This window comes from Rousettus aegyptiacus, unplaced genomic scaffold, assembly GCF_014176215.1.
Source record: "Rousettus aegyptiacus isolate mRouAeg1 unplaced genomic scaffold, mRouAeg1.p scaffold_m13_p_15, whole genome shotgun sequence".
Lineage (NCBI taxonomy): Eukaryota > Metazoa > Chordata > Mammalia > Chiroptera > Pteropodidae > Rousettus > Rousettus aegyptiacus.
The window spans coordinates 56,435,411-56,506,829 of record NW_023416290.1 but is presented as its reverse complement, the minus strand read 5'-3'; the positions used below and the strand labels follow the sequence as shown (position 1 = coordinate 56,506,829).

General features: G+C 51.7%; 1 long non-coding RNA gene across 1 annotated transcript; it reads right to left on the bottom strand.

Moving 5' to 3' along the window:
- Positions 1-34,687: 34,687 nt before the first annotated feature.
- LOC118611946 lies at positions 34,688-38,210 on the bottom strand. The gene is made up of 3 exons (XR_004954548.1): positions 37,559-38,210; positions 36,192-37,282; positions 34,688-35,836 (listed from the first exon to the last, which is right to left on the bottom strand). It is a non-coding gene; the product is annotated as an uncharacterized LOC118611946 (long non-coding RNA).
- Between the last annotated feature and the right edge of the window lie 33,209 nt (positions 38,211-71,419).

Here is a 71,419-nt window from a genome sequence, read left to right as displayed (position 1 = left end):
CAGCCCAAATCCAAACCCCAAGGAAAGGGTGGAAGATCTAAACAGAGACCCGCAGGCTTCCTCTTCCCCTCCTCCTCAGCGACCGTGATCTCTCGGCCCGCACCGTGAAAATCCCAACGCCAGTGGGCAGTGTGCACTCTGCCGAGGACCCAGGCGTGAGCTCCTGGGGCCTGGCTGGACTGTGCTTGACTCTGCTGTTTATGATCTTATTGTCCTGGGCGGGGATCCTCCAATATCCCTTAGCACGAATTCTGGCATCTACAAAAAGAGAGAAAAGCAAAAACAGAATCTACCTCTCCAGGGAGGTTAAGAAATAATGCACAGCAAGCACCCAGTATGAAGCTGATGTGCAGTAAAGAAACAGCTCGTTGCCGAGGCTCGAGCCAGGCCAGGCTGCAGCCAGGCCAGGATGCTTGGGTTCCAATCCCAGCTCCGCCTCCTCTCGGCTGTGTCGCCTGGAGAAGATTGTTTTAACCTCTCTTGCTTCAGTGTCTTCATCTGTAAAATGAGAAGAATAATCATAGACGATATTGTATTATCAGGAGATTAAATGGCATAACGTGTGCCGAGGGTTAAGCCGTACAATGCTGCGTAAGTATAATTGTCACCTGAAACAGTCACCAACAGCCTGTTCCTGCGTCCTCCGACCGGTATTTGTTAAGCAGTCCCTCTGCGCCACGTGCTCTTCCAGGTACTTGTCGTGGGCCGAAGGTGACTTAGATCCTTGAGATTCAGCTCAAGCATCACCCTCAAGGGGCATCTCCGGTGTGCTTCACCCCTGACCGGGTTGAACGCCCCCACCAGGAGTTACCCTAACACCTCTTCTGGGCCTTCTGCTCGGCGCCGTTGCACTGAGACGTTCCCACTGCGAGTGATAGTTCAGTGACTGTCACCAAACCGTGCACCCCACGAGAGCAGGAATTGTGTCTGTCTTAGCTGCGTCACCAGCGTTTAGTGCAGGGGGTGCTGCGTGCCAAGAACCACCAGCACCGACTGTGCAGTGGCCGGAGGGCCCCCCCCCCCCACCCACCCGCCACTTTGAGGACCTTGCATTGTGGAATGCTCGTCAAACGTGGCAAATTTATCATAGAGTTACATGTTAAGAAGTGCTGTCAACGTTCAAACAGCCTAGAGCTCAGCCCTGGAATCGGGGACGTCCTCCTGGGTTCAGGGCCTCTGGGGAATGGTAGTTCTTCGGCCCAAAAGGGGGCGGGGGCGTCCGGGGGAGACGGGGCGGCTGTGCTGAGGGCAAAGGCACGAGGGAGCGCTGGGGGTCTGCACGGCTGGGGCTCGGGAGGCCGGGGGGCTGGGCGGAGCGGGGGCCGCAGACTAGCGTGTCCTGGACCCTCTCATCTGAGGAGCGCGGGGCTCGGTGCCTCGCCTGTGTTTGCTGCTCGAGTGGAGTGTGTTTCTCACTCATGTGGAATGAGAGGTCTGGCGCTCATGCATCTTCCCGGAGGAGAGGGTCGGGGTGGCGCACGCCCGCTGGTTTGAGAATCCCCCGCGAGCGAGTCCCGCTTGGGAGGTGACAGGGATCATCGGCTGTAATCAGAATGCAAAGCTTTCGAGGGAGCGGTTCCCTTATGAATGCGAATTCCTCCACCTGCGCCTTGAATGTGCTTTATAGAGTGGGAGAGAAGCCGGTAGGCTGCTAATTAGCTCAGCACGATTCGGGGGCCTCGCTGCACTGGGGGGTCGCAGTCCACTTTATCTTAAGAGTCCGAGAGCTGGTCGTGCTTGGGAATGACCCCCTCCGTCACAAGGGCTGAGAGAGGTTGGGAGTGACAGAGAAAGTAAGGAAATGCAGAGTCTGGGACGGAAGGGAATTCACTGAGCTCCTCCCTTCAGGATGGGGCAGGGACGAGCATTCTCAAAGAACCCGGGAACCTCAGACCAGGGCCTGTGACGGTGACAATACTGTGAGGTTCCACACCTTTTATCCCATTACTCTTCAGTACATTCTCACCCCTATTTCCCACCCCCCTTGGGGTAGATTATACTTTTCTGCTTCACTGACTTTCACTTGGACAATAGAAAGTGAGCAGATTTAATAAGAGATAAAAATGCACTTACTATTGAACAAGCTAGAACAGTTTGCCTGGGGTTCTGGGCTCCAGTGGTTTGCCCTGAGAATTTTCCGCATGCCCAGGAAAGCTCCTGGCCCTTCGGGCCTGGGCCCCACGGCGATGACAGGTGGAGCAGGTCTAAGTCCAAGAGCAGCTGGAGCCAGGCCCGCTGCCCGAAGCAGACCTGTCCAGCAGAGACCAGTGTGTGAGCCAAACCGCAGCTGGCCTGCAGGTCCGTGAGCTCAGGAATGGAGGTGTTTGTCAGCCACTGAGTTTTAGATTGTTTCGCTATGCAGTGTCAGTGCGGGAAGAGCTCACTCACACACCAAGCTCCTCGTTTTTGTTTGCTGTTTATTATTTTCCAATCTACATCGCAAATGAAAGGTACAGCGGGTCCTCAGATAACTTTGGTCCAGTTGTTTCTTTATGATGTTAATGAGATGCCACAGGAACTTAACTCCTGTTTATATCAATTAGCCTGGTAAAGAGGGATTCGTTATATGTCGTTATGCTTAAAGTGACAGAACGTTCCGTGAGGATTCCCGTGTGTTGTTTCTCGGGCGAGCCGCCATCCGCTGAAGGTCGGCAGAGGGGGACCCGGCATGGAGAGGGACCCCGCTCTGTGCTGTCCCTCGTGGGTTCAGGCTCCTTACATCCTTCTCTAAACCCTGTACCCCCCTGAGCAGGTGAGTCGAGAGGGGCTGCAGAGGGTCGCTGGAGGTCGTGCGGGTCCTCCAACATCCCTGTGGCCAAATCTCAGTGGCCGATCTTCCTGCAAGGGAGACTGGGAAGGAGGACCAGCTCTGTTTCTGGGAGGAACATGGAAATCGTTGCTAAGCAGCGGGCCGGCCCCTCTCAGCTGGGGAAACGGGATGGGCCAAGGCATCCCCCAGCATCACACGAAGAGCTGACAGGAGAACAAACGGAAAGCGAGAGAGGAGATAGAGCGATCGTGAGGGGGCGCGGGCGGAACAGGAGGCGGCGGCAGGTGAGGCAGGACGCGGAGGGATTACGTACAGCGTGGTAGTCACGAGCTGGTCTCGGGGAGGCGCGGCGCGGCGTAGGGCGAATGACGCTGTGATACCCGCGCACGGAGCCAGGCGGGTGTCAGCCCAGCCGGGGGGTCACTCCGCGAGTCACGCGCGTGCCTAACCACTCTGCGAGACACCCGAAGCCGATATAAAGTAACACCGAGTGTCAGCCCTAACCGGAAGATAGAGAGAAGACGAGGCGGGCGCGGACGCCGATTCCTCCTCCGGGTTAGAGACCCGCGAGAGCGTCTTGGCGGGACGTGGGTGAGTCAGCTCTGCGCTCAGGGAAGGTCACGGTGGCGGCGGGCGACCGGGTGGCTCCGAGGAGCTGAGCCTCACGGGAGAGGTCAAAGGAGGCTGCCCCAGGGGTTTAGAGAAGCCCAAGGCCGTCCCTGGAATTCTGGTTGTTGAGTTGGGCAGAGAACGAAGTGCAGGAAACTTGGTGAAACCAAAATTTGAGCAGTGACTGAAAAAAAGGAAAAAAAAAAAGAAAAAAAGAAAATCTTTGGGCAGGATCCAGAAAGCAAGAGTCAGAATATTGGAAGACAAAACCAGGGGAGTTCGGTGTCATGAGGAGATTAAAAAGGGCGAGATCGATCATTCGGCCCGAATGCAGCAGAGCGAGCACGGGGCCCCCCACGCGGCCTGCATTTAATGACCGTCGGGCGGCCTTTGCTGTGAAGTGACTCTTCGCTCCCCACTTCAAATGCCGAATGTGGCTCTGTCACAGACCCTTAGCAGGAAAAAAACCTCGATGTCATCCTGACCAGTGTGACAAAAACTTCTGCGAGCACCAAAATCAGTCGGAGGCTCATTAGTTCGAGCACAGACCGGTGGGACTCGAGCTCCACGTCGATTCGATTCGGTCGGTCCGGGGAGGGCCCAAGACCCCGGGTCTCTACTGAGCTCCCGGGGGGTGCTGGCTCTGCCCAGCCACAGAGGACTCTGAGTGCACCAGAATACAGACCCAAGTAGATCAGAAGACAGACCAGCGCCTTCGGCAGGTCAGAAGGCTCAGACGCAGAGTGGGAGAGACTACTGTCTAGAGCACACCCGGCGGGAGCTGGACCGCGCCTGCCCGCCTTCGGGAGATGTTTTCTCCAGCCCTCCCCTCCCCTCCCCCGGCGTGCACGAGTTGCTCCGAGTTGCTCCCATGCTGCGCATGCCTCTCAGCAGCTGCCCACTCATGGGCGCAGTCCCCTCCTCGCGTCCCTGTGCCGATGGCCAGAAGCGCAAGTGACCGACCCGCCCAGGCCAGGCAGTGCGGAGAGGGGCGTCAGTGGGCCCGGCACGCCCGGTGCCGCCGGCGAAGGAGCCGGCGGCTCTCAGCAGGGACGGGCGTCTGCACGGCCGCCCTGGTCATCTCTGCCCTTCGCCGCTCCGGGGGAAGCTCCCCCTCAGCGCCCCCCTCACGGCTGGCCCCGCCCACGGTGACGGTGACGTGCGTGCTGCGACCCCGTGCTCCTCCCGGGCCCCTTCTGTCAGCGCGGGGTCCCCTCGTGTGGTAAGGGTCAGGTTAATGGCTATGAATCACCCGAGGGCACAGCAAAGCGTCACCTCCGTTACGCCCGCCTGTCTCCTGCATCCGGCACGATGCGGGAATCCCGGTGTGACAGTCAGTCGCTCACCAGTCAGGGGCACGGGATCCGGGCCAGGTAGCTCGGCAGAAGGGAATCGGTGCAGAGAGCTAATGACAGACGTGCTGATAACGCAGAGCCCAAGGGAAGGGCGCCGCAGAGAGCCGCCGCCACCCCCCGGGGGAGGACCGAGGCGGCTGAGGGTGCTGCCGAACCCGAGGGCGTTGCAGTGTGGGCCGTGAACCTCCCGCGGGTCCAGCCAAGCCGCTGAGCGGACGAGGCTGATGCGAAGATGAACCTCCGGAGGTGGCTGGTGGCGTGGAGGACGGTCGCCGTGCAGGGTCCGCGGTGGCCAGGAGGGAGCCGGAACGGAGTGCGCGCCGCGAGGGCGTCAGCCTGGGAGTCGCGAGGGGCCACTGCGGCAGCGGCCGTCTGAGGCGGAGTGACGGGGGCGTCTGCCGCCGTCCTAGCCAGCGTCCGCCGGACGCTGAGCCTGACACAGGCGACCGTTTGCGAGCCGTTTACCAAGAGGCTCCCGGGAAAAGCCCGTGTGGCCAGGGACACGTGGTGGAGAAGGCGGGGGATCTGAGCCGGGGCGGGCTTCCAGGTGAGGTCTCACCTGCATGAACTGCATCTGGCGTTCATCCTGCCTCGAGGCATGGAGATGGGCCGCTGTCCACCCCACCCCACTGGACGGGGGCTCCGGAGGGCTGTGTAACTCCGAGCCACTTCCTTCCGCTCTAGGGCAGTCCCGCAGGGAAGACGAGGTGAGCCTCCAGCATCAACACGCTCAGCAGCTGGGGGAAGGGCACCCCAAACTCAAAAGGCACTTCGGGGACCTGAGTGGGCCACAGCGCCTAGCCTGTACTTCCTACGTTCCCGTCTGCTAACATGTTTGGCATCAGCCGAACTTGACTCACGGAGTCAAACGTGGAGGGCCTGTTTGCAGGCGAAGGGTGCGAGGGGGCGAATCTGGAGCGAACAAGCAAATGTCAGGGAGTAAGTGCTCGACGACATCTGCTAAGCTGAATTACACTTCCGCACGTGTCCTCGACTTTTTGACGCTCTGGAAAAATTGAATCTGTCAACAGCAGTTGGAAATTTACCATCGCTAAGGAAATAGTTTTCAGTAGAAAATTATTGTTTGCCTAAGAGCGCATGACAGATACTGATTTTGTGTCAGAGAAACTACAGTTCACTCACGGACCTAGAGGGACTTGCGGGGTCACTAGATTCCAGCTCCAGTTGGGTGGGGTCTATCTTCTGGGGCACCTTCTGTCAGAGCGGGGTCACCCTGTGTTGTAAGGGTCAGGTTAAAGGGTATGAATAACTTTAAAGTTTTTTGTTGTTGTTTTTTTTTCATCATGATGTAGAATAAACGTTTTCAGGGAAAATGTCGGCTGAGTCCAAAACTCGGCTGAGCTGTGGGTATTGAGCAGGCATTGAGTTAAAAGCTCGGAGCTGCAGTGTATGGGCTCTTACTCATACATAATGTGCCTTTGCCATCTCGGAAATTTGTTTTCTGGGTTCCTTCTAGAATGAGCAGTGTGCTCTGCCCTGCAATGGCTCGGGGGGACTTCACCACATGGCTTGGCAGTTGGTTGTTCCTGTGAAATTGTATGGAGTATCTGCTCAGTGTCTCACACCTCTGAGCAAATGTTAGCTGATGGAAGTTCTCCTGTGTCCAAAAAGACTTGAGAATCCAAAAGATAAAAAACACTTAAACTCTTTCAAGAGAGTAGAAAGAGAAAAGTATCTTAGCACTTCTAAATGCCAGGCGCAGCGCGAGGTCTTGTGCTCCCAGCAGCTCATCTCCTTGCTATCACAAGGTGACAGGTCACGTCTGACTGTCCTTGTCATGCAGTGAACAAGACGGAGGCTCGAAAAGGTCAGGTGACTCACCCAAGGCCGTACAACCAGAGGGGGCAAAACTAGGATTTGAGCCTGGACCTCCCTGATTCTCCAGCCCATGACACTGAATGAGATAATAATAGTGACATCAATAATCGACATCTTGGCTTGAGCCCTCGTGCATTCTGCTACCCCCACCTAGAGTGCCTGCCCCAGCCCACCTCCTCCTCCCACCTGTTAGACCTCACTGAGCCGTCACCTTTCCGGGAAGATCCCCTTTGAGTCTCCAAGTTCGTGAACGGCGCTCCTCCCACGAGCTCCTAAAAGTCAGACTTCCTTCCCCCATCATGGAGCTAACGGCTGATGTCACTGATCTCTCTGGGAACTCTCTGAGAGGAGAGGCTTTTTTTCTTTTCTGTTTGTGTTAGTTTCCCAAGCACCTAGCACAGTTCCCGTCACGCAGAAGGCGCTCGATTACTATATGTGGATTGCTGGGTGCCAGACAGTGTCTAGTCATTGTCACGTTCCCCACTCTCCGAAAGGCCACCGCAGAAAAACATGCACACAGCCCCTCGCACAGATCCCCAACGAATGCTCATTTCTTCTCCATCTCCATCATCGCATTATCCTACCTGAGTCCCTGAGGAACACACACACACACACACACACACACACTTTACTCTAATTGACTAATTTTATCTTTTTTTCCTCTCCAAAACCATTATTTTAGTTACTTAATATTCAAAGGCATTTTGTCAATTCGTCTCATGTTTACCAAGTCCTGTAAAACACTCAGCCCGAAAGGGCAGGTTCCGCGCGGTGAAGTGGTTACCCCCTCGCTGCGAGGGGGCACCCCGTCTGCTCGTGGGGGACACGGCAGTGCACACTGAGGTACGGGACGGGGGTCGGGGCGGGGCAGCCGGTGATTTCTGAGTAGAAATCGGCCGTCGCGTCCACAGACGTTTGCAAAGGGCGTTTGTCGCGCCAGGCGCCGTGTGCCCTCCGCTTGCCCCGAGGGGGTCCAAGCTGCCGCTCAGAGCCCAAAGGGCCCGTTTCGTCAGGCGACACCTATCAGCCGACACGGGCGCGGAACCACATGGCGGCAGGCGACCCGAGGACACGGTCTGACCCCTCCAGGCTTCCGTCCTCTCTGAGAAGGGCGTCGCGAGAGTGTCGTTTCCGTGGGGCTGTCGAGGGCAGAGCGAGGAGAGCACCGAGCACCGCGCCTGGCACGGATCGGAGTGGCCGTTCCGAAAACACTCGCGACAACCGTCTTCGCTGTTTTTACATTATTTCGTCTTACTCAGTCTCCGTAGTGATGGTAGCCGTCGAAGCTCGTTATCGCGTTCTTCGTATTTCCATGGACATTGAAGGAAGGGCTTTTCCGCTGGGCCCATAGGGGGAAACAGCCTTGGAAAAACGGTCCTGTTTCCTCCGCCCGCCCCGCGGCTGCCCGGGCGCAGAGCTGCTCGCTCTGCAGGACGCCTTTGCTCACGGGGGCGCTGAGCAGTGACACAGCTATAACCTGTCATCACAAGGTCACGTCGTCATGTTTTTTTCGCTATTGGTTAAAAATCCATCATGGACGAAAGGCATGCATAATCCTGAGTTTTTCTTCACATTAACATTTTTTTTTTTCTCTGTTTCACAAACCAGAAAAGTGAGGCTCGAAGGAGTTGGGTCACCTGGAGGTGCTGGCAGAGCTAGGGGTCGAGCCTGGTCCTGCCGGGCTCTAGGTCAGAGTGGCCTCTCTCTGCCCCTGCACCTGTTAGCCCAGGGGCCGGGTTTGCTCCTGGCGGCAGAGACAGATCATTGGTGAATAACTCACAACTCAGCTCCGGAAAGAAGCTTCGATTCATTTATTTATAAGGAATGTCATTAACAAAAAACACAGTTTTGTTGTGTTTAAGAATTATTGCTAATTCATCTCACACACAGATTTTTCTTAACGGAATAAGTTAGCACACACACACAGGGACTTCAGCTTCTGGCCTGATGCGTGAAAAGCTTGAAAGTCGCCAGTCCTGACCCCACAACGTGACAAAAGCCAGAGAAACTAAAGATCAATAACTCTTCTTAAATCCAGAAGAGAATCGAGGTCACAGGGCAAACGGCGGCCACCGGAACTGCGAAGTCGCAGGGTAGATACAAAGAATTTCAGCTCCCGGGGAGCACAGCCACGCGTTATTAGGAACAGTAAACTACAGCCGGTGATTCTTCTGGAGGCTCAGTGTGGACCAGCTCGAGAGTTAACACTCCACAGTGGGGACGGCGCTGGAGGGACTCACACGATAGGGAGCTGGGCCTCCAGGCCCCCCACGAGGTCCTCAGGGTAAATTCTGAAGAAAAATCCGACCCGCTTCCGGCACAGGGAATGAAAAAGCAGGCTCGTCAAAAGATGCCGGGGCTCTCTGTTCTCCCTGCTGGAGCCATCCCCGAGGGCGCTCGCCGACCCGAGGCTGCCTGACTGGGATGTGAGCGAAACCCAGCCACAGCCCCCTTCAGCCTGCCTGTCTCACCTGAGCCAGGAGGGAGAGGGAAGCTGGGGAACACCTGTGCAGGTCACAGCCCAGGGGCGCAGGCTAAGCAGGAGACTGAGAGTCATAGGGCTGCAGGAAACGGGCCGTCCTCTCGCACCTTATCACAACACAGTAGGACACCCGACGGAAATTATAGCTGAAAGAAACAGACGATTAATTATACGATAATGGTTGGAGACCTCAATACCTCTTTCCAATAATGGCTAAAACAACCAGGCGGAAGATAAGCAAAGAAACAGGACAAGAACAGCAAGATAAACCAACCAGACTTAACAGACATAGACCACGCTACCCAAGGGCAAAATATATACTCCTCTCAAGTACACAAGGACATTCGCCACGATAGGTGACATTCTGGACCACACAACATACCTTATAACATTGAAAATATTATAAATCGTACAAAGTGTGCCCTCAGACAACAATGAAATGAAACTAGAAATCAGTAACAGAGAGATAGCTGGACTGTCCCCCAAAATAGACACAAATAAAACTGCCACCTCGTTTACTGCTACTCTCTGTAGGGTGAGTTACTCGGTCCCCGTTCCAACATTTATTTCCCTCTTTCCCTTGATCTGCTGTAGCGTCTGGGAGGCTAAGGCCGCACATGCTCAGCTCCTCCTGTGGCCAGAGGTGGCACAAGTTCCAGAAAGTGGGACGAAAGCCGGTGTCGGCTGAAGATTTTTGAGGACACCTTTGCATCCCCACTTCTAGGAGCCATTTCTTCGTTCTCTGCTTCCTCCAGTCCATTTTCCTTCCTGAGTGTGATGGCTTGAGTCACAGTGATCATCTTGCGACCATGAGGGAAAGGCCATAAACCATCCTTGTGGGGTTATTGTAGAAGAGAAGGAAAGAAACCTGTCGGCATAAACTACTGTGCAATCTTCATTTGCTTGTCGCCTAGTGCAGTCCGGTCCTAAATAACACATCCGCCATTACTCCCGAATGTTCAGTGAAAGTCTGGTACAAACCATGACTCTTTCCGAGGCTCTCCAAGGAAGAGAAGGAAGGGGGAAAGCATTAGCTCAGACAACAGCCGGGAGCGAAGGAAATGGAAGCTTGAGTGAGAGCAGGAAATGGGGAATAAAGTGCATACTGGCTCAAGAGACGGGGAGGTACACACACACACGCACACACGCGCACACACACACACGCACGCACACACACACATACACACACGCACACACACCCTGGATCCTGCTATCACAGGAATTATGCGATGGAGGATCAAACTATTTGAGAAGCGTTTAAGGAATCCCCTAAATTCTAGGTGATTTAGGGACATTTGGGTACAGGTACACTGAATTACTTCTGTCTCGTTTTTTGTCCTTAAACACAAAAACTTCGCCACAGGGATTGCAAATCCGGATTACAATTATTCTGATGTGATGATCAAGAAAATGGTGTAAAATCGTTCTTCACGTGCACTTTTTTTTTTGAAATATACAAAATTACTCACAAGCATCTCATCGAAACAAATGAGCAAGGGCTGGTAAATGGAAGTACATTGTAAAATGCTCACTTTTATATAAGCTTTAAGTAAAATATATCTACTTTGTCTTATTTGGCGAGCTTCTCTGTTATTTTATATATCTGTACACGGTCAGTCTCAATTATTCTATCCTTGCTTTTTTTTCCTTCTTTTCGTCTTAAGTTTCTCAGCCATGAAATCTTCTGTTATGAGTTTCTTCAGTGTGGGAGGAACCAGCATCAGATGTGGGAGATGCTGTGTCTGCGTTCCCAGGCGCCTGAGGGGGCAGGAGCGAGAGAGGCAGAGGGTGACGTGGGAGCCAGGCTTTCGGGAGGGCGGACTCTGGGAGGCCCCTTTCTAACCATTTCCACACTCCGTTGGGGGCGGGGGGCATGGGACGTCTGAACATTCCGGCACGCGGTGTGACAAGCACATGCCAGCCAGTCATCCCCATTCACGGACAGCCCCACCCATTTCCGAGAACTCATCAGATAGGACCCATTTCTCGTTGCGTCCGCAAAACAGGGGGAAGCTGTGCTCCGTCACCCCTGTCCCCACCTTGAAACTCTCGCCGGCTGGTCCTGGTGGCCAGGTGTCGGCTTGAATTCCGGGGAGGGTGACTAACTCATCTCAGATTGCCTGGGATTTTCCTGGTTTTAGCATCCGGAAGGAACTCTCAGTTCTAGGGAAACTGGAAAGCTGGTCTCCATGTTGCTGCACAAGCTACGTGGAGAGCCTGTCGCCGGCTCAAAGCTGCAGCCTTGACCATCTTGGAAACAGCACGTGGGGACACGGGCCAGCACCACCTGAAACCCGGGCTCTGATCTCGGGAGCTTTACAGAAGTCTGGGCGTATGGGCAGCTGTAGTCGACCTTTCTTATTGCAGAAAGCCAACTCTATAATAAATAGCACAACTTATCATAATAAAACTTACTTAATATAACATAATAAACGTTTATTACAAAACCTTAAAGAAGAAAGTAACCAAATAAATGTTAAGATCGCTAGGGAAGGCAAAATTTAAAAGGGTTAAAAATGATAGAAAATTTTCCAAAGGAAGAGTATATCCTTGGAAATCAAAAACTTCACAGGTTGAAGCGAGGTTTAAATGTTTCAGCAGAAATTTAAATGAATGAATTAATGGTCTCGAGAAAACGAAGGGAGAATCTCACAGGAAATTAACTCCAGAGGAGAAAGACACTTCTGAAAGAGCAGAGAAGTTCCCCTACGTAGATCAAAGCCTGAGTTTTGCCCCCAAAGTGCTAGGTGACGACGGGAAGCGAGCGGGAGTCCTGAGAATAAATGGAAAGGTTCCTCGGTTCTTTGAAAAGCCAGCCGATTGAATGTCATCGCAAAATTCCTGACGAGTGACCGACAGCTCTGGCTGCTGAGACTGGTCAGAGTAGATACGGACGGCCGGGAGGTGTGTGGAAAGGCGCTCGACATCGCTGATCCTTAGGGAATGCCACCGAGAGTGCCTTTTGTCAAAAAAAAAAAAAAAAAAAATCAGAAAATAACAAGTGTGGATGAGGATGTAGAGAACCTGAACGCTTCGAGGGCTGCTTGCCGATGGGGGCGTAAAATGAAACAGCCACTGTGAAAAAACAGCACGGAGGCCCTTCAAACATTAGACGTAGAGTCGCCATCTGCTCGCGGCCCGGGCCGATGCCAGACTTTGAATGCAGTGCTGCTGGGTGCAGTGGGGTGAGGGGTTGGCAGACGTCGCCGGGCAAACGGCTCCCCGCGACCGTCCCTGCGTCTGCTTTCCATCGTGATTAACGGCCACCGGCCCACGCGCACGTCAGCCTCGCCTCGTTCTCCACACAGAAGAGAGCCGTCCTCGGCAGGACGGGAGGCAAACCTGATCGGGGCAGTGGCTGCGAACGCTGCCCTGGCCCGGAGAGGTCTCAGTGCCTGCTGGCCTGCCACCTCTGTCATGGAGCTTCTAGCCAGACAGCCGAGCAGGCCTCACAGCTGGCCGGCTGGGGCCGAGACAGGGCCAGGCGGCCCCGGAAAGAGATGATTTACGTGGCCGGGCTAAGGAGGGCAGGGCGGAGACTGTCGGGGTCTGGGACGGAGCCTTGCCCACCCCTTACTCTGAAAACCGAGGCGAATTGGTTCATTTCCTTTCATTTTCGTCTTCTCGTTGGTGACATGGGGGTAAGACTTGCCTGGCAAGTTGGTTTTCGAGATTGCATGTGATAATTGGCACCTCTTGTCTGACTCACTGCAGCTGAGTCTCCCCGAATCTCGTCCGCATTATTTACTACGACGTTCCCAGGAAAACAGTTCGATTCTCACCCCGGCCCTTTTGTATGAGCTGCTCTGGACGCCTGAAATACTCTCCCTCTGCTTTGCAAACTACTTCTCTTTCAATAGGCGACCCGGATGTCCTTCACTTTCCCTCTTTGGGAGGCTGCTGTCCCCGCTTGCTCTTACGGAGGCGAGTGGCGCTAAGGGACCCTCCCTCCTCTGCTCCGTCTCCGTGTCCCGGTCGCGTTTCTGCTGTCAGCTCTCCTCACGGGACCGTCACTCTCACTCTCTCTGTCTCCTGCACTGCTCCATCTCCCGTCTCAAAGTGCTTGCCCGGATGCTCAGGCTGTAAGAAACAGTGAGTCACGGATCGTCGGCGGAGCCCCATTTAGAGGACGCGTTGCCGTGGCAGAGAGTGTTTCTGTTTTAACCAAAGTCTGTCCTCTTCTACCCAAGCCACCGCCGCTCTGCCTGTCGCCTGCAGGTAGACGTGGCCGCGAGACTGCGTTATGGCCAGCGCGGTGTGAGAAGTGGGACATGCCACGGACAGGCCTGGCCCTGGACAGCACACGGAGAGTAGGGAAACGCCCTGGCAGGCGGACCCCCCGTCCTCCCGCCCCCACGTGGCCCGGGCGGCGCCTGCCCAGGGTTACACGAGAGTCACCCTGGAAGCCATGCACTTCTGGCGGCAGCCCAGGCCCCTCGATGGCGGGGCGCGGGGCTCCCCCTGATCGGAACCTCCACCTCAGACAGTTAACTGAGCAGAACACAAGCTACGTGTTGTGTTGTGTTGTGTTTTTAGCCACTGAAATCTAAAGCCCGTGTGTCGAAGCGTTTTCTTACCAAAAGCGGGAGAGGCGCGTCTGCCTGTTTCCCCCCTCCTCGCTGTCTGTCCTGCGTTCCTCGTCGTGCCCTAGCTGCGTAAATCCATGACCCGTGAAGTGAGACGTGCTTTGGACTGAACACTTTCCGAATTTCACAAAGTGAATGGGGTGTGCAAGCGCCGATCCCTTGGGAGGCCTGAGGCTTAAGGAAGGTCATACTTAGACTCCCAGTGCTCCGGGTCAGGTGTTCGCCCTAACTTACTGAAGGTCAGCTTTGGTCTCGCTGTCTAAAGCATTTTTAAAAATAGAGCCGTCACAGCTTTCAGGGGTTCGGGATTGTGGATCTGGGTCTCTGTGACAAACGGTCAGTGCCGAGAAAGGAGGAGGGTGGCACGTGCGCGAGCGGACCCTGTCCCGCAGGAGTCGAGCATGTCGTCAGGACACGATGTGCCGCGGAGCGACGTAGCCGGAGGCCGAGTAGCTCTCGGAGAGGATGGAAGACTTGTGCCGCCCATGACACTTCCTGTCGCTGAGCGGAAGGTCCGCAGGGAACCGCGGATCCTGGAGGGTCTCTGCGGTGTCCTCTGACGTCCACCTAGATGACATGGCAGGTTCGGGCATCCCAGTGAGTCCGTGAGAAGCAAACTAACTCAGGAAGCAGACAGACCTGAACGCAGTACTGACTCTTCCACTGGTTAATTGTAATATTGGGTAAGGTATCTCTTTGGGATCGTCACCTGTAACTAATGAGGTACAATAGTAGTTGCATTATGGCTCTGGTTTTGAATCCTTACTATGTTTCAAGTATTGTGATAAGTACTTGAAATGAACCGTCTCTTTTAATCTTCCAAAGAACCTTATGAGGTAGATATATTTTCATTTTAAGACTAAAGAATTAAAGATCAGAGAGCTTTCGAAACTCATCTAAGATTCAGGTCTGTTTGATCTAAAGCCCAGGCCTGGAACCGCTGTCTGTCTGTCCCTCCCGACATAAATGCACTCCAGACATCGCGAACACAGGAAGATACTGAAGTCTCGTCCTCCGTCCGGTCTCTCCGAGGCCTCTGACTTATCTCCCTTGACCTTGAATTTGACCCACTTGATGCCATCTCCTAGTCTGATCTTTTCCAAGATGGCATTATCCTTGATTTTAGGACAAAGATCACAGAAAGTGAGAATGTAGGGCACACCTGGACTATGGCTAGTATTTATGACCTTCAAAATATCTTAAACTATTTTGAGATTTTAATGTGGCAGTTTTGTATATGAATACGTCTCTTCGGCTTCTTAAGAACTTGAGAGAAATGACAGCACTAGGCTTGCATATTTCTGCGACAGTCACTGGCACCCCTTAAACTCAAGTGGGTGCCCCTCTCACACCTTCCCATAGTGCCCTGTACCTTCCTCTCTGGCGTTTAATATAGTTCATAATGCTACGTTTATTTCTCTGCACTGCTTGTTTCTCTGACTAGATGTTAAGATTCATGTCTGATCTGTTCGGACTTCATTCCTAGTGACCCGTAGAAAATCTGGTTCAAAGTGGTCAACAAACACTTGTTAAAGAAATAAACACTTCTGAATTCGTGAGGAAGAACACATGAAAGGAGCGTGTTCGCGTGTCTGCTTTACGCCCGACCGCCGTAATGGCTTCGTGGACTGTGCCCTTCAGTATGCGGCTGGTCTCAGTGCTTTTTAAAGAGTCAATCCATAATGGCCAAGAACACTTGCCACCTGGTCCAAGCGTTGGAAGTATAAATGGCTTCACAGTGGTGTCTTTCTGCCCCTTAATGACCCAAAACGTTAAAGAAATTAGAATTGGTCGGGTCTGTGGGGCTTTTGTTTTTTTTTTTTAAACTTATTGGGGTTTCTAAATGGTGACTTTACATTGCCAATTGGTATAATGTTAAGAATTTATAGGCAATAAGACATACACAGGTCCCCAGCCATAAAAATTTTCATGAGGTGCATATGGGAAAACAATCTCCAGTTTCTGTTGCCTGATGAGACAGTGATTGGCCGTGATCATACGCCAACTTCACACGTGGCTTCCCTCAGAGGGTCATGAGGTCCTGGCACATGTGGTTTACGACCTGAATGACAGGCATCAATCACGGGATACGTAGGAGGGACGGCCCATCCTCACCAAACCTCTGTGCTCCACGGAGTGGATTAGCCTCTTACTATTTTAGGTTGTTGTTTGAATAAATCCATTCCCCCAGCAAAGTGAGATCCAGCCCCTTACACATGACTCATCTTCCCCACGTGGTGAATGGACCCCCGCAGGCTGACTCAACTCACATGGTTTCCTGCTCTTCCCAAGTGCGAGAACCTTCCCCAGCATCCTCCCCAGCGCTCTTAGCACTCGGCCGTTTCCTCTGCCCTGCACGCTTGGCCTCACGTGAGAATCGGGCAGCGCTGGCTCGCTGGAAAGGCATGAGTTCTCAGAGCAGCGGTCATGGGTGTGCTCCCTGTACCCACATTTACGAGCTGCGTGGATCGGGTACGCTGATTATTTCTCTTCTCAATTTTCTCATCTTTAAAATCAGAAATAACACCATTTGCTCTGCGAAGTTGGGCAGAATTCTTGGGATATTGTATGTAAAGGACTTAACAATAGAGATTGTATTAAATGCATTTTAAACTTCTCAAGTGCAGGAAATGCAATATACTTTCTTATCTGTTCCTCTCAGCAGAGTCACAGCTGAATCGAGGATCAGTAAGAACGTATGAAGGGAAGGAAGGTATGGAAATACGAAGTCCTTGAAGGATGTGAGTCATTTAACAGCGGCAGGCAGGGAACATGTAGGAGATTCAGAATGTCCCCAAACTACTCCAACGATAGATAGGTTCAAGGCACACGACCGGATATTTCTTGATAACAAGATCGCGGGGTCGACATAACCTTCGTTAACATGCTCCAGCTGGAAGCCTCAATCTAAAGCCTCTCCAGGGAAAATCTGTATCGCTGTTTGAGTTAAGCATTTGACGTTTCACTTCTTCTTTGGGGGGAAAGCCCTTAACTGTGCCCTCTCTGGGAGTTTCCTACCTCAGGACATATCTAAGTCCCCGAGGTTTACTCCATTCCAGGGGTCAGTTTTAGTTTCCAAGTGCCAGGCAGGGCGGACACTGGAAAACCTCTGTCCACTGGGGACCATTCTGCACCGATGACCTCGGTGCCACACCACCTGGAGGCAGGTGCGCCCTCGTCATCCCGAGAGGACGCTCTTGCCCTCCCCTCCGGTGGTCAGGCGTGCGCCACCTCTGGTCTGCAGGGACTTACCCAGGAAGCGTGAGGGAGGGAGGGCGAGCTCTGGCCCCGTCGGCCCCTCCCCCATCATCCCACACCCGTGCAGACATGCGGACTCCACATTGGCCAGTGTCCCAGGAGGAAGTCGCACCCAAGGGACTTAAACAAAGAACGCTTAACAAAGTACTGATTTCGGAGCAGAAGTGGCCTAGTAACGAGAGAAACTGGGCCTTTCTAAAGCTCTCATATTAATAGCATCCTTTAAAGCCCCAACTACCCCATGATAAAACGCGTTTCGGAATGCGCTTGGACGCGCGTGGTCTTGGTCTTTCTTAGCCAGCATCTCCCCAGCTTTGCGAATGGGCGGCCATTGACTTTTCTTTCCACAGTGCGCCCACAGATCATGCGTAATATGATGCTAAAAACAAGTCTAATTTGGCCCCCAAAAGATCCTTCTGGCCTCAAGTACAGACTTCAGGCGGCCTCAGTTAAGCAAAAAGGTAGATGGAGGCTCAGTTCCATCACAGGGTTTGTGTGAGAGGCACACTTGCTAAGCACTGGGCTTTTTCAAGCCATGAAAGTGGAAAATGGAGATGCAATTGCACAAGTTGTGCTAGATGCACAAATTGGAGTCCGCTGTCCACCTCTGGGGGGCAGTCTTCTCAACACACACCCTCCAGTCTTCATTTACAGCCTCAGAAATTCATTTCTTATTCCCAGCTGGACCTGTTTCCAGGGCTCAAAGTGGTATCTGTCATCATTAGGATTTTAGGAAAGTGAGAACAGGAGATGCTCTCTCCAAAGTGATTTCCATCCTCGTGGACGTAGCCTCCTATTATTCAAACCCGTCAAGCCACACGAGAGTTGATAATGGGATCTGGACCAGCCAGATCGGGAGAGCTCCGTCACCAATCACGTTCTGGCCGTTTCGGGTGCGGATTATGGATAGAAGTTCAGAAATAAGCACGAAGGCTTGAGCAAAGAAATTTCTCAAAATTACGTAGTGTCTGGTTATAAATTTTATAAATATTTTAATACGAAGTGAAAAATGGAAGTTAATTTTCAGGTGATTTTTGTTTTCTCATATGTAAATGGATAATAGTACTTTCGTCATCGCCTCTAGTTTCAAGCTAAATAAGTATTAATCTATCTCAATTATTTGTTGAATGAGGCAGGGGATAGATGATAGATTAGATAGATAGATAGATAGATAGATAGATAGATAGATAGATAGATAGATGAGTAGGCAAGTAAACGATCAATACAGAAAGAGATACGAAGACCAACAGCTACTCAATTTTGGTGACTGTTGAAGCCCTGAGCTCAATGTTTATCGTTCACTAGATCTTCAACCCAGGCTTGTGGAATGTATGGATTATCAGAGAAAGCTTTATTTTGTTTTTAACTTTCAGTCCTTAAATTTTACATATTCATACTCAATATTTATTTAAAAAGAAAACAGGATAGAACTTCTATTTCCAAAAGATATATTTCCACTGATAAATTCCACTGGCAAATTACTAAGTGCTGACCCACAGCAGTGTTAAGGACAAGTACCTTGTACCTGCTGTGGAGAGGACAGACTTCCGCAGGGCGGACCCCCGTGTAGAGTAAGGAGTCTGTGGGGACATTTAGATGCACAGCTCTATTGCTCGGAGGGAAGCGAGTTTATGGGAAGTATGTAAGGTGTACGCAAGGAATGTTTCATGTACAAACTGGTGTGTGTGATTGGAACTTGTATGTCATTGACTCACTCTGTCTTGGTCCTCTACGAACACAACCCAATTTAGATGAGTCTCCTCAGCTTCCAGTAGCAGTGACATTAATAATGATGCCGGCTGCTAGCACTTAACTATGCATAAGACACTTAGTAATTTATGTGTGTCAATTCATTAAATCTTCCCAACGATCTTGTAGGTTGGGCACTACTTGTGCCCCGGTCTCACAGACGAGTCAAGTGAAACAGAAAGACGGAGAGCTTAACGATGTCTCACACCTAGCGGCCGTACCGCTGTGTGATCCTGATCATCATAGCCTGGGACTTGAGCTCTTCGCCATGACAGGACCATTTATGTAGTATCTTAGGAAGTGGCGGCTTAGACAGGGAACCGGTCGGCGGTGCCAGAGCCGGGGCTGGGAGGTCCCCGTGCCCCCGCATTTTGAACAAAATGCAAACTTGTCATCGTGGCCTCTGAGGTTCAGAATGGTCCGGCCCCACCCCCCCCCCCACGGCCTCTCATCGCGGCCACGTTCTCCTCGTTTTCTTTGGTCCGGCCTGGCCCCCCGTTCCCAAAGTTCCTGGAACACGCCAAGGTCTTTCTGGCGCGTGTCTCCATTATGTGAGTTCTTCCTTCTGCCTGACATGCTCTCTCTCTCCACAGCTGTCTTGAGTTCCTTCTTCGGGGCTGTCCTTAACGGCGTCTCCTCAGGGAGGCCTCTGCAAACCAGCCTGTAACAAGTTCTCTCCAAGAATCTCAGTTTGTGATTGTCGAGAGTTGAACTGTGTCTGTCCCCCGCCCCCAAATTGTGAGGCCAGGGCATGTGTCTACGTTAGTCACCAGGGCCCCTGACCGGGGCTGGCACATGGTCGGCGCCCAAGGGATTCTGGCCACGGACTGGTCCTCCCCTCCACCCCCCCATCTTCCTCTTCCTTTTTATGTCCCTTTTCTTCTCTGCCCAGCCCCCGCCCCCATACTCTGTCCATGCCTTTTGCTTTTGAAATGCTTTCAGAGCAATGGAATCTATACATTTCTAGAACTTGATCATAGGTTGAGACAGGTTAAGAAGCAACTGAGACCAAGAAACTGTAGCAGAATCAGATGCCAAGGGGACCCCACACACCCCGTCTACCCACCCGAGAGACCCTTGGGTGCTCTCCAGGGAGCCTCAGGCACAGCCCGTGGGCTAAGGATGGACCGCAAAGAGCTCAGAAGTGGAAAGCACGTGGTCCGTGGTACCGCCCAAGCCCGCCTTCCAGCCCTGGTTCTTCCCCTGTCTGTTTCTAACCTTAAAAAACCCCTTTACTCCTGGCTTCGACTTGTCGACAAGCCAGGAGCATGATGTCAATCTGCTTTTCACGTTTCGCAATATATTGTGAGTCTTTTTCTATAATAAGAGATGTTGATTTATAATATCTTTCTTGACATTTGCAATGACATGCCACTATTAGTACATATATATTACTTATGTTTATATCACACATAGATGGTAATTTAGCCCATTTCCCATTATTGTACATTTAGATATCTTTCAAATTTTGTTTTTACAATAGTTGATATGATAGTTCCCCATATAGTAGTCATTTTTGTGAACTCATGCAATTATTTTCTTAGACTACATTCCAATTATTTCTTTAGGATACATTTCTCTAGGATTAATTTAAGTCCAAAGGAATGCAAATTTTTAAGATGCCTTCCATACGCTGTTGAACTGCTTCCTGGAAACTTGGATCAGCATTTTCACACCAGCAGTATAGAAAAGAGTAACACCGGTCTCCCTGCGCCAAATACCGTCATTCCTGCACACATGGCCGCCTTAGCGATCCTGAGCATTTTCGCATTTTTGTGAGCCACCACTGCTTGTCTCCTGCACCCTCCGGCTGTACTGGCGGCTCTCGTACACTTCCGCCATCCTCACTCCGCTCCTCGCCCCAGGGGACAGCTTCACCAGGCTCTCTCACCCCCTGGCGTCTCGTTGGATTTGGTGACCCCCGAGAGATGTCAGAGGACAACAGATTCCTCTTGCTCCCCTCCACCAGGTCAGCCTCAGGTTTCGGGAGTGGCTGGATTTCTCTGCCACAGTGCTTGTCCAGAAGCCCCTCTTTCACAGACAGGTTTGGGGAACTTGCTCCCTGCCAGTGCCCCTCTGGGTCTCCGAAGGCGGAGAAGCCCACCCTCGCTTCCCTGCACACCTCTCCATCCTCGTCTGTCTCTTCGCCCTGCCCACCCTCTGCAGACCGTCCTGTCATTGACTGTCTGTACTTTCACTCTTTTAGCCATTTTCAAAATTCATTTTGGTATTTGTTAGTTGTATTTGAAAGGCATAGAAATACATACAATATATCTGTAGTTCATGAATCCTTCGTTATACAGTGTTGCAATATTTTCTCCAGTCTTCTGATCCTCTGGTGCCTTTTCTTCTGTTGTTAAAAAAAAAAAAAAAAAATTTAATATAGTCATCCTCAACTTGAAGCAAAAGGAAATCTAATTTAGCAAAAAGTCTAAATTCTAGGTTTATTTTAAAAACGGTTCTTATGTAATCTAGAGTAAATATAGGAAATAGGAATTAGATTACAAAATCTTTCTGAAACAGAGATAAGCTGGATATAATACAATGGATAAAAATGGTGATGTGAATTAACATGTTGGTTATAAGCTGGGTTTCTCCAGATGGTTCAAAGTATTTGTTTACTTGGGCAGGTCAAACGTTCTCCTTGAAAACTGTGTTTGTATTACTCGTTGTATGTATAAGACTTTCCCTCATGGCTTCAAATCCAACCAACATTTCATGAAGTATTTATTATGAGTCAGCTTCTTCCTTACACCTGACTCAGTACGAGAACTCTGTGAGGTTGGTATTCTCATCCCCATATAAAGGTGAGAAGATCGGCATTCATAGAGGTCAAATAACATGCTCAGAGTCACACAGACATAGAATAAACCGGCTTCCCAGCAGGAGAGCGATTTCAACTTAAACCTTTGCTTTTAAACCGGGTGCTCTTGTTACAATATCAACTACTTATCAAAAAGAATTCACTTCAACAGAAGTTATGAATATTTAACACAAATCAGATTTAGACTACATGTAATGATGCTTCTGAAATGTTTAAATTCAGTGTATGAGTATTCAAAGAAAAACGATAGAGAAATAGGGCTGCATACAGCTGATTGGAGACAAATTGACAAATTAGTAAGTTATAAGCACTATGTTTAAGTGAAACAAACATTTTTTAAAAGTCCTTCATGAATAAAATTAAATATCATAAAAATATACTAAGGAACAGGTGGCAGACTGTGCCCACATGGACATCGGGGTGAAACGGATGTAAAGACTGTTTGTGGGCGCTGCTGGAAAAGGCCACCCCGAGTGGAAAGTAGGGGCGGCAGAGGGGGGGCTGTTGATGCTTTGGTGTGTTAATAAGAATTAGTGAAAATGAATCTTTACTTCCCTCATTATAAAAATAACAGACCACTCAATAATAGGATCGTTATCACGGGAGCAGTGCGGAAGGCTCGTGCGCAGCCTCCCCCGAAGCCGTGTTGGGACAACAGCGGCGTCTACGGGAATGCCTTCCTTCCAGCGCCGGTCATTCCAGAGTTCCGCGGCTTCCGTGCGACGAAAGCAGCTTGCCAATAGATTAAAGCGAGATGGAGCGGTCCGCCTATTCATTACGGGCGGCAGTATCAGAAAAAAAAAAAAAAAAACAAAAGCCATTGAGAGTAGAAAGTCTCCCGTGACCACGCGAGGAGTCACGAGGATGTGGTTGCGTTTAGTTCGAGTTCAACTTTCTGATTATTTATTTGTAGAGAAAGGCAGCGTTCTTTGAGTCTGGTCGTATTCCCTGATGTATAACGTATCTCAGAATCCAATTCTAGAAAGATGGCAGATTTGCCACAGAGCCGCATCCCCTTCTCAACTTCCTCCGCCAGCCTCCTCTGTGGGCTCGGAGTCGGTAGACCCGTGAGGCCTGGCAGAAAACACTGCCGAGGATTTCTGCTCCCTCAGTCAGCCGAGGTCCCAGAATCCAGCGGAGAGGGTCCTCCCTGAAGAGTGCGACGTGGCAGCACCAGAAAGAGTGGGACTGGTGGACCTCTTGGCCCCCCAAAAGGTTCAGGGGCTGGACAGTCACTCCTGGAAAGGCCTTTTGACAGAGCAGCTTTGTAGGATCTGAACACGTAGGCCGAGTCCTTTTTTTTTTCTTTTTTTTTTCTTTTTTTTTTTTTTGCTAAGTCTTATAGATAATTAGTCTGCATGGCAGAGAACAAGGTGCCTTCCTCATCTTTGGGGGGTCAATGCCAAGAAACCCTTAGAAGTGTAACCTCAGCCCCATTGAAGGGACAATGGAAATTTGCAATCTGCTTAAAAGGGATCTATCTAACAGAGAGAGAAAACCCTGGAGAATACAGACAGCTTAAACAAACAAAATAATAACTTTAAAATTATATTCCAACAGGAAAAGGGGCTTCATAGGACCAGAGTCGGTTCTCGTTATTTGCGGTAGTTGTTTATGAATTGCTGGGAACACTGAATCGGCAAGTAGAGAACCATCGTTGCTTGGGGAGAAACAGGGTTAGGCGCCTGTGAGCCCCTGGTCCCTGCTTTCCATTAGCCGATCAATACGTAACTTTCTTTTATGTGCGTTTGTGTTTAAAGACACTTTATTTAGTATGTATTGTGGATCCTGTAACATTATACTTACAGGTGAACAAAATAATAATAGATGGAAAAAGGGTTAGAAAACAGTTAATACATTAAAAATGCACTGAGTTAAAGTCAGGCTTGAGTCTGAATCCTGAAAGCCTCACCCAATTCCAGGCAGGACTGATATTAGAAAAGACACACGCCAGCCCAAAGTCTGACAGTGTTTTTTTTGTTGTTGTTTTTGAATCTTGAGGATAAAGAGAAAACATTTAAAGCTTCCGTACAGAATGAATAATAATTTGCAAAGGTAAAGCAGGCTCACACGGCACCAAATTAGAAGATAATGGAACGTCATTGCGAGACTGCTAAGGGAATGCATCGAGATCCAAGATTTCTGTGTCCAACCAAGACGATATTTACTGGTTGATGAGGAAGAACGATACCTGCAGATATGTAAGGATTCAGGGAACGCGTCGCCCACACCTGGCCCGAAGGACACAAGGAAGTGAGGATTCCAATCGAACGAGAAATAAATTTGGCAGGAGACCTCGGACAGGAGAAGAGGAAAAAAGAGAGCGAAGTGAAACATGATAAATAGAGATGGGTATCCATGACTATCGAAAGTCTCGACATGCGCAGTCCACATACCAAAGAACTCACCCCGAAGTGGAAGCCACATGCTACAGGAGAAAATGTTTGGCACTGGAGGAAAGAAATTCCTTCTGTGAATAAAGCCCCGAAGAGGTGGAATGGACCAGAGAGGAGAAGTGAAAATATTTCTAAATTCTTAACTACATTCGGGTAAAACGGTAAGCAATGGCGGGCGGGTTCAAGAACCCTGGTTCAGAGTAGTAGCTGACATTTTAATACAATAGCAGAGAACGGTGATTCTGAGGTTCAAGAAAGAAGAGGGGATCGTCGGCGGCTTCAAAAAGAACAGGAGAAATCTTAAACTAACAGCGGGGACACACAGGGATGTAGAGTAACTAGACCAGACCCGCAAGAAATAAATAGAAGAAAAAAACAGGAAATAACAATGTGCAGTGAATAACAGTGCAAAAAAGGTGAAAGGGGTAAACCATATGTAATTCCTCCTATGTGAGTGGGCAAAGCCTGCCAAACATGTTTTACAAATAAAACTCTTTACAACATTGTTAACGAAAATGAGTTTAAGAAAAATAGAAAAAGTCAAAAGTAAAAAAAAAAAGATGCGTAAAGATATACCAGGCATACAATTACACACCCAAAGCAGCTACATTAGTATTATATATACTGGAATTACTCAATTCTCATATTTATAAATTATATGTGAGTGTATATTATTCTTTGTTCTTTGAATATATGTTATTTATTTTACCTATATCTAACAAACATTTTCAAAAATTGATTAGATTCATGACTACAAAAAGCTGAGAAATTCAGAAATAGAAAATTGACAGACCACATACTGTGATCGAAATTATAATGACTATAAATAATGTAAAAGAGCACCCAGAATGATTAACTGCTTGGCATTAAACAACACCAAGTGGCAATTGCACTGAAATTACAGATTATCTTAGAAAAAAAATAAGAAGAAAACTTTATATCACGACCCACGGGGCACAACAAAATCAATATTCAGGGAACAGTTCAGAGCCGATGATGGCATTGTTCTGTAAGAAGGAAGACGAACTATACAGGAAATTAGAACCAGGAATAAATCAAAAAGTCCGAATGAAGGAAATGTACTCAAGTAAAAACTAAAATTAATGAAATACAGAAGGAGATGGTATATGTTTTAGAATAAATACATCAAGAATATAGTTCTTTTAAAAGATTGAAAAATAGCTAAATGCCTTATGAGGCTGGTTAAGGAAAAAAGAAAAAAGTAAAATATTTACGATTCAAATGAAGTAAGAGGGTTAAACACATGTATGGAAAATGTTTTTAAGAATTACAAGTCAATAACAGTTTAAATCTATAGCAAGTAAGTAAATAAATAATGCAAACAAACTTGGGGAAATGGTTATCTCCCAATCAAAATCCAAGTCATCAAAACTACTTTGGAAGAAGTAGAAAATCTGAACAGATTAACTACCAAAAAAAGAATTGGAAAAGTGATTAAAGATTTGTCCTTTAAAGAAGCGCAAGGACCAGATGGCTTCACAACTGAGTTGTGTAACCGCTGAAGAATGCCGTTATTCCCAGCGGGATTCAGAAACCTGGGCAATGCAAGGGAATTGAAAAGCTCAGCAATGAAACTCTTTGAACCGGCGTAACCTTGATAGTAAGCCATGCAAAGTCCAGCAAAGAGAAACAACAATGGCAATTGTTATAAAAACTGTAGATCGATTTTATTTATGACTCGGCATGCAACATTTTCAAAAGGAACAAATAAGAACGAGCACTGTGACCCGGTAAGATTTATTCCAAAGATGCTTAATCAGGAAGTCTGTTAACACACAAATGATAAAATTGTTGAAGGCCGATGTGAATTCAGCACAGACTCTGCACTTAGATTATTGCCATGCATGAATACAATTGCTCTGCCGCTGTAATCCTGTTTTGGTCATCACAGTCATAATGAGCGTTGACTTTTGGAGGTAAGAAACCCAAGGCACTGAGAGGATAAGCCTCCACACAGGAGTCATGCGGCTAGTGTGCGGCCGGTGTGCGGCCGGCGACCTCACCCAGAGAGCACGGCTCCCCAGCCCTGTTCTTAAGCTCTCTCTGCAAATCGAGGTGTGCGTCGGGGGCAGGGAAGAGGTAGGATCAGACTTTCCGAACAGATGGTAGAAAAGAATTTGATAAAACTCAGTGGCCGTTATGATTATATTTAAGAAAAATAATATTAGAAACTAGGCAGCGACTTCATTATTCATGAAAATCGACTCTTAAACATCATTCCGAAATAGTGAAATGCTGTATTTCTCTTAGAATCAAACGTGAGGCGAGATGTCCATTAAACTCCGTCAACATGCAACACGTTAGCAGGTTCTCACACATGCAATAAGGCATAAAATAAAATAGTAATTTAAAACCCTGCGATGGAATCCTCAAGGGCATCTCTCCAGCAGCTCCAAACTTGAACTCTCTTCCTTGTCGGGCCCGTCAGCATCAGGACCATCGGCGCACACAGTGCCACTCTTCCTGACCTCGCTCCTTCCGCCAGCTGCCTCAGCAGATCTTTGCATCAGAATGCATCCCAGCGCCTGTGATGTACTTGCTGTTCCTCAATCTCTCCCCACCCCTTTACTCTTCCCGTACTCCAAGCTGGCTTTCAGCCGCACTGCTCCACCCCGGATGCTCATACGACGAGAAGATCACAAACGGCCTCCGTGCTGTGGTCAATTTCATCTTCACCCTGCGTGGGTGCTGTGGCATGCCCCCCAGCTGTCCCCTCCAGGCCCAAGGCACCTGTTCCCACAGCTGAGTCTCTCCCCAGGAATTTCCGAAGGGGCCTCACCCAAGAGGATGTGGGGCAGCCCACACTGGGTGCCACCAAGACCTGCCATCTTCACCTCAATTCAAGACATTTCTGAATGGCCAGCCCAGCCCTAGGTCGCCTTGTGGGTGGGGCTGAGGGCCCTGCTGCTTATCCACTCCCATGCCCAGTCCTGCATCCCACCCCCCATGTTTGGAATACTGAGAATATGTATCATGTATCTGTATCCACCGATACATATTAATAGATGTGTATCGATAAGTATATGTATATACTATATACCCTCAATATGGATTCCCCCTAACAATTAATTATGTAACTCATATATTCAGTGACTGTGTACGTAAAAATTAAACACGGATTAAAGTTATTTAAAACCTCTGTCTATGTGTGCATGTGGAGGAGAGAGAGGGAGAGAAAATGTTCTATCTAGTCAATGGAGGAAAGAAGGGGAAAAAGAAGTTATCCCTGTTAAAATAATATTATGTATTTCCCCCATTTAGTTAAAACCGTAAGGTTCTTTATGTTTGCATAAAGAGAGGCCTGAGATATGGACAATAAAATTGTAATGGTGGTTAGCTTAGAGTGCTGGGATTCTGATTTTGATTTTCTTCTTTATAATTTTATGTATTGTTCAAATTTTTCACAATGAATATGTATTATGTGATCAGGGGAAAATGCAATAAGGCTTTATTCTAGGTGGAAAAATGGACTAGCGTTTCTTACAAAAGAACATTTTTAACAACTAACTAAGCTGTTTAAGGAGATGATTCCAGAAGAACCCCCCCATCAGGGGAAGGCCAGAGGTGGGCCGTGAGAGCACAGGGGACCCCTGCGGGGCTGTTCATTAGGACGCACTTCATCTGTAAGTCTTACGTTCCAAGGGAGCCAGTTATGGGACCGTAGAACATAAACAAACCCAGAACAGTCGGTTTTGGTGGAAGTAGGACCGAGGTCGCCCGTGGGGCATTCTGCAACCCTGTCCAACCCCCGCAGAAACTCCCACGGGCCTTCGAAAAACCCGCAGGCTCCCGAGACGGCCGCGTCCAGACCGCCGCGTTGGCCGCCGGCCTCCCGCCCGCGGGCCCCGCCGTCCGCGTCCTCGGGGAGGGACGCCTCCGGGTGGCTTCACGACACCGAGATTCGGTCAGATGGAAAGGGAAGCGCTGCCGCCAGACCCCGCGTGGCCGCCGCTCGGGACTAACGTCCCCAGGTTTGAGCGGGTCACGGACGGGAGGGGAGCCGGGGTCCGACGACTCGCCCCCCGACACCGCGGTCCACGGTCACTCGCAGGGCGCGCGTAGGGGGTGTGAGCGTGTGCTCGCACACGGCTGTGCACGGCGGCGCTCACTACCTGCCGTGCAGTGTGAAGTCAAAATACAACGCAGAAAATTCAAAGAAATTACACATCTTGAGCCACGTTAATTACTTCATTTACTAATTTGTACGGTGATCAGTCACTGCATAATTATCCCATTCTTTTCTTCTTCGGGGGCAGATAAGCCTATTCTCTTCCATTTATATTGCATTTAGAAATTAACATGAAGCCAACAAAAAGCTTAGTAAGTCACTGTTCATTACGACAGAATTTATTATAACGAGCAACTGGAAACCATCCAAATGGTAAATAATAGGGAATCGAAAAAAAGAGAAATTCTCGTGCGTCTCTCTGGTAGCGCGGTGTGCGGATGTAACACTGATGCCCACCTAGAGTTTGTACCGAGCCCCCCGTACCTCCCCCGGGTGCGCAGTATGTCAGAAGCCGTCAGCTCTGACACCACCTGTCTGAGAAGTCTCACCCGGTGGCTTCTGCACGTCCCGAGGGAAGGTCTCACGTGGTTCACCCAGGGTTGCACTTGACACTCAGAAGTGCATTCTCTCTCTGCTCGCTTTACCCCCCGGCCCACCACGGCCCCTGGCTGATGTCCACTCCCTCCGAAAGCCCTGGCCTCAGGTCCACCGCGCCCACTCGCAAGTCCGTCCCATGCCAGCTGCCTCTGATGCCGCTCAAACCTCGGCCCCCCCGGGGACCGGAGACGAACAAAGACCGCGGGGTTACCACGGCCTCGCCGGATTTCTAAAAGGAGTCGGGAATCCCCTCTTTCATGAAGCGGCTCATAAGAACGCTCCCTCCGGTTTAACCTGGGGGTCTCCTCCCTCAGGCCCCGGCGAAGTCCGTGCGCCCCCCTCAAGAAGGCGACGCTGGCCCTGCCGACCACTCCCTTGTCCCCGGTGGAAGCTCCTCTCTACCCGAGGGCTTCCTCCTCCTCCTCTCGGCAGGCACGGCTGCATAGTCCCTGGCCAGGCTCAGGCTATAGCCTCCTCCACAAAACCGCGTGGAGACGCACCTGCGACCGCCACTCAGTGACAAGGGCAGGGGAAGGCGTGTCAGCCAATCGCGTGTAGGACGTCACCTGGACAGAGCCGTGGCATCCGGCAGACTCATTCTGCTCGTTTCTTCTCTTTCTCATATGCTCAGGAATGAGCTTTACTCATTACTTTACTCATGTGGGAAATAATAATAATAATAATAATAATAATAATAATAATAATAATAAATGAAGGATAAAAGTCATTTCATGTAGAAATACTAAAAGCGCAGTGTGTGTGCAGTCACCCCAGTGATATTGCATCTAACTTCCCACTAAACCTGCAATTATTCCAATTTTATAGATGAGCCAACCGGGGTTCAGGAGAGTTTTCCCGAGGTAAGCAGGGAGCGAGAAGGACATCGATCTGTGTTTTCTCCGACCCCGTCCCTCTCACTGGGAACTTCGTAATCCTTTTGCGGAACTCACTCCTCTCTCCGCTCCAACTCCCCCAGCTGTGCCGTCGTGGTCCTGCCCATCCGGCCACAGTTCCTGGGTCCGGCGTGAGCACGGGACCCGTGTTGGACCGATCAGACTGTTTTCCTGAGGCGTTAGAACGAACACTGTGAGAAGCAAGCCAGTGGCCAGCCCCTGAGCTGTGAGCCACGGCATCCGCGGTCAGCTCATCCGGGGGAAGGTCACCAGCATGTTGGCGGGGGTCAAACGCGTGTCGTAGGAGCAACATTGATAATGGAACAAATTAATACAAAGAAAATGAATCTGGGAGCATGTTAATATTTAAGAGATCTTAAAGATGCTCTGGGAAGGGCGACGTGTTTGTCTCAGGTGAGAGCAGGGTGGGTTTAAGGTAAATGGATAGCACTATGGAAGAAGACATTTGCCTCAGTCTAAGGAGGGTATTTTCTCTATCATAACTGTCCAGGAATGGGTTTATCTGCTTCGCAAAGCGAGTTCCACCAGTGAAAGTGTTTAAATACATTTACGGATACGTAGCGATGGCGTAGACGAGGTTCAGATGATGCTTGCGACCCGAACCCTAAATTTCCTTTGCATTTCTTAGCTTCTATGAATCTACGAAATCCAGTACTTCCTCCCCCACACATACACCCAAACACTTCAACTTAGGGTGAAGTTTTATTGTTCAGTGTACCAGAGGAGTATTTGCTACGCTAACTTTAAGGACATAGGTATAGGCAGATGACGTGTTAATGAATAAATAGCAAAATATAGGTAAGTAAAAGGATAGCCGAGAACTTCTGCGTCTTGGACGACTGGTGTTATTATCTCAGAATCCAGCCTCGGCTGATGGCGATCTTAACCTCTCCTTGCGCTGTGCTCAGCTCTCAGAGATTTGCCCGCCTGTGACCTCCTCTGCCTCTGGCCCCTGGGCCCCACCCGCTCTGCGTTAGACCCCTCCCAGCTCGAATACCCAGCTTGGCAATGCTTTGTCCCTCCGCAAAGGAATGCACCGTCCCAGAGAGAGTTAGCGATCAATGGAAGCCTTTACTGAAGAAGGAAGGAGGAGAAGTGAGCCAGGGTGGCCTTCCTGCTCTGCAGAAGCCCTTCTCCGGCCACCCTTTCCCGGGTGATTGCTGCCTGTGCAGTCACCAGCTACCTTCTTTCTCGTTCCTCCTTGATTTTCAAGAAAGAAATTCTTTTTTTTTTCTTTTCTCCATCCGTTTGTTATGTAAAGCAAATTTCCCTTCCTAGGTAACTAGAAGCAGCTAATTCTCAGGTCCCTACCTAGTGGGAGTCTGGGCCGGGGTCTGGAGCTACCTTTGTTCTGTTTATCAAAAGACTCACAACAGTATCTCTTCCCCAAAAACACAAGGTCCCACCTAGCAGAAAGGCACAAGGATGAGTACGTTAGCCTCCGGCCGCATGTCGGTGTGGCCCGTGTGTGGCCATATGTGTGTGTGTGTGGAGGGGGGGCCTCCTCAGATCCCTGACACAGAGTGAAACTGTTTGCAGAAGATCAAGGAGGAGATTATTAACCGAACCTTAACTGGCGGCTTCAGAGATCTGAAGAGATTTATATCATAGATAAGCAATAATCTCTTAATAAAATTGTGAATGATGCCGGGGAGAATTGGGCAGATGGCAGATAAATGAAAGGAGGGTGAAATTAAAATGTCAAAGGTGCGGTGAAAGAGAGGAGGCCGGTGGGAGGGATTGGAGCAACCTCGGCTTCTTGCTTTTGGGGAAAACTCGACAAACTGAAAGACCCAGAGGAGAAACCAAGATGGCGGAGAGTCTGGACACCTGATCCTGCCGAGAGCGGAAGCGCCAGGGTCGCCCGGCTCAGAAAGCCCCAGAGCGACGGCCACTGAGTCCGGGGCACGCGGCTCGTCAGAAGGAGGACAGGGCCCTGACATCTAGCCCACCTGCCCCTGCCTCGGGGCTCCCGTGCCCCCACCTCCGCCCCAAGCCCTGCCCATGACCCTGTTCCAGGGGAGCCAGGGCCTGCGACATCCCTCCTGTTGCCGCCCCGCTCCGCTTCCGACCACCGAGAAGGCGATGCCAGCCTAGGCGAGGGGCGGGGCCGGCGAGGCCGAGGTCAGGACAGGCCGGGATCCGAGGAGCGGCGAGGACGGGGGTGACGGCAGCGACCGCGGCGCCGACGAAGCCAGGGCACATCTGCACACGCACGGCGTTCCCTCTCTGTGGCCTGAGTCGCGGGGGCCGAGGGGCAACGCTGATGGTTCACATCAGCGGGGACGGGCCAGCGCCGAGGCCGGGAGGGCGGCGTGACTTGCCGAAGCCCGCCGGTCAGCTGCCGCGGCAGGGCGAGGTCCCACGCCCCAGGGTCCTCGGCCAGGGGCTTTCCTGGCCACAGCGCTGACTCCTTAGGCCTTGGATCCGCCCTCATGGTCTATGACTTAGGATCTGAGTGAGTCTTACCTCAGTTTCCCCATCCGTAAATGCGCACTAATCATAAGTATCTCGTAGGGCTGCACAGATAAGACAAAGCGCGGCACGTCAAAGAGCTTCGTTGCTAGAACACATTGAATGCCTGAGTCATGTTATTGGAGCAGGGATCCCCGAGCCCCCCCTTTTGTCATCACCAGTGGCCATGTGCCAGGCAGCCATACAGACGGTGGGCGGAGGAGGCACCTTGGCCACGTTTTACACTGTAGAGTCGAGCATCAACCTGCAGGACACGGCCTAGTGCTCAGCCAGCAGAACTTCCTTCTGGTGAAGCAGAGAGACGTGAGTGAGGGAGAGAGAGAGAGAGAGAGAGAGAGAGAGAGAGAGAGAGAGAGAGAGAGAGATGCAGAGAACCAGAATCAGCTAAGGCTGCAGCCAGTTCCTGGAAAACAATACCCATCAATACCCGTGATGGGACCGCAGGATGTAGGTGCTCGAGGGGACCGCGGAGGGCTGGACGTCGGGCTCCCTCCGGGCTGAGAGAGTGAGCACGTGCACACGTGTCCCTGGTCGTTTGTGGCTGAGGCGTAAGTCTCGTTAACGGCCAGGCAGGGGCCCCTCTTCCTCCCTGTGCAGGATTCACCTCTCCAGGCGAGATGGGATAATGCAGCTCAAAGGCGTACGTGCAGGTCGAGGGGCCTCCGCGCCCATCCCCACTCCCCCTGACGGACTGGTCAGCGTGGGGACGCACAAGGTGGCGGGGGTCCGGGCAGGGTGCTCGTGCTGCCAGGCCGCGCCCTGAGTCTGAGCGCAAACTGCGAAGGGGACACGGCGCCCGTGCACCGCTGGGCGCCACGCGGTTCCCAGCCGCCTCCCTCCTCCACAGCGGACAGGCGCACAGGGAGCTGGAGAGGTGCGTGGGGACAGGGCCGTCTTCCTGGGCCTCCCCGAGAGGGGAGAGCACCCGGCAGGAATCGTCTCCTCCGTGCTCCTGGTCCACGCCAAGACGAGAGAAAGAGGGCGTCGCGCGCCGGCCCCTTGCTCAGGAGTCGCCGAGGCCCGTCGCCTCTCTGCCTGTGAAGTGGGGATGACGACAGCGCCTGAGAGTTGGGGTCCCCGTGAGGCAGGGGTGCGCGGAAGCACGCGGCGCGCACAGCAGGCACTTGGGCGGCATCGCTGTCACCACCGCCGCTGTCTGCGTGGCCGGTTTCCTAATCCCGCGTTGACTGATTCGCGGGGGCCGCTTAGAGGAGGGCTCGGTGCCCCTGTGGGGCCAGCGGGGGGCCAGCGCCAAGACGGGTCACAGTGCCCGTGGGCTGGGCTGGGGGGGGCACCTGTGCGTGGTACCAGCCAATGCTCCAAAAAGCCATCGTCTCTCGTAGATAAAAGAACCGCGGTTAGAGGGAGGGAGTGGTTTCCTAACGTCAAATATAAAATGGCCTTCTAAGCCTGCATTGCTCCCCCAAACTCGCCCGCCAACGGGGGCAACTGGAGGCGAGCGCAGCAGGAAAGACAAGGCCAGGGGACTCCAGCGTTTCCTTCGAGAAGAGGAGGATCTCTCTGATCCAACGCAGGCCCCTCCTGCTGGTGGATTGCAACAGACTTTTCCAGAACTACCGGAGGCTACTGTATTACCGTGGGGGGCGCCCTGGCATTATCCGCGCCTTCTCATCTCGCGGATCCTCTGACACACTGTTTATTCGCTCTGTGGTTTGAGAACATCGTATCTGGCCGCAGGGCTTCTCGTTTCCCTCAGAAGCGCTAGGCGGCTAGATGAGCAGGAGTGCCCCTGCCGAGTCTGCTGTGTTCGCTGAGCACCTACTCATGCCGGAAAGGGCGCCGGGAGCTCTCAAGACGCTCCCCCCACTTAAGCCTCATAAAGCACGCCGGAGCAGATGCTTCCCTCTCTCATCGAAGGAAATTAAAGCTTGGAGAAGTTACCGAAACTCGCCCAAGGTCACGTAGTTATAAACGTCGGCATCAGGACTCCGATCCAGATTCGTCCAGCTCCAGAGACTGAGCCCTTCCACGTCCATCGCAGGCAAGTTGACACCATTTGGAGAAAAGAATGAGGCTCGAGTGGTGGAGAGACAGGGTCGTCACAGCTCTGCATGTGCCAGTCCCCAGGGGCGGTGGTGGTGTCTCCTTCAGGCTCCAGACGGCCCTGCTCCTGCCAGGCTCTCGACCCCCGCGTGGGAGGCGTCTGCAAGGGCCCCGCCTCTTGCACGGGGTTGCACCAGCCGCAGATGATGGAGTCAGACCTTCGGCCCGGGTCTCCTGACTCCAGACAACCATGTGCTTTTTCTCCGCCTGGCTCTACACAGCAGACATGTCCAGCATACGGTTTGTCTGAAGGAACATGCGTCATTCGGGCTCGGTTATGCCTTATAGGCATCCTTTGGGGGAGTAAACATGTGCTGTTTTGCCTGCCTGGTTATTTTTTTTTTTTTTTTAAATCTGATCAGAGTCTTTTTGACGACCCTTCAGGATAGGCATGCGGTGCTTCCGTGCTGCTGAGTTCAGTCTCGGTGAGACCATCGATCAAGTTTTCCTATTTTCTCCTGTCCAGGGCGTGGACACGTGACCCACGCCCTGCAATCTGTCTCTCTCCCCCTGGAGTTTGAAATTTAAGCGGAGAGGCTCAAGGATGAGAAACAGCTGGAGCCGAAGCGTCCTCGCTCCGTCCCGAGAGACTCTCTCCGGGGCCCCGAGCTGCAGTGCACACTTCTCTCAGCATGAGTATTAAGAGCGCTCACTGCCTTCCGCCCTCCAAAGCGTGCTGGTTGAGATGGCAAATTATGCAGTCGCCCTAACTGCCATCCCAACTTCCGTAACCTCGATGCCGTCTAAGGTCTGCATCTTCAGCCTCCCATACCTCTCCAATAAATTGATTTTTTGCATAAGTGAATCAAGCCTGCATCTTGTTTGCAATGACACAAACTCGTGTTCCTTGAAATTATTCACCAACATGACTTTGCGCAGAAGAGGTCCCTAATGATCAGGTGGCGAGGATTTTTGACTGATGATATTCAGCCTCCTTTCCAACAGTACCCAGGGCTCAAAGGGCTTATAAAAATGCCCCCAGCAGCATAGACAAAAGTTCTTCTCCAAAGCATGACTTTCCCTCCCCCGAGTTGATCCGGTTCCTACCTCGGCTCGTGTGGAAACACCAACCAACGGTGAGTCTGCTTGTGGCACCATTCCTTGAAAGGACCTGCCAGCCTTCACCGGAGGAAGACTGATTAAAATTAACTTCATTCATTTTGGCGAGGCGGAGATGTGTCTTGACTGCAGCTGATGCCTGTTCTAGCTCTGGATTTGCTTCCCTAGACTCCGATGCTCGCTCAGCCTGTGGGCTTTCCGAACGCCTCCGGACCCCTATCTGGGGTCTCCTCGCAAGGGACGGCGCCACCGCAATGGAGCAGGGTGACGGAGGGACACCCGTGGGATCCCCTGCTCTGCCCCGAACCTGCGTGCCCGAAAGCAGGTGGCCTGTGTTATAAAGGGGAGGGGACCTAGTCATGGCTAAGAGAGGCCCACAGGATGGAGGGCTGCGTCATGGTCATGGTGTGAAAGAGTTCATTCCATTCTGGATTCTCGTATTATCTTCACTGATCTGTAGATTTCAGGCTCTTCGAATCGGAATGCCAGGTTTCTTTACGGAAATTTCAAGTCGATGCTCCGGTTTACATAGAAATGTGAAGAGCTAACAAGTAGCCGGGACAATCTTAAAAAAAAAAAAAAAAGGAGAACAAAATGGGAGGATTTATGCTACTCCGTAGAATCGCTCCGACTCCAGCCACGTCCATCAAGACAATGCGGCGTCAGCACAGGGGCGGACGGAGGTACCAGAACGGGGTCCAGACACAAAGCCAGTCCAAGAAGCCGCTTCATTTCTGCAGAGGGGCGAGTCGTGGGCTGTCTCTTCCGTAAACAGTGCTTCATCGGCTGAAATTCTTATGGAAACATAAATCTGGGCCCCATTCGTTCCCTAAATGAAAAATCAATTCCATGAGACTTTTACATCTCAAAGTAAGAGCTTAAAAAAAAAGAAAAAAAAATAGCTTCTAATTAACTCAGAATGGATCATGGACCTAAATCAAACATGAAAAATTATGGAACTCGTAGAAGCAGGCGCGGAGAAGGCCCGCAGGACCCGTGTTTAGTGGTGAGTTTTTAGCTACACCACAAAGATTATTGTAAAATTGAAAAGTTAACTCTATCAGGAAAGAAAATTTGATAAGTTGGACTATCTTAAAATTAAAAATTTTTGCTCTGTGAAAGACAATGTTAGGAAAATGAAAAGAGAAGCCACATATTGGGAGAAAATACTGAAAGTCACTTACTTGATAAAGGATTTCTATGCAGCTTCGGAGTCCCTAGCGCTGACTTGTTCGGTGGCCTCATCATTAATATTCCAGAATACACGGCTCTGGCGATGACTTCAGCTTTTCAAGTGACCTAACTAAAAATCCAAGTCAAAAAAATGTTATGCACCAGAGGAATTTGTTCTGGAAGAAGAATTATAGATAAAACAGTGATACTGCAAAGAAAATAGCGGGCAACCAGAACAACAAAGAAAAACATTTTGAGCCATAAGAAAAAAATAATAATAATTATCCAAAGCTTTAAAATATCACTTTATTTTGAAGGGAAAATGCCAGATGCCTACTGGAAAACGAGAGAGGGAGAAAGCTTGACATTCTTCTGTCCTTTCAAATCACTGCAATTCTATTTCAATGTTATAATTAATATTAGTCTCCCTACCACCTGGCCTGGTGTGATACTCCTCAGCTGGAAAAGCATGGCCTTCAGAACCAGACCGCACTGGACTTCGTCCTGGCCTCACCACCTTCCAGCTGCGCGGACATCTGAGGGATCCGCAGGCGTGGTCACAGCTCTCTGACCGCGTGGCTGGGGGCACAGACGACCTCAAGGAATCACGCCCTAAGGATCTGCGTCTGCATCTGGGCCCCATGCGATGGTGAGACTTTGCACTCGAAGCCTTGGACCAATGCCGTGATCGGATCAGACCCCGGGGAGCTTGGGAGAGTCTGGCGTATTTTGGGGTATTTTGCATGCATGGGCGAACTGGAGTAAATGATCAGCAAAGAGGTCTACCAGCGTTTCTCCCGTCCTTGTCCTGCTTCAAGAGGGGGCGTTGCTGTTTCTTGCCCTTGACTCTGACCTGGCCTTGTGATTCATTTCAACCAACAGGAAGTGACCGTGTGCGCTTTCGGGATGAAGTTTGATGGGGCCGTGGAGCTTGCACCTCCTCTCTCGGAGCTGTCGCGGACAGACACCCAGACCGGGCAGGATGCAGCCCACCACCCGCGCACAGCAGCAGGGGGCCACGTGGAGTCCAGACAGCCCGGGGAATGGTGTGTGGCCATGGTTGTTCTACGCTACGAGTTTGGGGTCAGTGGTCACACAGGACCTGATAACCAAAACACCTTGTTACTAAAAAGGGTGGGACTCTGTGATGGCTAAGCCCGGTAAACACACGGTGGGTGGAGGCAGGGTCGTGCACCCAAAGGGGTCGGGACCGTGGCTACTGCCTCCCCACCCCTTGGCCGCGCCGCGCACACCTGCCCCCTCCCTTCCAGATGTTCTAGAAACATTCCCTTCTTAAAAGAGAACTGTCCCGTGTACAAATGAAAATGTACCCACTTCCTCCCCAAAGGGAGACAACCCCAAAATACTTTCCGGTTACCGCATCTAGTTCCAAACCCGCTTTTCTGATTGAATGCCTCCTGCTCTGGTCGGGTGTGTTTTTCCTGGTCTGTCAGTGTATGGAAATTAGTAATAATGTTCACTGCCCTTGACACAGCGAAAACAGGAAAAGGGTAGGGCCGGGCTTGTTCCCGCTTTGATGAGAAGGAAGAGGGGGAAATGCCTAGACCGGCACACCCTCCTGTTGGGCAGCGGGGTGACAATCAGCTGTTTTGTCCGTTCGGGGAGGTTTCTGGCCAGCGCAGCTGACCCGTCCAATTCTGCTCTCTGAAAGGCCTGCTTTTGTCTGCTGACCTCCACGGGCACCTCTGAGTCAGGCCCTGGGGACGACGCCCCTCCCAGGCCTGAAACCCCTTCGCGGCAGGCATGCTTCCCGTTGCTTCCCGTTGCTCAGAGCCCGGCAGCTGTGCAGCCAGAGACCTGCCTTTGCCGGCGCTGAGCGCTGTCCCGCGTGCAAGTCTCCTTCGTCCTTGGTCGTCCGTTGGTCGGTTCATTCCTAGAAACACCCTCTGGCCGGTAACCGAAGGCAAGAGCTTTTCGCATCAGAGTCCGTGACTCTGGACGCGCCCTGTGAAGTTTTTGGTGCTTATGAGCGGGTCTGAAGCTCCGCCCCTTCCTGGCTGGCCAGGCGTCTCTAAGGTGGCTGGTGTCCCCTGCCCTCGGGCTGGGCTGTGAAGGGTGGGGGGCGCAGAGAGGTTCTAAATGAGCACAAGGGGTCACGCTTCCCCGGTTGTCCAGCTCCGTCTGGCCACCATTCTCCTTCCGGCTGCACCACCCAGCGCCCCCAGCTGTGTTCCGGTCTGGACAGCCGGTCAGCGGCAGAAAGCGCCTCCGGATGGACGCCTCCCGTGTCCTTCCTTCCGCCGACCGGTGCGGGCGGAAGTTCGTCCCTCGACTGGAGTGTGACAGTGAAGGCCGAGAGGAAGGGCTCACTCCCAGCATTCTGCCGTCTCCTGTGAGTCCCGTACGCACCAGCCTTCGAAGGCCCGGGGTCTGCGTTTAGGGTCTGCACGTTGACAACTCACCTGACTGCACACCTCTCCTCTCCAGCGTGGGATCTTTGTTCTGGGACCAAACGTGTGTCTACAGTTTCTCTTCTTTCAGGCCAAGCACTTGCTCAGTGGCCCCTCAGGCCCGTAAGTGAACAGTTCCCGCGAGCGCCCCGCGGGGACTGCCTGCCCACCTTCCCAGGTAATTTGATTGTAAGATGATTGACTCCTCTCCAGGCCTTAGCTCCAGAGGAAACTATTGCTTCTAGTTGTTTTAAACTCCAGAGAGTGGCTTGGTAGAGACTCCGTCTTTCCTTTCTGGAGCCCGGACCACGCTCCAAAGCCAACAGTGACGTCAGCTCCCCGTAACCGGCCACGACGAGGTCCAGCAGGCAGCCCCGCCCTGCCTCCGACGTGCTCCCAAATTTAAAGTAGCGAATAGAAGTTGCTTCTTCCTCACCAGCATTATTATTTTTTTCAATCTGTATGTTTTAAAACCTACATGCTCATTGCTAGAAATATGGAAACTATGTCTGTCTCCCTTTGAATAAGGCTGGGCATCAGCTGCTGGTCTGGCTTATGTATGAACAGCTTGTTGAAGAGACACCTGTCCCGGGAGGGCTGGGACCCCGGCTCCCCTCCGGCTTGTCCGCGGCGGGCAAGCTGAGCAAAGCACCTCGGACTTCAGCTTCCCTGGCCGACCAGGCGAAGCCGCCTTCTGTAGGGCTTCTCATCGGCGCTCTTGAGCCCATCGTATTTCCTCTGCTCCAGGCCGTTCCCATTTCCGCTCACTCGTTCAAGGCGTTGAGGCTAAAATCTCTCGTCCAGCTCCTTGGTCGCGGGGAGGCGGCGTGGCTGCCTCAGGAGAGTGTGAACTTAGAAGAACCCGGCGTCCAGCCCGGGCTGGGTGACCTGGGCGAGGCTTTTACATGCTCACATCCTCGGTTTCGCATTTGCAAGGCGGTGTCCTGGAGTGACGACCCCACCCCACGTGGTGTCTGGCGTGGGGCATAGCTCAGTAAGTCACCACAATTATTATTTTACTGGTGAGAACCTTCCAGATTTCTGGGTCTCGATATAACATCCGGAACTTCGATTCGACAAGAGCGAGTGGATAATTATTCACTCAGTTAACCGATATTTATCGATTAACAAATATGCGTCCTGGGACCTTCCTACATGTTATATAATCCTCTGTATCTCTCTTTCTATTTGAAAGATCGAATACGGAGTCTCTAAGTCAAGCATCACGCTAAGTACTTATATTTTATCACTTAATCCTTACAGCAATCTGCAATGACGTGTATGGTTGTCTTTACAGATAATTAAACTGGGGCTCAGAGAATTTCAGGAATTTGCCAGGTTAACTCAGCTGATAAGTGACCAAACTAACGTTGGAATCTTGTTCCACTTGATTCTAAAATTGTCCTTGAGCTGGGACCCAAATCCCTCCTTCCGGCTCTAAGTCATGGTCTTGATTTGTTAGGCTGGGTGTGTCCCTTCTTGGAAGCTTGGAAAGGAAGCCCGCCTCCCTGCCTGACTGACGGCGACATTACGGGTTGAAGACCGAAGGAGGAAGAACAGAGTGAGATGCTGCGTGGGCCGGGGGGTACCGGTGAAGACGGCGGCTGTCACGACGGGCTCACGGGGCCGGGGCAGTGGAGTTAGGACCGGAACCGCGGCTGGGGCTGCGTGCACCGCGGCCAGCCCCGGCGCCGTCCTCGCCTCCTCGCCCCGCGCCGCTCTCTCCAGACCCTCGGAGGTAACGCTGGCTCTGTGGCCCGTCTGTCCGGTGGCGTGTAGAAGTCCCCTGGCCCCGTCTGTCCGGTGGTGTGTAGAAGTCCCCGGGCACAGCGTTTCGAGGGACTTGCCAGCATGCCCTCAGCCCTCCACTCGCCCCTTTGCTCCTGCACTTCCTGCCTGAGAGGCAGACATCAAGCCTGGAGAGGCGCCGTGGGGATTCATGTCTCATAACTGCCAGCAGGGCGATGGCAGGCGCTGGTTCCTGAGGGGCCGCCAGCACAGCAGAGTGTCACGTGAGACGAACAGATCCTTAAGTGCTCACACTCCCGTCACCCGAGCGGTCCTGTTTGCCGCCGGAAGCATTCCTGACGCGAGAAGCCAGTGGGTTTTGCCACAAATGGTGGTGGCGGGGCGGGGGGCTGGGGCGGGCAGGAGAGAAGGGGGCCGAAGAAGCCATCGCACACTGAGCCGGGACGCGAGCGCAGGTGGGCGCGGGGCGGGGGCCGCTCGCCCAGGGCGGCGTTCCCGCTCGGCAGCCCAGTCCCTCGGGGCCTCCAGCTCGTGCTTGGCAGGGCCCGGCCCCGGGCGGGCACCCGCCGACTCCCGCGGGAGGCAGGTCACAGCACGACTGTCTCCATGCGCAGGGCCGAGGGCTCCCCGCGCGTGCCCCCATTTAGTTCTCCCAGTGCCCCTGAGGCGGTGAGCGCTGGGCGAGCCCATCCCCATTTCATAGATGAGGAAACCGAGGCACAGAGGTCGGCGCCACGTCCACAGTGGCTGACTGCAGACTCGAGCCCGGACCTCGCTGACTCCCTGCTCCTCTGCTTCTGTTCCCGGGCCAGGATCCGAATCTGGTGTCTGCTCGTCCCTGAAACCTGTGTGGACCCACCTGCACGCAACACAGTGCCCCCCTCTTCCCCCTGCCTGCCCTCTGCAGTGCACACGGAATCCACATGTACACGTGACGACCGCAGATGTCGCTGCCCGTCACACGCAAAATGAGTTAATTAGTTAACTAATTAAATGCAGAGCTTAGACTGGGTACAACCAACCAGAAGGGGCTGTTTCTGGGCGGGACAGTGACAATAAAATCCCGACTCTGAGAACAAGAATGAAGTGGTCCTAAACCTTCTGAATGCTTAGCAGCCCTCTGGCCCCTGGCAGTTCATTATGTAAATGTCGCTATTAAGGACTCTCCATGCATGCCGTACCTTTGTCTTGTACCTTGACTCCATCCTAAGATTTCAGTAGCAAAATCTAGAAGCATCGCTTTTCGTGTGGCTCACAACTACTCTCTCCTGTCTGGAACACGTCTTCTCTGGTTTTTGAGAGGTATGTTGAGGGAAAGAAATAATAACCACATCCTGAACCACGCAGAGACTTATTATCTTATTAACAGCCCAGATAAATTATGTCCACCCTCGAAGCTGGATTGATAACGGTTCATCAAACGTTGTTACCAAAATCGTAACAAGCCGATGTGAGTCATGGGGAGCTATTTTGCAACACATTTGCCACCCTGATCCGAACGGAAAATGTGTTGCTAAATATAAAATGTCACTTTGCTGTGATTCATAGCTCTTTCGAGCTGACAGACATCGTAAAGGGATACGGTCTCTTCTCTATTTCTAAAAAATGAAGTCAAGGGTCTGTTGCTTAGTATCTTAACACTTGAGGACAGAACAGAGATGCCTGCGCGCCAACCTTTGGGAACAGGCTCGTCTTTGCTGCCTTCTGACACGTTGGGGGAAAGGCCATAATCCACGTGCTCAGCTTCTAGGAATGACAGCTGCAGAATACCATTGCCCTCACTTCGGAAGCTACGGCTGGCTTTGTTTCCTTCCCGCAGCATATGCAAATGATTACATCAGAAAATTAGAACATATTGCAATCTTTCCCCATCTTCCAATGCTTCTCATACACAATTGTAGCCTATACGGTTTACCTTCTCTTTACCTAAGTGTTTCCGACTGTATTTATGCAAATGTGCAGGCATTCTCAAGACATCTTAGGATGAAAGATAGAGAACCATGAGTGGAGAAGCTCCAAAGGTGCTAAACCATTAGAAAACCAGAAGCTAAAGCTAAGTTCTTAGTGTATGTTCTCTGCAGTCTGCGGTGAGCAGAATGTATAAGCATCTTTGCTAAGATTCCCAGAGAGACCTACCCCAAAGGGTTTCGAGTGATAAAGGCATTTGTAACCGGATATTTACAATGAAGTGTATCTGATATTGCACAATGCTGTGGCTAATGGCCCGGGTTCTGTGTGTGACAAATCCACATTAGCATTCTGGCTCTGCTACTTACTAATAGAGTGGCCTCGGGCACTCAGCCAATCCAAGCCTCTAGGGGTGAGGCGGGTGGGGAGTGGCGGTGGCTGGTGTTTCATTTGGAAAATAGACGTAAAATAGTATTTGCCCCGTAGGCTTATTTTTAAGTATCAAATGAGATCATTAATCTCATTTAACACATGAAAGTACCCAGTGTTATTATTCATGGGACACACAAAATAAGCGGTCTCCGAGTTAACGGTATTGTAACTAATACAAGATGCAAATTATTTTACGTGGCGTGAATGCTGACATAGAGCCTTGTCGCTGACGTCAGGACTTGGTCCTGAGCCTGGTTTTGCCCCGCCGGCTCGGCTCGATTTCGCGTGTTTTCTTAACCACAAGTTCTGTCGTGAGCGTTTCCGGAACCCCGTGGGCTGTGGGATGGACCTTCCCGGTCTTGCGGTTTTCCGGTTCATTTTTTTCCAATCCTCGTTCCCTTGGCCTTCGTGGCCCGTCTCTCCTGGCTGGATTTGCATCTCCAGGCACTTTCTCTCCGCACCTCCTCTCTGCATTCCCGTTTCTCTGCTCATCCACTGAAGGTCGGGGGTCCACAGGATCCTGTCCCCGGCTCTGTCATTCATCTCCATTCTCTGTAAATGATGGAGCTGCTGCCGTGACTTTAATTACCGCTGGTAGGCCAGTCGATGCCAAGTCTGAGTCTCCTGGCTGACTCAGCTCTAACTTCTGTCCCCGCCGCTGGGCTTCTCAAGCTAAATGACCCGTAAGTCCCTCACACTCCGTGGACCCCTGTGATTCTCGGTTCCGACGTTTCCCCCACTGACGTCTAACTCGGCGGGTAGAAAGGCACATGAGACTGGCACCCAGAAATCTGGCTGTCTTCTCTGTCCGTTCCTCTCCTTCCCCTCTCCTATCCAATGGGCCAGAAAGGCCCCTCGGTCTTGCCCCCTGAGCATCTCCTCTCTGCTCAGGGCCGAGCGCAGCCAGTGGTTAAAGAGCCATGGGAATGTTGCAGGCTTTACCCTCCTCCCCAAGTGTTGACTAATCCCATATAGTAGGAGCCCATTTGTTTTCACTCCAATTTTCCCGAACCTCATTTGATCCCAGCCTTCAAAACCAGTGTTTCCGAAGCCCCCGACCTGTAGAATAAAGCCCCAGGTTTCCAGCAGGATTGAGATGCCCCCGAGACCCGTCCTCCATCTCCGCAGCCTCTCGTTGTATCAGCCCCAGCTTCACACTGCGTGCTCCGAGACGGCCAGCGCCGGGAACGGCGAGCCTGTCTCCTCCCCCGCCGGCCCTTCCGTCTACCCACCTCATGAGCATGGCGGCTCTGCAAGAGGCAACACAGGCCAGGAGCACGGGACCACGTCTGGATTGTCAGTCGTGGGCAATTTACCTAATAAATCTCTCTGGGCAGAGTGGGGGTGGAGATGATGAATTGGGCCTCGTACGGTTATTATGCGGGTTAAGTAAGTTCTTAGATGTAAAACACTTAGACCTAATGACTTCTGTTTACACTCAGCCAATATTATCAGTCAGGGGAGAGAGGCTGTCATGGAAGAGGCAGGAAGTGTGGGTGTGAAATTGACCAAGCTCGCCTGCAGACGCCGCTTCCTGGCTTCTGCTCTCCTGGCTCCCGGAGCCGGCCCTGGGCATGCAGGCCCTGAGGGCTGGGACGGCCACTCAGCCCAGCTCCCTGGAGCACCCATACTTGGCCCCCGCTCAGCCCCTGGGAGCCTGAGTTACCTGATCAAGGTGGAGAGAGACAGGCCAGGTGAGTGGCTCTTGCCGGCCCCCGAGAGATCCAGGGACGGCTGCCTCAAGTGGTGGCAGCAGGGTGGACAGAAGGCAGCCACCGCGAGACAGCGTCGCACCCATACCTCTCAGGGACTCCTGAGCCCTGCAACCAAAGCCTCTTCAGTCCGTCCTGCGAAGAAACACAGAATAGCTCCAAACTAAAACTCCACACGTCGAGTTTCGGAGGCAGGCTCTTTCTTCCAGAACCTCTCCCTGGACGCCTTTTCCAGCTCTCTAGCAGTTCTCATGAGTGTTGAAGGCTCTGGTGTCTCCCGGTCCCGCTCACGCTGAAACTGGATCCAAGAGGCGTGAACAGGTTTTGGCCAGTTTGTTGAAGCTGCCAAATCTGATGGGCTAAATTTCCATTCTACTTGCATTATGTATTTCAGAGGTTCACAGTCACTTAACTGTGAATACCGGACTATTTCCAGCTTATTAGAAAGGACAAAAGGCTGCATTGTGGGCAGCAGACTTGGTCCTGAGCCTGAAGGGCAACTGAGGAGTAAAGGGACCTGGAATTTCCCAGGGTCCTTGGCAGTGGGGCTGCAGGTGGGGGGTAGCGACCGACCACAGGGTGGTGGGGTGAAGGCCCGGGGGGCCAGGCCGTGGTGCCCCGAAACCGCTCGCTGCTGATGCCTGGCCTCACACAGCCCAGGCCTTGGGAAGGGAGGCGGGGCCCACACCCCGCCGTTCCCGCCTCCCTGGGGTGCTGCCACAGCAGGGGGATGTCTGTGGGCACCCAGCGGGACATCGCAGTGTGCGGTGAGGCAAGGAAGCCCAGCCGGACAGGGATAAGCAAAGGCTGCATTTCGCAGAGACTTGAAACCTCGTGGTGGGGAAAACAGGGGTGGCTTCGTGGGTGGGGTGCGCCCCGAATGGAAGCTGCTGGCCCGGGGAGGCTGGAAGGAGGCTGGCTGGAAGCGGGCATCCTGTGTGGCCGATTTAGGGGCATATCTGGCTTTCTCTGCTTGGTCCTAAGTTGGAAGTGCGGACAAAAGTTAAGGAATTTGTCGGTTATTAATCACGGCCGGCCCCGTGGGCCCTGTGGGCTGCAAGCATGATTCTGCCTAAGGCGGTGGTTCTCGAACCTGGCCTCGTAGTTACAGCTCTGGGAGCTTTGAAATAAAAATACCACCCAGCGCCAGGCAAGACGCACCAGGATCCCAGCGCGGGCCTGGGACGCTCGTATTTCTTACCAGCTCCCCAGGTAAACCTGATACCAGGTTAAAACTCACTGGGCGAAGATGCATCATCGGCATGAGAGGAAATGAGAAGGGTCATCGGCACGAGAGGAAATGAGAAGGGTCATTTCGGGAGGAAATGAAGAAGCTTCCAATTGCGTACGAAGCTCAGCAGGAACTAACCGATCCCGAGGGAGCAGGCCGCAGTAAAATACAGCAAGCGAACGGACCGCCGCGAGCAGGGTCTGCAGCACGGATTCTCACTGGACCGGATCGAAGGAACCGACGCCTCGTTTTGGCAATGCCGTCCAGGGCTCCGATTTAGTAAACTATGTCACACAGCTAAATGGAAATACAGCACCTTCCCTTTGCACACGTAAAGGGGGCCATTCTCATTGCCAGCCCATCAGCTCTCCCGGGCTGTCATGTACTGGTAGGTCGTTTGGTAGCAAAAGTAATTCATCCGTATTAAAGAAAACATGGAGATAAGTGTAAATATGGAAAAGTATGAAAAGTATAAAGGAGAAAACAGAAAACTTTTCTCTAATCCCATTATACAAAACCGGCCATTTTTATAGGTTTACCATAATATACCTAGACACCACACACAAACTTGTCTGTCTGTCTATCTAAACTTTTGTCGATTTGTCTGTTAGACACTATCCTAAACACTTTTGATATATATATATATATATATATAAATTTTTTTTTTTTTTTGAAGCCTCAAAACAGTTCGACCGGGGTATTTCACCTAATAGGGCCATAGCAGTACTTACCTCGTGGTGGTGTTTTGTGTTCCCATTAGTTAATACACGGAGGATACTCCTGATCGTGGCTGGCATATACCACGGCCTCGGTAAATGTTAGAAGGAGAAAGGAAGGAAGACGAGGAGGGGGGAGGGAGGGGGTCGGCAGGAGGAAGTTTTCTCGAGTTATTCGGAACAAAGATGGGGTCTCAGGGCCGGTTTCTCAGCCGACTCTACTGACGCGCGGCTGGATAATTCTTCGTCGGGGCCGGGGCGGTTCTGTGCATCTCAGTGCTCAGCAGCGTCCCGGGTCTCTGCCCAGTCGGTCCCTCCTCCCCGAGGCGTGGCGAGCGACAGTGTCTGCAGACATTGAAAACACCCCAGGGAGGCCCGCTGGCCCTGATCGAGCCTCTTCCAATTCCTGTTCGGTCGGTGAAGAGGTGCATTTTAAACAGATGCACGTGTCAGAAAACACGAATGGGTCCCGAAAATGTGTGCACGGCTACATTCTGCCTTTTCACTTAACAGACAATGACCGTGGTCATCCCTCCACGTCATTGAACATTCACTGTGAATGCCGTTTTTCGTAGCCGTATGATCCTTTTTTCTTTAACATACTGTCATTATTTTAATGACGCACTCTTGTGAAATAGGTTGTTCTCATGTTTTGCTGTTATTAAAAAGAATCATCCTCCAAACACCTACACAAACACGTACAGACGTGTGTTCACACATGCATGCACACATGCACACACATGCACACACATACATGCGAGTAGAAACGTGTATCCTTGCCCTCATCTGTGCTTCTTTTCCTAGGGCAGATTTCTCGGGGTAAAATTACTGGAACGGAGCAGTCCAGGTCCTGGAAAGTCCTGATCGGTGCTGTCAAGTTGCTTTTCAAAATAGCGGTGCCATGTCGCCCCAGCCTCACGCGGGTCAGCCTGCGGCCTGCACAGGGCGTGCTGCTGATTCGCGCTGACCTCAGGGTTGCCCCGCCCCCCAAACTTCTTTAAAAGCAGAAAAGGAAGAGTTAACACTGAAATAGGACGCATGCTAAGTAAGAGGCCAACTCAGGGTCCCCCATCAGGACGGATATCTGATCCCCATCCACTCAGGGAGTAGTGGCCGAGTCTTGTATAAACAGAGTTACTTCATTTTGTGCTATTCTAGAATCCTTGCAGTCGGTAGAAACTCTGCTGCTTCGCTTCTCCATTTTGGTGGAAACCTTTTAAAAACAGAAAGGGAGCCACGATCCGCCGTGGGCAGCTGCGTCACCCTGCATCCCCTGTGGACACCTCTGGACCCAGGTGTGGCGTGTGCCGGTGGGGTGCGGATCCCAGCATCTCTGTGGACGCGTCCAGCCCAGGTGCTCTGGGCCTCTCTGACTGCAAGCCCTTAGTTACGCTTAATACTCTTGCAAAGATCACACAGGCTTCTTCGCCGGCACAGACAAGCGCCCGGCAACCGAGCTAACAGAGACCGGCGAACCCACATGGGCTGTGAGCACAACCCAGTGGAGCCGCACGCGCTTTTTCAATGGTCGTCTGATAACTGATAGAGGCTGAATTGGGTCCCCCTAACATTCACATGCTGTGTCCTAACCCACTGCGCTTGCAGGCAGGGTCTATAAAGAGGTAAGTGAGTTAAAACGAGGCCGTGTGGGAGGGCCCTAATGCACTCTGACAGGTGTCTCATGAGAAAAGATTAGGACGCAGACACAGAAAAAAGACCATGTGAGGACACAGGGAGAGGTCGGCCATCTACAAGCCAAGGACAGGTGCCTCAGGAGAAATCAGCCCTGCCAACACCTGGATCTAGGACTTAAAGCTCTCAGAATCATAGGAACCTAAATCTCTGTCGTTTAAGCCGCACGGTCTGTAGTACTTTCTTGTGGCAGCCTTAGCAAAGTCGTATAACAATGAGTAATGCAACTTCACAGACGTTCATGAACACCGTCTTAGTTTGAGCTTCTATTTTAGTTGTTGTGGGAGGTAAACAAAACACTGTTCCCTATCCTTCAGGGACTTAGAGTTGAGAAGATTTTTTAGCATAACAATTACCTAGAATGTTGGGCATAAAGTTAAAAAAAAAAAAGTCTATTGTCAGCAGCATCCAAGGACTTGAATGCAAGGAGCCTCGTGTAGCAGCGAGCGTTACAAAGCACCTAATGTGTGTCAGGCGCTTTTTTCAATGCTCGACATAGAGTTAACCCATGGCGTTCTCAAAAGGCCCTTCACCAATGGACAACATCATTCAATGACATGCCCGGAATCCCATAAGCCACTGAGCAGAATTGTGCAGAGGCCACCGCACTGGCTGACCCGGAGGCCGCGGGGGCAAAGGCTGTGCGTGGTACTTCTCCTGAGCTGAAGGGTGGCGAGGAGCCTCCGTGGGGTCAGGCCTCCCAGCCGGCCGGCTCACAAGCCATGCGAGAGACCTCGAACAGAACCAAGTAGGCAATAGGGGGCTGATGAGTATTTTTGAGGAGCGCATTATCAAAAACACGTCTTCAGAAGACGAATCTGGCAGCACCACGTAGGAGGGACGAGGAGCTGGAAGTCGGGGACAAAGACAGACAGCTAACAGTCGTTAAGGGCTGCAGAAGCATCCGCATCGCAAAGATGGGGCGGCGGGCATAAGATAAATGAGCAGCCTTTGCGGAGCTGGACGCTGCGTTCGAATCCTCACACCAGCTCAGGGAGGCAGCTGCCGCATCCCTAGCTGATGCGGAAGACAAAGCCGAGCAAAGAAAGTGGTAAAACGTATCGTTAAACATATTTAACAACTAATGGTAACAAATTAATAATGATTACTGCTTTGTGTTTTTGAGATGGTAGAATCGAAAATGGCAAGTAAGGTACAGAATATTTAATAAGGAAAGCGCCTCGAGGCAATTCGTGCCTCGTAAAGATAATTGAGATAAAGAACGAATTTAAAACTTGTTAGAAAAATGATGAGTTGGATGTGAATATTGGAAATAAATATTAACAGGAGGAAAGACATAGTCGTCATCACGCAGTGCGTATATATTGCACACACACTCGGTAAGAAGCCCTTATCTAGGCTGACGACGCGGAGGACGTGGAAAGGTCCCCTCCACGTGGATTTATTCATTTCAATCGGAGTGCGTTCTGACGGCATCCACGGTTGTTGGCGGCAGGGCCGAGACCCACTTCAGGTTTCCTTTCTGTACCTACGTGGTGCACGCGAGCCTCGAATGGGGCCCTGCGCATCACAGGGCCCTCTTGATGAGAGTCCGATTTCGCTGTCCTCAGCCATGACCGTAACTGACAGGTGACACACATCTTCCTCCCATGGGTTTAACACGAAGGGAGCGAAGAGCTGAGCTTGAACCTGCAGACACCTCTGAGCACAGGAGGGTGAGAGGTGGGCCAGGCCAGGCAGGTGCGGGGCAGGGAGCCCTGGGGAGGACCAGTTCTCAGAGTGGGCTCAGGTGTGGGTGTAAGCGCCCCCTCTCATCTGTGCTGAGCAGCCTCCAACAAGTCAGTCACCTTCTCGGCAAAAATCACCAATCCACGAGGTTTCTGTGAAAACCACAAACGGTCATCGCCATTCACCCCTTCGTAGGAGTTCTCCACTGACAGTGAGTAGGTGTCCAGATACTGATCGGAGTCCCCTCAAATATGTTTCCCGTTTCTCTCAATGTGGGGTTAGCTGTTGCAGGGCACATCCCGGGTCCTATTTAGCTGTGTATTCCCTGGTTTCACACTGGGAACATGGTCATTTCTTAACAAATAGTCTTTAACTGAAGTAAATGAAATGAAATTGGGTTGAATCTGCAGTCTAACATGATATAGTTACAACACAATAGAAGACTCCATCTCGCTAAAGGCTGGCTTTCTTGGCTTCTGTAGAAATATAGAAATTCAGACCAGAGGGAGAGTGAAGTAGACTGAGCAAGCATCTTTTAGGATGAACACCTGTTTCATGCTCAGTCCTTCTCCCAAACGTTGTCTTATTAACTTTCAACAACACAGACAGAAACAGTACGATTGCCTGCAATTTACAAATGAGAACCCGGGGTTCAGAGAAGCAAAGTCACCTGCCCGAGGCGACCCAGGGGAGCAGCAAGGGCAGGCGCAGGCTGAGGGGCGGCTCTCCCTGCTCCTACAGCCCCCCCCTCTTTCTCATTCGGCCCGGGCCTGGGGCTGGGGCGGGGTACACCTCTGCTTCCTCCCATCTGGTTTCTCTTTCGTTTCCTCGGCCACTTTGGCTGAGCTGCAGTCACCATGTCTGTTTTCAATTATAGCCCGCGAGCCTGCGCTTTGAAAAACATAATTTATTTTTCAAGTCAGACCAAATAGAAAACACAATTGTGTGTTTAAATACTAATTAACCTTTCATGGCTGTATGATTCTCATTCTCTCTCTCTCTCTCTCTCCTCCCCCCCCCCCCCTTTCTGTCTCTGTCTCTCTCTCTCTCTCTGTCTCACTCTGTCTTTCTCTCTCTCTTTTTCTCTCTCTCTCGGCAAAAACATTCAGCATGTGGGACACTCCTCGCCATGATTCCTTCCCTTGACGCCCCACCAGGAGGGCTGCAGCGCAGAGCTATGCGGACCTCTGTGCTTGAGTCAGACTGTTTTAGGAGGACGACTGTGGATGTGATCACTAATGTGCTTTTCTCCCTGTATCGAGAATTCTAAGCTCACTTGGGCTCCACACCTAGGCAGGCCCAATGCAGCTAACGCTTGGTTCTCCTTTCAATAAAAGAAGAGATTCATCTTAAAAATTTCCTTCAATTCCTGCTTACCCTGATACGGTGAATTTTGTTACTTTTCCCTCAGAGCCTTCCTCGGGTCCTGCAGGGCATGTGCATCCATGCAGGTGACTTAGACCAGGTCCAGTAGGTGGAGCTAGAGAGCAGACACACGCCGGCCTGTGGCTAGTGAGGCCCAGGTAGCCCCGACTGAAGCCAACAAACACCTGGCTGTGGACCATCCTAACCAGAATCGTGCTGTTGACTTCCGTCTTCAGAATGCAAAGCGCTACTATGAACTTGGCTTGGGGTGGAGGGAGATGGTTCCTGTGAGGTAACTGTCCCTCTCCTGAGAGAGTTAGCTGGACCGGACTTGGCCGCCTAAACTAAGCTCTGGGAGTGTTCTTCCACGGGAAGGGACAATCGGTGAAAGATACTTTCACAGTGTCACAGGTGAGCATAATCTTACTTAAAGGCTCGGTCCTGGTTTTGAGTCCTGGTTTTCTTTTTTCTTTTTCTTTTCTTTTCTTTTTTTTGGTGTGAATCAGGATCCGAATGAGGTCAAAATATTGAGATTGGGATGTTTGATAAGTTTTATGTTTTCTTATTTTTTAAATATACTTTATTTTTTAGTACAGTTATTTGAAGAAAAGTGGGGACTATATTTCGGAGCGCGCCCGCGCACACGTATAGTTCCCCGGTTACCAACGTCTGACGTGGCACATTGGTCACACTCGATGAGCTGATAGCGATACCTTAGCATCGGCCAAGTCCGCAGCTTACAGACTTAGTGTCCGCGTAATGTCCTGCTCCAGGAGGTCATCCTGCGGTCGTCCTGTCTCCTTAAACTCGCCTTGGCTGTTTCTCAGACTTTCCTCGTTTTTGATGACTTTGGCCGTTATGAGGGTGTTTTGAAGGCTGTGCCATTACTGGAACTTTCTGATGTTTTCCTCACGATTAGAGGAAGAGACGAAGTGCCGTTTTCATCGTGTTCGTAAATCGCCGTGATTTGTGACCGTCGGCGTTTAACCTTGACCGCCCGCTGAGGTCATGTGCGTAACGTTCCCCCACTGGAAAGTCACCCTTCGTCCCCCCTCCCCCACTGTGCCCGTTGGAAGGAAGTCGCCGTGTGCAGCTAATGCCTAGGGGTCATGAGCTATGCGTTTCCTCCTTCGATGGTTAAGCATTTATGTAAATCATCTGAAAAATGTCCCCTCCCACTTATTCCTTTTTCAAATTATGTTTTCATATCTGCATAATTTCATGCTTCCGTACTTTAACCTTCGTGTTTTGATCCGTCACTACTTGTCCCAGCGTTGGCCACTGGAAGATCTTTTCCCTGGTTTTATGCTCCTGTGATATTCGCCAGCAATGGGAATCGTCGTTTCATTTGTTTTGACTATTTAGTTCCTTCCCACCTTCCTTCCCTCCCTTTTTCCCTCTTCCTCTTTCTTTACTTCTCTCCTTCTTTCCTGCTTCTCTCGTTCCTTTCCTTCGTCAACACAACTTTGTCTGACGAACAAGGGAGTCCCTACCCTCAAGGCGTTCCCGGGTGCAGAAGCAGAGGACAGAGATGTACATTCAACACACGGTGGTAAATCACACGGGTAGGAACACGCTGCCGGGGGAGCCTCGGGGAGGGGCACCGGGGTGCAGACCGCAGCGTGCAGCTGGCCGGGCTCCGATCAAAGGAGGAGAGTGAAGCTGAGCGAGGCGGTGGGCAAGGTGCGACACAGCGACAATTCTGGCCCGGAAAAGACGTCTGTGTAGAGAAGCCGAGATGACGGCTGTCTCGGGGCTTTGGGGACGCAGCAGGCAGCTCGTAGCAGAGAGTGGCTGGGAAATAAACTAACAAGACGGACAGCGCATTAGAGTTCTCCAAGGAAACAGAACGAACCGTGTGTGTGTGCGCGCGTGTGTGTGTAATACGGCTAGTAAGTCCAAAATCTGCAGGGAGGTCTGGCAGGCTGGAGACCTGGGAAGAGTCGCCGCTGCAGTTTGAGTCCAAAGTCAGTCTGTCAGCAGGATTCCTGCTTCCTTGGGGGCAGCGCTGACTTTTTTTCTATTCTTATCAACTGATTGGACAAGGCCCACCACATTATGGAGGGGAATTGGCTTTACTCAAATGTCAATCGCATCTAAAAACGACCTTTGTAGACACATCTAGAATAATGTTTGGCCAAATCTGGGTGCCGCGTCCTAGCCAGGTTGACACGTAGGTGAACCACTACGTGCTGGCAGTGTTAGGAGGCCTGGCTCGGCGTCGCCCCAGCGAGCACAGAGGGTCTCCGGGCAGAGAGGCTGGGAGGCACCTGGTCTGATCGCTCTGGATGAGCGTGGAGGGGGCCAGCCGGAGCTGCACGGGGCAGAGGAGCGGGTGCGGAAGTGGGGTTTCTGACTCGCTGTCTCTTTGTGACCTTGACAAGGTCATTTCACTCCGCCAGGCCAGCATTTACTAACTGTGAAAGCAAACAGGTTGGAGGGGGGGAAGTTTCGGTTGGGGAGAGAGCTGACTTCATGCTTAGCAGCAGACTGTATGTCACGTCCTATAATGGGAAATTTATAGTCATTCGCTCATTTATGCGTTCCTTAAACGCAGAAACGATGGCCAGGCACTGGGGGACAGGTGAACTGTATTCAGCGACTCATTCGAAAGATTATTTATCGAGCATCGACTGTCACCTCATGCGCCCCTCACAAAACGAGGTTGCCGTTATTCTCATTTGACAGATGAGGAAACCGAGGCTCGGAGACCTTACGCAGCCTGTGCAAAGCCCGCCCACTAAGTGGAGGGGTCAGGTCCCAGCCCAGATTAGCCTGGTTCCAGGGCTCGTCCCTTCCGAGTGTGGGATCGCTCCCCACGTCCCCTGGGACTGCAGGCATCTTTCTCGTAGGGCCCAGGGTGGCTTAACAGGCGCCCTCAGCCGGCGTCCGGGGCGCCTCTCGGCCCTCGCGCTCCTGTCCCTGGTGATCGATCGGTCTCTCCGTGAGCTCTGGCCCCAGCTCCTGATCCAGTTATCACCAGGCCATTCATTTTGCAGCGTCTCTCAACCTGACTGCCAATTCATTTCCCGGGCCGATCACACAGGAGTCGATTGTGCCGGGGTGGAACTTGGCTGCGAGGTGGCGGACCAGAGCTGGGCTCTCCCGGGAGTGCTGCCTCGGCAAGGCCATCCCTGGAGACAGAGCCACCGTTCCCAGGGGGCCACTGCAGTGCTCCCGCAGGCTTCCAGCTCTCGAGCAGGCTCCCTGCCGCGCCCTGCTTGCCCGCCTGGCGCTCATAACACAGTGTCGGCCACGGGCCGTCTGCCCCGCCGCTCTCCGTTGAGACGACGACGCTGGACCCGGCTGCCTGGAGCCCGAGCGGGCGTGCCCTTTCCTCCTCGTTTGCGGCTGCTGCGCCTCAGGAATCTGCTCGGCAAGGCGGCAGGCGGCCGCCCTCACGGCACCGCGTCCCAGAGAGGCGTGACGCCGAGGCGGGCGGGCTTCCGGGCCCGGCTCTGGCCCTCGCCTGCCTTCGGGATGGCCCGGTGGTTGGACTCGCACTGTCTAGCCCGGAGGCCTGGGGAATGGCCCCGGCACTGCCCTCTGCTGACCAGGTGGCCTTGGGCCACTGCCTGCCTCTCCCCGGTTCTGTTCCGGCCTCGGTGAGCTGGGGTCACGGTTTCTCCCCCGCCAGCCTCACGGCGGTTTGCTGTGGGATGAGGGATTAGCAGGGGCTAATGTACCGGGTCATTTTCAAGGGCTCGTTCTGTCTTAAGGGACTTTCCTGTTCCAGGTTCTTCCCTCCTCCCCACAGAACCTCAGCCCAGGAACCCAGGGTCCCCAGAATAACCAGTGAAGACAGAATCCCCCACAGTCCTTTGTCGGGCTTCTGTCTTCATTGCCTCCACTGAGGCCTTTGTTGGTGATGTGACGAGACTTTCCAGGTGCGTTGAAAGGAATAATTTGGAAGACAATTCATGCCTTCTTCCCAATTAGCCCACTTTCATAGACCCTCACAGTTCGTTCCTTGTCACCATAGCAACCCACAGCCTATGAAAAGAGGAGCGAGCATCCTCAGGGCAGGTGTGGGAGCCCGAAAGCAGCCCCGTGGGAGACGCGGTCCCTCCGCGGACCGTTTGGCAACCCCATGAGCACGTGTTTCCCTTGTGACGTCAGAAACTTCTCGTGAGCCCTGGGGTGCTCTGGACACCTGGGCACCAAGGACATCAGTCGGATTCATACATGTCCTTTTGTAAAACCTTGTAGCTACAGAAGGGATAAACAGCCAACTCACACAGCAGCTGCTGGCCAGTGGAGGACGATGGGACAGGTAAGTGTATAGTTTGGAATCTCAAGCTCCACACCGAGCCTCTGGCCTGGGGGATGAGTTATCGCAATGGGGAAGACCAAGTGGAAGCTTCTAAAACTACCCCCCCCCAGACAGTAAATAACAAATAATAATAATCCCTGTTAGTGGGGACCGCGAAGCCCCTCCACGTCCATAGGAAGTTTAGAGACGTTTCGGCCCCTAAGTGCCTGCACACAGGCCTACAACACAATGGCGGAGTTGATCAGCTGTGGCTGGGACAAGGACTCTGTGGCCCACAAAGCTGGAAGTATTTGCGACTGGGCCCTTTCCAGAAGTTTGCCATCCCTCACTGTAATTTGTTTCTCTGGGAAGCTGTTGAATCTGCCAGGTTTTAGGGGAAAACTGAATAGAGATGTAGCGTTGGGAGTGAGGATTCCCCGGAACATGATTGAAAGTATTTTTTTTCTCTTTTTTTCTTTTTCTTTTTCCTATTTTTTCCTAAGGAACCTGAGACAGGTGATTATTCTTATTTCCTTTAATTCAATTCCTTTCCCCATTTCTTCTTATTAAACCCTGAGCTAGCAGCTCAGCCTCACCCTGACAGATGTGTGCCCAGACAATCCACTGACCTAAACGTCCTGTTTCCTAGGGATTAGACACAGATATTGTGGTGATTAAAATATATATAAACTAAAAACCTCAAACATTTAACTCTAGAGGAAAAAGAGAGCCAGAGACCTGGGCAGCTATGCCTGAGAATTATAACAGGGCAGAAACAGAAGAATCAGTGTGATTGATGACCGCTCGTGGCCCGAATGGGCCTGGAAGGCGTGGACTCACCAAGCCAAGGCGAAGCATTGGGCAGAGATGCCTAGTTCTAGACGTGGCAAATGGCAGGGGTCGCCTGTTGAAGTGTGTCTGTCCCTGAAGATATCATGACACCCGAACACTAAGCTGCCCCTGAGCACAGGGGGCGTAGCTCTCTGCAGAGCAGCAGACCCCAAGGGCATCAGAAATCCCTGCCTAAGAAGCCTCTCCGTTATCTCCCCCTAATCTCCACCTCCCCACCCATGAGGTTGTCATACCATACACCCTGCGTTTGTTTATGTACTGTATAAATATTTATGCTTTAGCCACAAAAAAAGTAAGATATTTTCTTTCTCCGAGAACCAGTTACCCCCCTAACCCATTTCATGTTGACGGGGCATGGATTAGAAGACCTTAATCCCATTTTTCCATGTACTACTACGTGACCTTTTGGGTTAGAATAGGCTTATTCAATAAGATGGGGAAGCTCTTGCTGACCAGGCTTAAACCTTCCTTCGGCTGACTGGGTCTCGGCTACAGACAAGCAGCTGCTCTGTTGGGAGCAGGTGATTTTGAATTTTTGAATGCCCTCTTTGTCAGATGTGTGTGTGTGTGTGTGTGTGTGTGTGTGTGTGTGTGTGTGTGTTTGGGTCTTCCCAACAATACTACAAGGTGAATATGGACTTTCCCTTAACACGGATGAGAACACTGACCACTGAGGTCCAATTGTCTAAGGTCACTCAGCCCGTGAAGTCTAAAGCCATAATTCAAACCCGCATTCATGTGACTCCAAGTAGCTCTCGACCATCACAAAATGTGTGGGAAATTATTTCAGCTCGTGGAACGCGGGCGTCTTTGTTTGCAAATTAAAGCCGAGAATAAAGACCACCTCCCAGGCCACCAAGTGAGACCTCGCATCTGCAGTGACCCTGTATGGGGGAGGGGAGCTCCTAGCAGTTCCCTTAACGACCCTGCGCCTTGGTCCCTTGGCCACAGGTGAGCATCCAGAGGGATCACGGAAACAAGATGAGGCCATCCCACGCCCTGGCTAGGGAACTCGAACCTCACGGAGAACAAGTCCAGCGCTAAAAACAGCTGCTCCAGAAGGAGCCAGGACAGCCGAGGCTTCCAAGCCGGCCGTCTCCTGTTTCCTCTGAGGCCCTTCTCTCCTGTTCTGCATTGCAGAGAACGGGCCTTCCTGCTTCCCGGGGTCTTCGTCTCTGGTGCCCGTAGTGTTGGTTCCAATTTACCCGTTCGGCCTGTCGTCCTCGTGTCTACTGGGACAGCCCCCACCGCGGATCTAGCTTCCGCTCCAGGGTCCCCACGTCTACACTTCCGTATCACGACTTCTCCCAGTTTTCCACCTCGCCTGAGGAGGGGTACGCTGCCTGCCCTTGCTAATCGGGGTGACCTTATCATTTCCGTTTGGATTTTCAGCCACTCCATGGCTCATATAACTACTCCCCTTTATTAAATACTAAAAGTAAACGACTTTTCTACTGCTCCTTAGCATCAATACTCTGGCTGCCAAATATGTGGGTTTTTTTTTTTCCCCAAACCAAGCAATTCTTCAATTTTCAGAAGTCACAACTGGGTGTCCTACCAGTTAACTCGATTCTGACACTAACCGCCTAGAGTTAGGGCAGACCTATAGGTCCAAGGCTCAGTCCCACGAGACGGCCCCCTGCTCCAGATGCCAATCGCGCGCGGTGTACCCGCGGGTTACCCACGACTCCTGTCCGACTTGTCCCCAGTCACGTGTTCCCGCGATCCCTTCCTCAGCTTTAACGCTTTGCTGGAACGGCTCAGAGAACTCGGGGAAACGCCTGCGTTTCCCGGTCTACCATAAAGAACATAATGAAGGATACAGCTAACAGCCAGATGCAGAGGCTCCTGGGAGGGGGGCCAGAGGGTCCGGAGCTCAGGGGCTTCATCCTGCCAGCGAGCGGATGCGTCCCCCCACCCCGTCATTCAGGGATGTTTGTGGACGCTTCATCACAGAGGCATGGCCTGTGTTCACACAGTGCCCAGCCACTCGCCCTTCCTCAGAGGGCGGGGGTAGAGCCGAACGTTCCAAGCTTCAAATCAAAGCTTGGTCTCTCTGGTGACCTTCCCGAAGCCATCCAGGAGCCCACCAAGAGTCGCCTTATTGGAGCAAAAGACACTGCTATCACCCAGCAAATTCCAAGGGGTTTCAGAGCTGCGTGTCATAATGAATATATACATATATATTCATTATGACATAAATATCCTCTGCTGAAAAGACCTAGAATGATTTCCGTTCACTTAGATTGCCCCGACCGACTCAGTATCAAAGTCTCCAGGTTCCTACCCTCTGTTTTTCTGCTGTTTCTTTGAACTGCATCCTTCCATGAAACCCAGTTCAACACACACACACACACACACACACACACACACACACACTCACTCACTCACAGGCACACACTTTTTTTTCTGTGTTAAACAGTACTGGTTTTAGGTTTCTGTTACCAGCAGAACCTTGACTAATTCAATGCGTGAACTGTGCTCTGTAAGCCACGAAGCAATTTGCAGAAACGCTCAGTAAATGTTTGAAGAGTGCTGACTTGTGCTCACCAGCCCCTGGCTGACGTACATACACAGGCAGAGGGAGGGGTTGAAGTGTTAAAGTACATTTCGTCCTCACCATTATAGATCATCTGCTCTTGTCGGGTATAGCCTGACTTCCTTGCTTCGAGGTCTCACTGTGGCTGGGTCAAAAACTGAAGGATTGCCTAGCGTGAAAAGTCAGTGCGCCTCCGGGCTTGAGGGGAATTGGGCGGGCTGTTTCCAGAATGAGAGGATGTGGAGACAAATGTTCAGGATCGAACAATAGATACCTTTGGACGCAGTCCAACGGGGAGTTAGAGACCCCCTGGACACTGAAGAAGGGAATCCTGGGCCCAGGGCACCCCCACAGGAGGCTGCTGACGGCAGGGGAGGCTGATCATACCATATCTTGGAACTGTTTGCAAATCCAGGAGCATCTTATGCAAAATGAGGGGGAGAGGAGAGGCCGGGCCTCTCCGGGTTCCCGGCTTCCCTCCATTTCACGAGGTCCCAGGAGCGGAGAGCGGGAAGGGCCCTTCGGAGGACGGAGGATGAGGGTTGAAAGGCTGCATTTCACACGTGGGGCTCAGGTTCGAGACGCCAGCTCAACGTCAAGGGCCCAGGAGCGGCGAGGCGATGCCTCGCACCCTGCCCCTTGACACAGGGTCTCCGTTATTCAGCGTCTGAAATGCACCGTAAAGGGATCTGATTAGGGTAAAGCAAACTTGTCTTTCAAAACCTTTTTAGCTACGCCTTTAGAGAGAATTATTTTGGCCAAATGACATTGCTTTCAGCTACCCCACGAGGATGAATGGCGTCGGACGAGAAGGGGGCTTGCGGGGAGCGGCGAGCGCCGTGACGAGGTCCCCGAGAGAAGGGCGGGGGTGGGGCGGGGAGGCGAAGGGGCCCAGATTCTGGGACTGCGTGAAGGAAGGAAGGTACTCCCCATCCGCCGTCTCTCCGCGAGGGGCTGTGACAGGCACGACTGTCCTCACGAGGGAGGTGATGAGGATCCGTTCCCCGCACAAGCACAGCCGCTTTGGGGGGGGGGGGGACCTTCCAAGCATCTGTCATAAGCACTTTTTCTTTTATTATCTACTCAATGCGTCGATACTCTGCTCTCGATAATTTACAGCCTCTCGTTTAATATCCAAGGTAATAAAAAAGTTATGAAAACTTGCTATGAGACTCATTTTTCTCAAAGACATACCTTTGTGATTTTGCCCTTTTCTTGGTCCTTACTACTCACGGGGTGCCTAGCATAGGTTGTAGGTCTCCATACACTAGCTGTAATCTGCTTAAAACACGTAATTCCGGAGAATGCACGTCAGCTCTGTTCAGAGATGCGTCTGAATGATGGAACTGTTCTCTCCCTGGCTTGTTCAATACTGTGGCCCCAGCCCTGCGTGACTACTAAACACTTGGATTGTGGCTAGTGCAACTGTGGAATGAAATTTTCCATGCAATTTTAATTAAATCTAAATGGCCACAGGTGATTAATGGATATGGGATTGGACAGCAGGATCTAGATGATTGCTAAGAAAATATCGGCCCAGTTATTTATTTATACACTTATATTATTGCAAACATGAAATGATTTTAGTTTGTTTACCCACTGGGTTTCACTCTAAGCCTCAGTATCTTGCACCGTGGACATTCACAGTGTCGTGTCAACATTCCACACACAATTAGGGTTCAAGAAAGCCATGTGTTTGCTTATTAGCATTGCACTAGAAAATCTGCAAGGGTCATCATTCCAAGAGTAAACAATCACAAATGCAAACGGTCTTGCAAGCATTCGCCCCCTGGCTGCTGCCCAAAACTCACGGGGCTGAAGGGCAGAACTGTAAGGGCCACTTTGGGTCATCGGTGTCCCCTGTAGGGATGAGGTTGGCGCCCACGAAGCCGCCGGCTCCTCGCCAGCGAGTTCTCTGTGTTCAGTACCCCTTCCCCCCCTTTCCTCACTTTCCGATGTGCTTTTTATAGCCCCCTATCTTGTCCAGGAACTGTTTATTCCTTGTAATAATGAAATGACCTCCCATGAAATGCTGACATCGCGACATCTCTCTCTGGAGCTGCCTCCTTTCTAACCGCCAAACAGGAAACGCCACGGCCACCCTGGTATTTCGATACACAGCTTCCTGGCCCCCACCCAGAGATCTGGGTCAGAATGACCGCAGCCGGGGTTGGACAGCTGTGTTTTCGCCGAGCTGCCTACATGATTCTCATCTGCAGCCTGATCTGGGAAACGCTGACCCAAATCCTCCTCCTCCACCGACAAAAGCTTTTAGCGCAGGGTCAGCTACAAAGGCCCGCCTCGGCCAGCGGGGCTAGATGGCCGTTACCATCACAGCCGGTGACCGACATTGCCCCACACGCCCTGTGCCACGCTGGGCTTGGAACATCAGCTGTCTCCACATTACCTGGGCGGGAGGTGTTTCCGTTCCCAGGAGGAGTGAGAAGAGTTAAGAAACGTTCGCTCTTCCAGGCACCGAGCGTGTGCGCTGTTGGTGTATATATATATGTGTGCACGATGCCCTGGTCTGTGCCAGCTGGTCTGGGGCGTGGAGGGACAGCAGGGGATAAAACATTCACCTAAGTCCCCGGAGAGCTTGCGTTCCAACTGGAGGAGACAGACAATGAATGAACAAACAGGTCGATGTGTCAGCGGCCAAGGCCACGATGAAAAGCACCCAGGCAGGGCGCGGGGTGCAGAGGGCGAGACAGGCCAGCTGGAGGACGGCGCTGGGAACCCTCGCCCTGCAATGGCTTTTTGAGCGGAGCCCTGAAGACACTGAGTGTGTCTGCCATGAAGGGCCGACAGTGTGCCAGGTAGCGGGACAAGTGACAGAGAGTGCTTTGCCCAGAGTCACACGGGTGATGCGTGGCAACGTCCTGTTCCGACTTCACGCAGGGCCCTTTCTGTGTCCTTCTGACCACGTCACGCTTTGCTCGTGGGGAGCAATTCCGTACGTAGCTAAGTGACAGTGGACAGCTCGTTCATCCTTTCCTTCTCGTCTGCAAACGCAGAATTTGGCGATCGTGGAAAAGCCCGTTACGGGGTGCACGGGGACTTTTATGCACCTGGTTCGTTGATCCCTCCAACACCGGGAGCCGGGCATTATCCCCATTTTACAGAGGGGAGAACTGAGGCACGGAGGAGGGGGCCGGCTCTCCCAACGTTCCCCCGCTGCTGCGAGGTCGAGGCTGGATCTGAATCCGAATCCATTGGGCCACATCTACCATAATAACATGTCCCTGTTGGGCACATTCTCTGCTGCTGTCATTCGAGGCCCACGGTTGGCAGAGTCTGGGTGAGACAACTCTGGGTGTTGCGGGCTGTGAGCTGCACACCAGTGGCTGAGTTGGGCTTAAATACGCTGTGAGATCCCAACCGGGTTGAGTGAGAAATTGGCAGAATTCACCAGAGCGAGCGCCCTGGTAATATTATCTTTCGAAGGGAAAGAGAGAGACTAAGGCTATGGCAGCTGACACACTAGAACACTAAGCTCCAAACTGCAGACTTATTAAAGCCATTTAGATAATTATAATCGAAAATTTACTTAAAAGCCCATAATGACTTTTTAGACAGCCGCTCGCCGGAGCGCCTCCTCCCTTCTCTGCCTTTCTTCCTCCCCGTTCCGCACACGATCCTCCGAGCCCCCGACGAGAGCCTTTGTTCTCCCTTTATCCCCACCCCAGGGCCCTCGTCTCTGAGACCCATGCGAAAATCATGCAGGAGAAACTGGGCCACGCTAGGCTGCTCGCCGTACTTTGGTCCTCGCTTGGATTTCCTTAGCCCGTTTGTGAACCTTGTTTGATGAAACCGCCACCTCTGAAATGTCTTGGTCTCAAACACGAGATGTCAGGCAGGTCAGCACTGGGCGTCACCCATGGAAGTGGCTCACAGGGGGCTGAAGGAAGGGACTCCTTGCCCTCCGCAAGCCACGTGCCCCGAGAAGATGCTTAACGGATTTAGTGCTTGGCTCTTTACAGGACTCCAAAATGGCGCTTGTCGCTTTCTCCCTGGCACCGTTCCTGGCACGTAGTAGGTGCTCAGATAAAGACAGCTGCTCCTTTATTCTCCCATTTTTCATGAGGTGAAAGATCCTTTCAAAGGTGAACATTTTAATTGTGCTATGAATTGGGGGTTTTATTTAAGAGTGAACCTCAGCCGAATAGAGGACGTTAATCATTCATTCATTCATTCATTCAAGAAACTTGCCATGTATCGGGCACTATGAAAAGCTTTAAGTATAAGATATGGACTCTGCGAATAAATAAGTGTACACGCAGATTTACGTGCACTATAGAAAACTCTATGAGAGCAATGATTAAGAATCATGATTCAAAACACAAGGGTTTTTTGTTTTTTGTTTTTTTTTTCTGGTGAAACTTGACAATCTGATTCCAAAATGGGAATGGAAACGCAAAGAAATAGAACTAGCAAAGACACTCTGGAGGAAGAATTGGTGATGTAATTTACTGAACAGACATCTAGTCCTGGTGTCAAGCTCCAGGGAAAAGGCAGTGTGGTGTGGACGCAGAGATGGACCCTGGACCTGGACGTAGAGCCCAGGGATGGGGTGGACCCTGTGGCTGTTCAGCAAGGGAAGGCTGAATAGTCGGTGAGTGATTCTGGGATCATCGTCATCCATGCAGAAGGATGTTTGAACTAGGACTCCCTTTGTCATGATATGCAAGAAAATCAACCCCAGGAGCCATGCAGACATGAAGGTTCAAGGTCAAACTATGGAAATTTCAGATGACATCGGAGTTTGGCTTTTTCTGGCCTCAAGCTTGGTAAGATTTATTAAGTGAGACAGAAAAATATATATACAATAAAGAAAAAAAAATAGATGAAGTCATTCTCATTAAACTTAAGAGCTTTAATTTATCAAAAGAAACCAGAGAGTGTAAACATCAGCCAAAGCTAGGAAGAAATATTTGCACATATAAAATTGACAACGAGTTACTTTTCAGAATATGCGATAAATTACAAACCAACGAGAACAAACGACTCGGTAGAATAAGGTGCGAAACAGATTCTATTCAATAGCAAGGGGAAAAATGAATGATCAACATACAAAAAGAAACTCAACTTCTCTCGTCATCAGGGAAAGGTAAAATGAAACCATACTGAGCTGTCATTTCACATCCGTCAAATTAGCAAAAGTTAAAGTCTGACGATCAAATACATTATGTACGTGGGACCCGCACTCCTGCCCACCACTGCTGGGTGGGGGCGCAATTCGACGTCATCACTCCAGGCAGCAGTCGAAGACGTGCGTGGGTCCGCCCGGCACTGGGAGTGTTCCCTGGAGAGTCTCACCGTCACCTCCAGACAGCCGTACAGAGTTGGCCGTATTAACACAATTGTTTAATAGCAAAAACTGGGAATCATGGAAATGCCCTTTACCAGCAGTAATAGATTTAAAAAAAAAAAAGAAAAGAAAAAAGAAAACTGCTCTGTTCGACAAATGGAAAAGTATACAGCAGTGAAAAATGAACGCGTTACGGAAAGTACAAAAGACTGGATGAATCTCGGAAACATTATTTCGAGAGCAAAAAGCAACTCGCAGAGGATGTAATGTCTGAAACTGTTTTTATATAAAGTTCAAAATCATGTGCAGCTAGATGATATACAGTCACGGGCCCAGGCGGCTTTCCCCTTTCGTTAAACATCACCGGTTTAAGCACGATAGCCGTTTTATTGGCAACAGGAGACAGAAGCTTTGTAAATCTGCCCCACCTAGGGACAGGCAGCTGCGAGGGGACCCTCCCACTCTGTTCCTCGGACCCTTTTTAAAATTCCCTTCTTTCTTTTCTTTCTACACCACAGACCCACGAGCCGGTCAGCCAGGGAACTGGTGAGTGCCACTGATCCACCGGACTATCTTGGGCTTTCTCGAGGGGGGGGGTCCCTCATCCCCTGAGGCCCCTCTTTAAAAATGCAGACCCCTGGGCCCTGCGTCCTTAGAGCAAGGCTGAGAACGTGCATTATTTTATTTTAATATTAGTTTCAAGTATACATGACATTGGTTAGACTTTTATATAGTTTATAAACAATCACATGATTATTCACCCCTCTGGCCCTCCACCTCGCCAGTGCATTCCTGCGGACTGCATGCCCTACGCCGTGCTCCCCATCCCCTGGCCATCTATCAACTACTAATTTGTACTTCTTTAACCCTTCACCCATTCCTCCCGGCCCCCCAACTCCTTTCCCTTCCGGCCATCACCAGATTGTCTCTTATATTCATGAATCTGTTTTTGATTAGTTTGTTCTTATTGTTCCTTAGATTCTGCACATAAGTGAAATTATATAGTATTTATCTTTCCCTGTCTGACTTATTCCTCTCAGCATAATAACCTCTGTGTCCATCTGTGTCATTGCAAATGGTAGGGTTTCATTTTTTTAATGGCTGACTAATATTCTGTGTGTATGTGAACCATAACTTCTGTATTCAGTCATCTGTTGATGGGCATTTAAGTCGCTTCCGTAACTGGGCTAATGTAAATAGTGCTGCCATGACGTAAGGGGCATAGATCTTCACAAATTGCTGTTTTTGTTTCCTTTGGGTAAATATCCAGAAGCGCAGTTGCTGGGTCACATGGTAGATCCATTTCTAGTTTTTTGAGGAACCCCCGGACTGTTTTCCGTAGTGGCTGCACGCATTTACATTCCAGTGCGCGAGGGCTCCCCTGAGGACGTGCGTTTTTAACGTGCCGAAATCATGCCCAATGAGCGCTGATGAGACCTGCTGCCCTACTATGTGCTGAGACTTTGAGCGCAGCACAAAGAAAAATGGCCACCGGAGGTGGCTTATAAGTTTCTGAGACCCGACCATAGGCGAGAGGAAGTTGGAGGAGACCCGCCAATTATCTCTCGTGGGTCCCGGGCTGGATCTTTGGCAAGCGTGACCTTGCAAACAACCGTGATTTTCCTTTTCGAAGATGAGAAAACTTAAGGCTCAGAAGAGTTAAGCAATTGGCTCAGAGCTACACAGCCAGTAAGGGGCAGAGCTGGGAGCTGAGTCCCGGTCAGCCCGACGCCTGGGCCTCTAGGCTGACTTCCCAGCTGACAGGCTGGACGGTGCAGGGGGAGGGCCAAGGCAGAGGCTGGGAGATAGTGCGATCCATTTTGTACCCGCCCTGATGTTGGGAGCTCGGCAGAGAGCTGTGGTCTGCGGAGAGAGGTTTGTAACTGTAGAGTGCTGTGCGCACGAAAGAGCGGTCGGTCGTGGTACTTCCTGCCATTTGTTAGGGGATCACGAATTCTCGCATCCATTAGCAGAGGCTGGCAAGTGGCGGGAGGTGGCCGGGGTCCCCTGGTAATCTAGCAGCAGCTGCCGGATCAACATTCTGGCCCCGCAGGCAACACGAAGCCAGGCCGAGCCAGCATTTGGGGCGCCACATGGTGTTTATCATAAACAAAAGGTACGAGGCCGAGGCCGCAGCAGGCGCTGAGCGCTCTGACAGCCCACGTGCGCCGCTCTCTCTTTAAGCCCCCGCCTGAGCGGCTGGCGAGCCGGGGCGGGGGGGGGGAGCCAAACACCACACGTTCCCCGCCTTGCTCCCTCTCTTCCCTCGCTGTCTCCCCGCTGTTCTTCCTTTATCCGTAGTCTGAACTTGAACTAACTCGAACTTGAACTTGTACTCAAACACCTACTGTGTGTGCAAAAAGCTGAGTACACCGAGGCCAAGGGAAGAGGCAGGCCGGAGGCCGGTGCTGCGCGTCCCCGGCGGGCGCCCTGTGCAGCTCGACACGCCCATCCGCAAACGCGGTCCCTTCTCTGTGTCTGACTCGCTGCTGAACATATTGGAAAACTGTTCACAGCAGGACAGCCAGTCTCCACGAGTGTGACCAGTCGCAGAAAGCTGATGGGAAATGTGGAGGGAGGATTAGGGGCGAGGGGAGTGTGTGTGTGTGCGTGTGTGTGTGTGTGTGTGTGTGTGTGTGTGTGTGAGAGAGAGCGCGCGCGAGCATGCATGCACCGGGGCTCCCGCCCTCACTCCTTCCTTGTCCCCTCCATAAGCTCTTGGGGACTTTCGTCACACAGCCCAGTTGTTGGTAACAAACATTTGCTGAGCGTCTACTGTGTGTCTGGTATTGATATCAGTTATCAAGTTCTCATTTAAAAGAAATCATCGAGATAGATGCCCTTATTCTCACTTTGATAAATAGGAAAGCGGAGGCCCCCAAATGATGCATGTCTTGCCTGAAGACATTCGGGTAAGGTGATAAGAAAAGCGAAGGGTCCCCCAGCGCGTAGGCACCAAGGACCCGCCGTGCGGCAGACACCTGGGCCCGGGCCCAGGGGCTCACTTTATTCCTGCTCCACATGCTGCCGCTCTCGTTCCACCAGGACGCTAGCTGGGACTTGGGTCATACACACCACGCATTAAGAGACAGAGCCCTGGCGCTCATTTATCCGTGCACAAATGCATTTACGAAGGTGTTTATGTATTCGTTCACTTAGTCATGCGTTCAACAAATATTTTTTGAGTGCCAGCCACGTACAGGAATTTATTAGGCATACGCTGGTGACCAGAAAGAGACGCGGTACGGGCTCTCGGGCCACCTCTCTAGAAGGCGCGTAGACTTTAATCTGTTAACTGTGTTGCCGATTGAGAGCCATTGTCGGAAAGGAAGGAGCTGGTTTCTTAGAGTCTGATGCGCGGGATCCCGACTGCCTGACCCAGGAGGTGAGGTCGACCTGGGTCCGGGGTACGGAGGAGTTGATTGGATGACAGGGAGGAAGAACTTCTGGTCCAGAGGGGGCTGTTGGTGCAGAGGGCCAGCGCTGAGGGGAAAGACAGCTGCTCGCGGGGTCACCCCTAATACATCTCCACCTGCATGTCCCCCAGACATCTGATTTGGGTCTTTTTAAAAAATAACACATGCTTGTAAAATCGTTGCCTTGGCCTCCGTCACAGAGGAACCTAAGGGACAGAGTTCCGATGCGTGGAGAGAACACAGATCAGAATTCTGTCATCTACCTTCCTACCTACCTACCTATCAATCATCTATCTTTCTATTTATCTATCAATCATCTATCTATTAATCATATATCTATTATCTCAATCATCTAATCAGTCAAATCTATCTATCATCTATTATCTATCATCTATTTATCTATCAACTACCTGTTATCCATCTATCTATCTATCTATCTATCTATCTATCTATCTATCTATCATCTGCATTCTTTGACTGCCCCACACCTTATACCCACTCAGGGTTCCTATCTCATTTCCGCTCCCTTTAAAATAAATTTTCTTAAAGACATGTCACTACTGCAATGTCTCTTTTCTTATTTTCTCTCAGATCTCCTCCAGACTGGCTTCCATCTTTACCATTCACCAAAACGACTCTTTCCATGGTGATCTATGACTTCCGTGTTGAAAATCCAATAGCCAGTTGCCAGTAGATCCTCTTACTTGACCCATCAAAACACTTTTAAAATTTTATATGTAGAAAAATCAACATTTGTGTACGTGCAGTCCTGTGAGTTTTAATAATACAGATTCCCTACGGACTCTGAGAGTGAAGTCACAGCGGATGGGGAAGGGAGGCAGGAATGAGAGTGGCCCGCAGGCCCTGGAAGCCGGGCCCCAGCTGCGGGGTGAGGAGAGGGGTCGCGAGTGGCCCGAGCTTCAGGGGACTCGCGAGAAGGGAGGGGTCATAAACTGAAACCGTGGCTTGTCTTTTCAAAGCTGGCCCAGGAGCTGTCGGGTGGGCCTGACATTGCCATGGAAAACCCCAGGGCCCAGGGGTGGGGGAGGGGAGCGGGGAGGGGAGCCGGGCCAACGCAAAGCGTGAAAAGAGAAAGGAGAAGTCAGCCTAGCTCACGGGGAGAGCCTGGGCCGGCTAGCGCCTGGCGGAGGCCTCCGGACACCATGTGGACACGTCCCGGGGTTAAGGCCATCCAGGGCTCATCACCTCCTCGGTGCCTGTTGTCTGAGCTCCAAGACATTTGCTTAAAGGAGAGAGGAATGTGACTCCAAGAGTGACCCTTCTTGCCCTCAAAAGAGAGAGCCTAGCGTACCTCACGTGCACTCAGTGAAGGGTCGAGAGTAAGATGTGGAGAGCCAGGGACAAATCATAGCTGCGCCCACACTCTGGAAGGCAGATGGCCCCCTGGGTGGCTGAGGGATTCAGATGTGGCCCCCTTGAGGGCGTCTCCAGGACAGAGGGCGGTGCCCAGAGCTGCCTGGCAGGAAGACACGCCCCAGCCTTCTGATCTGAGAGGAACCCCCGCCCTTGCCTGCTGGCTGCGAGGCTGGCTATGACGGCCTCTCTGGCCTCTGGACGCCCTCTCCTCATCTGACCTCCTGTGTGCAGCGAGAATAACAGTCCTTACCTCCCGGGCTGATGAGGATTACAGACGCCTGAAGTTGCTGAGAACGGGACCTGCTTCCTAGAGCCAGGCCTCAGCCACTGAGGAAGGGCCGTGTCACCTCAGGACTCCGTCCTTGCAGAGCGACCCCTGACCTGATGCCCTGACTGCTCCATGTGCCCGTGGCCAGGTCTTGAGCAGCTTTAAGAATTTACCTGCACCTCATTTTTCTCATCTTTAAAATGGGAATTAAAATGCTTGTACTTCCAGAAGAGAGTGAGGATGAGGAAAGTAGCTCAGGAGAGGCCGGTGACGCGCCGAGTGTGGCGGTAAATGGTCGGTGTCTCAGCCAAGGGCCACCAGAGGCAGCTGCGGGTTAATCATCCATCAGGAGTCCGCCTTGCAGGGACGGTTCTTAACCCGCCCTCGAACCACATAGAGCCAGAGTCTGAGCCACACCGTGAGCACCGAAAACTCCGTCCTCCCTCACGCGCCCCAGTCCTCTGGAACGAGGTGAGAATCTGCACTGCACGCACCTTATCTAAAGCAGCCCTGCCGGCGGCCCGAGCGAGCCATGCACGGTGTCGGAAGACCGAACGACGGGCCCCCTGCAGCTGCTGCCCCTTCTGGGGCCCAGCTAAGTCTGCGTTCAAAGACACATGGCTTCCTTTTCCCTCCTGCTGTATTTCCCTTTTTTAATCCACATTTTTATAGTATATCCGTCGGCAAAGTGTCTACATTTTCGGGCAGAGAATCAAGGGGGTAAATATCAATGGCGGAGAGATATTAGAAGCAAGCGTGTGTTCGGCAGCAGTATGAGATGACGAGCCTCGGTGTCTGCGGCCCACTCCGCCAGTCCGCGCTCGAGTCATGTGATGAACAGGTGTTAAGCTCCTACTACGTGCCAAGCCCTGGGTGAGGCTCTAGGGACGCGGCAGGGAAGAGCGTTGAGATTCTGACTTCCGAGGTGCCCGCCTCCTTAGTGTCGCGGCTTTTGATGATAATTTCACCTTGTCGAAATACCCCCACGTTAACCTGTGCGCCCACGGTAAGCCTGTGACCAAGTCATCGTCCCATTTGTAATGGGAAGCGGCCGTTCTCGTTTGCTGGTTAACTATTAACGGTCTCCCTCTCCGGCCTTCTCTCCCTTCACGGCATGAGCTCCGCACCCACCGTCTCTGCCCGTCTTCCAGGAGCTTCTTACCACTGGGAGGTCTGGGGCGAGTGCACGGGGTGGGGCGGCCGCTCGAGACCGCTGGACAGGACGGCGGCCGGCGCTGGAAAGGAGCGAAGGGAGAGTGGGTCACGTCTCCATGTCTCACGAGCACCCAGCACGACTGGGTCCTGCCTCTCCTCCCGCTTGGCCTTGGAGGTCCTCACCAAGGACGGAACTCGGAGCGGCGTGACCATCTCTGCTCGAAGGCCGCCCGTGAGCCACACCCGCCCGTGCAGGCGCACAAGAGGCTCGGGCTGTACCTTCTGGAGTGTGGGACGCGGGTCGCTCGTGCTGTTTGGCTGGCAGAAGGAGCTGTTCAAGGAGAGACGGGTCGTCGGTTTTATTGCCACGCCTATACCAGATGATTTTATACTGACCCTGAGGAGCACGGTGGCCCTGGGGGCCTCTGCCTTCCAGACATTTTGCTCAGTTCTCCTCGGGGGTTCCGAGTGAAGACTTTCGCCGTCCTTTAGCGGCCTTTAAATGGCTCGTTGCACTTACTTGTTTACATGTCATTCTGTCCCGCTGGCCCACAGATGTTGGACTCAGAACCTAAGCTTTATTCCTCGATCCCCAGTCCCCAGCTCAGGGCGGGGCACGGAGCAAGGGCTTAATGAAAGTTCGCTAAATGAATAAACCGAAGAATGAGTCAACGAATCCTAGACGCTCAGCTCATCGTCTTACACGCAAGGTCTCGGCCGTTTCCAGGAGGCCACCGTTGATGTCCATTCGCTCGGCTTTGCTCTGCCTGTAAGTTTAGACCCTTTGCCAACAGAGTAATTTTACAAATAAGTATTAAATAGGAAAACACAGGAGGATGCAAAGAGGAAACGCCGCGGCTGTGAAGGCAGTCGTCATCTGGATCCGAAACCCGGCGTCGTTGCCAACGTGCTGGGTGCCGATCAGCCGCCCGTGCAGAGATAGGGGACGGGCCTCGGGCGACCGTCCACGGGGACCTTCTGCCCCGCCAAGGGGGATGGCATCTGTAGCAGGTGGGGTGCCCCTGGCAACAGACATAATGATTAGGATGCCTAGAAGGTGGGCAGAGGGGCAGGTGAAAAAGGGGAAGGCGACCACCGCCGATAACCGCGTAATAACCGCGCGGGGGCAGCCGACGGCCGGCTTGGTGTGGCGGTCACGTCGCAAGA